Source organism: Chinchilla lanigera, unplaced genomic scaffold, assembly GCF_000276665.1.
Source record: "Chinchilla lanigera isolate Chin_1 unplaced genomic scaffold, ChiLan1.0 scaffold00078, whole genome shotgun sequence".
Taxonomy (NCBI): domain Eukaryota; kingdom Metazoa; phylum Chordata; class Mammalia; order Rodentia; family Chinchillidae; genus Chinchilla; species Chinchilla lanigera.
The window spans coordinates 3,175,147-3,247,235 of record NW_004955479.1 but is presented as its reverse complement, the minus strand read 5'-3'; positions in this window follow the sequence as shown (position 1 = coordinate 3,247,235).

The window sequence follows — 72,089 nt, the reverse complement described above, 5'->3', positions numbered from 1 at the left end:
TAAAATAAACAATTAAAAATTCGAGAAGTACATCCTGGGGGAAAAACTGAGTGAGCACATCCACAAAATGAAGCGTGTTTTCTGCGATATTTGGTATCTGTAAGCAGAAAAGCAGGACAGAAAGACAGTGATGCAGCTCCCCCTACACACATTTGCATGCACGCATGCACACATGCACATTTATACACACTACATGGCTGGCTTTGAAAGTGCTGGCTGTGCCAGGACAGATTCAGTGACAGTTCACTTTAGTCTTAAAGCATTCAGTGAAGCATGGCTGTGATTGAGCTATCAGCAATTACTGATTAACATTTATGAGTCTCTCCTAACCACTGTGCCTGCACATAAATGTCAGAAAAGTTATTCATTAGTATTTCATAGGCACAGTCAGTTACAAAGGAAGTTAAACAAACTTAATTGATCGTGGTTTGAAGGCATACTTTAGAGGTATTTGAGATTAGAATAGCACAATTACTGTAAACTAATCACTGAAGCACTCTTCAAGGTTATTCTATTGTGTTACCTTGGCTTGTTCCACTTTTCACACCAAGAGGTGTGTTATCTTTCTTTCTAATTCTTTTATTTATCTGTTTTTTTAAACTGTACATAATAGATATATGTGTGTACCCATGGCCATTCATTTGGAAAATAGTTTTTGAGTATCTTGTGTGGCAGATACAGAGGTGGACTGACCACTGGTGGTCAACTTATAACCCCCCGCTGAACTGAGTCAGCATGGTGCTGGGTGTGGGAGGCCCACCTAAGGACTGTTGCCAGCAGCATATGAGACAAACCTGGAGAAGAAGAAGAAAAGTTTTTGGGAACTAAAGAGGCTGTTGGGAGTGGAGAAAGGCTGTTGGAGCTGGTGGAAGCTATAAGGAGTTGTTGGTTGTTTTGGAGGAGCTCATCATGCTGGCTTTCTTCATGAACTTGGCTGTTTTCATCCTCTGAGGAGCTCGGGACCTTGTTGGTACTGAGAATAGCTGTGGGTCACTTTGGGGGAGCTCTGGCTCTTTGAGCTTCACTTCCTAGCTCCAGAGGGGAAGAGGGTGCATTGCTGATTTCCTGGAGAAGCTTGCTGGTTGGCTTCCCTGATGGGAACTTGGTCATTTTGACCATCGGAGGAGCTCAGGACTGTTGCTGAAGATGGCTGTGGTACCTTTTGGGGGAGCGCAGGTTCTTCTGAACATCACTTCCTGGCTCCAGTGCAGATCCTTCAGCCTGCTGGCATGGATCCTTCATCCTGCTGGCACAGACTTCCTAGATCCCACCACTGACCTTTGGGCCTTCACAACGCAGATCCGTGAAACAGGCCTTCCAGAAATATTGCTATGGGCTCTGGGCCTCCAGTTGAACTCATGGGAGGCATTTTTATGAGCTCTAGGTCTTCAATGGGACTCGTGCAGGACATTTCCGTGGGATCCAGGCCCTCAGCTAGTTTTCTTGGTCTTAGTGTATGGACAGATTTCCTGCACTCTTTTGTATATTGTTATTTGGGTGACTATTATAAATAATTTTATAAAATATGTGTCATGTATTATATTGTTTCCCTTGCAAAATATCCCCCAAACCAACACAGATACAGTAGTGGGTGCTGGGATTGAAGCGTTAATGATAAAGATCTGTTACTGCACTTATATGGCGTCTGTTCTAGAAAAGAGCACAATGACAATGCACTGTGATGAAATGTATAAGATGGGGAATGTGCAGTAACAAACTGGGAGCCTCCAGAAAGGGCACAAAAAGACTTTCAAATACAGAAAGCAAGAGTCAGAAAGCAGGAGAATGCAGTAAATTAGGTGGACAGGTAAGTAGAATTGAGCCATACTGAGGTGGGAGGAGAGAGCCATGATTAGCAGAGGCTTCAATGTGTCTTCTGTTCCACAAGTTATAGCTGAAATCAATCTATGCTAAATTTCAAGCCCTTGCAGAGTAAGAATTTTGCCTTATTTATGTATCCCTGCTGCCCAATTCAGGGCTGGCATTTAATAGATGTATCATAAATGTTTGACTGGTGAAATAAAGGGAGAGATCCAGAAAGTTTTAGCATGTCCAGGAAGTAGTCACAAATCTACTAAAGGATAAGATTTCTTCATATTTTTGTACTGGTAATCCTAGTAGGTCATGAAAATTAAGCTCAGCACATCAAGTCTGGCAACAGAAGAGACAAAAAAATCTTAAAAGTTATGCTTTCTTTTGGGGCAAGTATAAACCATAACTCAGGTGAGAGATGTTTCTCACTAAGATGGGACACAGAGCAGGAGCAGATCAAGATGAAACTTAGGTACTTGAATCAAAGAGAAAACCATGCACCAATGAAGGAAGGAATGATAGCAGAGATGAATAAAAAATAATAGCTTTGAAAAAAAGTGAGGAAGGACAATATAAAAAGCTCTGGGTAAGAAGGCTGAGGAAAACTGGCAATCATAGGTTAAAGAATTGAAAGAAGAACAATATATAAAACAATAAGATTTGAATATACATTTCAAGTCAGACTCATGATAATGTCCAGAAAATAAATACTTTTCAGATTTTTTCAGCTATCACTAAGGACCTATGGTCCTTTAACAACAAGAAAAAAGTGTATTATGATGAAAACCAAGAGTTTTTACAAATATTATTAAGTCAAATGTTTGTCAGGCAAATAAATTAAATGTTTTGGAAACTATTGTCATACTTTTTCCCTTTCAAAAAGAATTTTCTCTAAATGTATACTCATGCCATTTGTTGAACCACACATAAACAGTTGAATTATTTTGTTTATAACCTCAAACCCAAAAGCTTGTTCAGAACAGAAATATGAACTAGAAATAAATTACATGGTAAATCAAACCCTCATTTTGAGGCTGAGATACTATGCAAAGTGGTTTACAATTTGTTTTTTGCAGTGTAAATGAAAACCCCAAGATATTGGCAAGAAAGGAAACTTTTTCTTTTCCTTTAGCCATCAGATGGGCAAAAATTCAAAAGTCTGTGTATCCTGTTGGCTTGTGAGCCTACAGAGAAACAGCCTTCTTCATTTAGAACTGAGGAAATGGCACTATGTTACAATCCCTGTGTGGGAGAAATTTGACAATATCTAATAAAAGCACATATGAGGTTACATTCTGACTCAATAACTCCACTTGCAGGAGGCTATTTCAATAATACTCTGGCAAAGCATGAAAATACATAGGTTTAAATGATTTGTTGCCATTTAGTACGATAGCTACATAATGAAAGCAACTCAGCTGATTGCAGGGCTTAAATAAAGTATGGAGCATTCACCCAATAAAGTTAATGTACACCCGTAAATATAATAATAACATGGAAAAATGGAACTTTCCATATCATAGACAATTATCTCTAGAATATATTATTGGATTAAAATAATGAAATAAAAGGAAATGATAAAGAGTATGTTATTATTTAGCTCAAAGGGCAGTAGGAGTATAATTATATATTTTCTTATGTTTTAAAGAGTGGAAGTATAATTTACATATACATATATTTATTCAATTATATATAAAGGAGGGAAGGAAATAGGATGGGAGAGAGGAAAGAAGCAAGACAATAGAATACATACAACATTTTGTGGATTTGACTTTTAAGACATGTAATTATTTTACCTAGCTATAAAAGTTTATTTTTTAGATCTACATATTTTCAGCAACTGAAAGTATTAATCTGTTGGTGGCATCACCACATCAAATGGTTTTAAGGCCATAATTGTAGCATTATGAGGCTCTATGTTCAAGCCCCAGCGAAAAACACACATGCGCGCATGCACGCACACACACACACACACACACACACACACACCACAACAATTTAACTATGGATACACAATATGAATAAAAAGATCTTCAAAAAACTAATCTATGGTTAAGAAATATATTATTGTCACAGTAACATTTCTATTAGCAGGTATTTTTACCATGAGACGAAGGAGCTATATATACCAGTTCAGTAAAGTCAGTAAAAAATCTCTGGCCCTGAATTTTATTGAGTCCTGGTTTATTAAAGTCAGTATAAACCATGAATGTACATATACATATATATGCTAATGAGCTTGAAGAATCATACTATAGACTATATGATGCACAGAAACTAAACAAACTAAAGCACAGAGAGAAAAAATAACTAAAAGTATAAACCCAGAACCCATATGACCTCTGAGAAAATACATAGGAGGATAACATCCAGTACATGTATAACTGACATCTGAAGAGAGGAGAGAATACAGATGTTCTCCGATTTAAGAAGGTCTAATGAATGATTTCTTTTACTTTATAATTATGCAAAAGTAACATGCCTTCAGTAGGAATCACCTTTTGAATTCTGATTTTTTATCTTCTTCCTGGCTAAGGATACGAAGCACAATGCTCTCTTATGATGCTGGACAATGTCAGTGGGCCACAGTCCCCCACCAGCCGCATGACCAGGAGGAAAGCAGCCAGTACTCTAGATCATACTCTTACTGAGCTATCATGATTCACAGATTAAGGCATTAAATATATTTTAAACTTAAACTTTCAACTTTGATGCATTTAACAGAATGTAGCCCCCTCATAAGTTGAGGAGCATCTAAGTAGCAGAAAACATATTTAAGTCTAGCCATTTTCCAGATTGAATTTGTAGAAATCCAACCTAGAAATCCAAAAGGTCATCAGTTTCACAAGCAAAGAAAACCACAACTAGGCTTATCAAGATCAAATTATTAAATGCCAACCAAAGATAAACATAAAGTATCAAAAGCAAACAGAAAAACAACACATTACAATTTTGAAATATTAAGAATTATTTTAAATCTTTTTACTAGAAATACTGTAGTCTGAAAATAATAAAATTATGTTTTGCAAGACAAAATTGTGTACTATCAATAGGACACAAAATTTAGATATGGAAAAAAATAGGCAACAACATCATTACAGTTGAATACTTCAACATCTCTCTCTGCAATTGATGCAATTAATGATAAACCAACTGTATTTCCCAACACTGACATCAAATACCTGATGTCCACAACTTTAAGGAGGAGATGTTTACTTTGGCTCACCATTTCAGTTGGTTCAGTTGATGGTCAGTAACTCCAAGGCAGAAATGACACTAATGGAAAGGTATGGCGGACGAAATCTACTCACTTCATGTCATCTAGAAAGCAAAAAGAGAGAGAGGAGGAGCCCAAGACAAGAATATGTCCCCAGTGACACACCTCAGTCAACCATCTCCAAATAGCACAGTCAGCTATGAACTTGTCAATGGACTAATGGGTAATGGATATTTATAGTTTCTCAAGAACCAATCACTTTTCCAAAATCCTGCCTCTAAATACGTGAAACTTGTGGGAAATAGTTTAAATTCACCCCAAAAATCCCATGGCTTGCCTCCAAAAGACTCATGTCCATCTCACTATGTAAATGTAATGCATTTAATCTATTTCTAAAAGCTTCCCATAGCTGAAGAGTCCCTGGACTGCAGAACAGTTCATGTACAAAGTCTCCACTGAGATGCAGGGTAAAGTTTGAGCTCTGAGCCCCTATTTAAAAAAAAAGTTATGTCCATCCAATATACAATAGCACAGGGAAAACATTCCCACTCCAAAGAAGAAAGAAAGGGGAAATAGAAAGGAATTGCACCAAAGCAAGAATGAAAACCAGCAGGAAAAATTTTAAATCCTGTAGTTTCATGTTTATAACTCAGGGAAAGTTGTGATGAGACATGATCTCCAATGTGCTTAAGCTATCCCAACTCTACAGAATTACTGATTTGCTACTCATATGGCCTCTCTCTTGGGCAGGCTGCACTCATTTCCTATGGCTTTCCTCAGAATATGGTCCATGTTCCCGGCATCTACAACTTCCTGGGTCTCATCTCTACCTTTAACTTCACGCTTACAGCTTCATACACTACCTTTCAGGGTCATGTTGCCTGCTCTCATAGACTATCTCCTAAAATCTAGTGAAAACCTTCATGACCCCACAAATATTGTAGTCTGCATGCCTGAAAAACCAGCATCATGTGATGATACCAAGTCTGACAGTTTGAGCAGTAGCTAGGCCCCATTGGATAATGATTCCAACAGCCTCTGAATGCCTGGACGGCCAACCATGGTAAAATAAATTCTGAGGGATTAATTCCCTAGGAAGCCTTGCTCATGTAGAAGACTCAGGGACTTTCTTCTCAGATGAAAGGTTAACACTTTTGCACCCTTGAGCTTGCAATAGGTGAAGTGTTGCTGATTTCTGAGATACTTCCAAGATGTACTTCTTCTTACCTTTGTACAAGATACATTCAAACCTTGGTTTGCAAGTAACTTGCTCTGTGAGTGTTCCACAAGATTACAAAACCTTTCCAAACATTTCTAATAAATTTTAACTTGATAAACAAGTGATGTCTCCCAATATGAGAAGTATGTGATGCCGTTCACATAATCAAAACTGAGATGGTGGTTCTCCTCTCTCTCTCTCTCTCTCTCTCTCTCTCTCTATATATATATATATATATATATATATATATACATATATATATACATATATATGTGTGTATATATGTGTGTGTGTATATATATATATATATGTATATATATATGTACCTTCCCTCCCTCCTTCCCTGTATCTCACTGTGGGACTATCTGTGATTATCTCTCAACAGCAGAATGTTATGAAGGAGATCTTGTCTGCAAAGGAGGAGGAGAAAAAGGTGGAAAAATAACTCACTTTTGAGATTAGGGAGTTGTGAAAAATGTGGGAAACAGTGCAAAATTTTGTAGCAAATCACCATCTTAATAAAGACTGTTGCAGAACTACAGTCTGCTGAACAAAAGTGCATATCACATTTCCATAAAATCCTCAAAAGGAGGCAGAATCAAGTGTCATTACATAGGTTCCTTGTTAAAGTTGAATGAAAAGAAAAAAAATCTCTTAAACCAATACATAGTAATGATTCATTAGTGATAGTGAAAGTCGTCCTATAAAATAACCATTATCTCTCTTGTCTTTCTCATACCAACCATGGAGGTTTGCAAATATAAGTGCAGGTTAATTTATTTTTCTTTATATTTTGTATTTTACTTATTATTTTGTCTTATGTTAAATTATTGTAATCATTTTTAGGTGAAGACTTTGGGGTTGTGAAACAAATTGTCTGAGTTTCCATTATGTCTTAGGGGAAAAATCACTTTATACAAGTACTTTCAATTGCAAGCACATTTCTGGAATGGATTATGCTCACAAGCAAAAGTTTTACTGTACTTGATTTCTTTTTAATGTCATTAATCTCTTCAGAATTCACACGTCCTTTGGCACCAACTTTATCCATGGTTCCTTCTGAGATAAAATTTAAGTTTTTCAAATTTTTCTACTCTGCTTTTTGCCCATAATGCTTACTATAAATCTGGCTAAAAGCAGCCAGCAGTACCCAAGCCACAGCATGATTGTTAGGCTGTCTTTGAATTTCCTCCACCAGATCAATTAGTGTCCACCCCTTAACCTCAGTCTTGCACAAAGTCTCAGGACATGGACAAAATTTAGACAAAACTTTTGCCAGAATGTAACACACAGCCTCTAGTCTACTTCGAAATACAGTACTCACTCCCAACTAAAACCTCATGAGCCCAACTTCACTTTCTACATTTTTGTCAATATTCTGTTCCTGTAAGCAGAATAATCCATCAGACTCTGCTTATAGCAATCTAGGCTTCTCCAGCCCACTTCTCCAAATTTTCAAAGTATCTCCTCCAAGCCAGTTCCCAAACCACCTGGTCAGGTACAGTTAAAACAAATACCCTACCAAATTTCTCTGTCAGTCACTTTACCCTCAGTGAAACAAAATGCCCAATGCCCACAACATAAAAAAAGGTTTATTTTGGCTCACAGTTTTAGTGGGTTCAGTCCATTGTTAGCTAGTTCCATGGCAGATACAGCCTGGTGAAAAGGGCTTGTAGAGAAAACCTGCTCATAGCAGCCAGGAAGTAGAGAGAGGGAAGGAGACGGACACAGAAAACATGCTTTCAGGTCATGCGCCTAGTGACCTGCCCTTTCCAACCAGGCCTTGCCTCTAAACATAAAAGCCAGCCATGATCTCATCAAGAAACTAATCCACCAACGAGTATAGCACTCTCATGATCCAATCAACTTCCAAAAGCCCACCTCTGAACATGAGACTTTTGGGGTATATTGTAGATCTAAATTATAACATAAATCAATTGAGATATGAAAGATGTACACAAAATGGCAACCACCTTGATCTAATTGATATTTATAGAATTCTATTTTATTCTCAAATAAATAAATATATATAATATATATATTATATATATATTATATATAATATATATATATATATATGGTGTTCTCAAGTACCTACAGGTAAAAGCATGTATTAAACATTTGTATTAGTAAAAAGGGTCACAGAAATTAAGTCTACTTGCACCTAAAGTATAGAAGAAAAGGAAGAGCAAATGAAAACTAAGGAACACAGAAATAAGGAACAAATAAAGATGCTGTAGAAATAAATGAAACAGAAAACAAAAGAGTAATAAAAAATCAGTTAAACCAAAAGCTTGCTCCTTGAAAATATCTTTGTAATTAACAAACCTGTAACAAAACTAAACTAAGAGACAAAATAAGAGGAAGAGCATATAAATTAACATTATAATGGAGGAAAGAAAGAGCATCACTACAACTCCAGATATATTTTTAAAATTCAGTGGAATATTACAAATATCTCTCTATAAATAAATTATCATAGCTGAAATCAACTTATTTGAAAGACATTATTTCTTTTAAGTAAATCCATAATTATAAGGATAAGGAAATTTTATAAAAATTAAAGGATAAAATCATATGACAATTGCAATCAATTTAAAAAGTATTTGAATATTAATTGATGATTTTTTAAAGTACAAGCAAAGTATACACAGATATTTTCTCAATATGTTCACATACAGACACCTGCAATAACCAAATACCTTCTCAACAAAAGTTATGAAGAACTTTCATATTCAGCTATAAAAAGACACATTCTCTCTAGTTTTGGAAACAAGAAGGGATAGCCATCTCACCACTTATATACTTGATGCTTATCCTAGTGTGGTTCAGGGCTTCTCTTATGTAGTTTTCCTGTACTTCATGTAGCCTGCTGATTCAAATTTTGCTTAAAAAGAGAGCACTTCAGTGTCCTGTTTGAGAAGGGCAGCCAAGCAAACTGGTTCTCTGTGTTCATTTCATTGTGCTCAGCCAACATGGTACTCAGAGACCACTATAGCCATGATCCAAAGGGACCCAGCTGCTCAAGCTAGTTGTATATTTGGCATTACGCATGTAATGCTGGCTTGGTAGAGATGGAGAATGCAATAGTTGGGTCATGGAGGTTTCCATCCAGACTTCAGAAGGTGGCCTGTGAGCACAGGTAGCGTGTCCCTGGCAGGGCAGTGTGTGAACCTGTAAGAGTGAAGCTGAAGCTGTAGTGGAGATTCCAGAAAGCTAGAGATGGCAGGAATGTGGAATATCTGTTAACAAAAGCAAAAAACATTGAGCAAACCCTTCCCAGTGAGAGGCCAGGTGGGCAGCAACAAGCAATGGTGCAAGGGCAGGGTTGCCCAAGTCCTGGAAGTTACACTTCACTACAGCCTTTCCTGAGCACTGAATGTACTACTACAAGATTTAATTTTTGCCCTTCTGTGTTTTGGTTGTGCTTTTGTGCCATTCCTTTCTATCCTTCTGTTCTATTTTGAATTGGAACTGTTTATCCTGTGTCCTTGCATGTTGGAAGTATTTAACTTTCTTTTTTATTTTTACAAGGACTCAGAGTTTAATTTTTGCCATAAGCCTTACATGAGACTTTGTACCTGGACTTTTCAACTATGTTAGAATTGCTAAGACTGGCACATCTTAGAGATGGACTAAATGCATTTTGCATAATGAGATAGATATGAGCTTTTAAGTGTCCAGGAATAGAACATTATAGTTTAGATCTAAAATTTTCCCCAAAAGTCTCATGTATTCAGAGGTGGGGCCCTTGAAGGTATTTGGATCATGGTGGTGTTATACTTCTTAGTCAAGTAATCTACTGATGGGTTCACAGTTCATGGATAAATGTGCTGTTTCACATTTGGGCCTGGTTATAAGACATAGGTCACATGAAGCATGTTTGAGAAGGTCTATGCTTGTTCCCTGGCCTTTTCCCTCTCTTTTTGCTCCTGATCACCATGATATGAGCAGCTTTTCTCTGCCAGGCCTTTCAACCTTGGTGTTTTTGCATAGGAGCCATTTCATGATGAACTGAATCCACTAAAGCTGTGAACCAAAATAAACCTCTCCTCCTTTAAGTTGTGAGTGTTCTTTATTTTGTCCCAGCAACAGGAAAGAAACAGGAATGACAAAAAAATACCCGTGAAATGAGTTATGTACATCCAGGGAAGGAGTGGTAGACTGTCATAAAAAATGAATGAAGAAACTTATTTTGCAATAACATTAATGATCACCAAGGTATAACATTAAGTAGGAGTAAAGCAAAGTAAAATGTGTGTAAGAAAATATAGGTTAGATGATAGACAGATATATACTTACACATGCACATACATGCATACATACATATATACATAGCCACCTAGACATTTAATTATATGTGCATGACATCTCTATAACTACACAAAAGTGTTTAATGTTAGTTAATTATAGAGAAGAAGTTGGCAAGGTAATAAGAATGGAAGGGAGATTTTTTACTATAATGCCTTTCTCTTCCTTTTGAATGTTGAATTACTTTAATATATTACATAACTTCAAACTAAATCCAATTTAAGTTTAAAAACTAAAGAAAAAAATCCAATTTAAGTTTAAAAACTAAAAAAAAATCATTTCTATGAATCATGATAATATATAGTTCTATCTATATATTTTTGTACCTGTCACACAGGATGTCTTCCACTGTCATGTACAGAATAATCTGAAATGTGATACTAGGATTAGATTCTAGGCAAGGGAATAGCAAAACACAGAGAAATAGCATGGGATGAATGTTGTGTGCCATATTCCTTGGCAGGGTAAGTATATCTTCAGTTTTTTTAATCAAACTTAAAGTTTCTTATTTGAAAAGCTGTGCCAAATAGACATGTTTTAGGAATTGTCCTACAACTTCCTTCCTTTTCTTTCTGTCCACTACAATCCTATCCTCAAGTTTGATATCAATGCAATGTAAACACAAGTCTCATTCATCCTCCATTTGATCTTATTTTATCTGATGCTTTAAAAGCCCACTCCATGTAATCACAGTTAGTGAGAAAAAGTAGAATTTAAAAAGATATTAATAATAGAAGGGAAAGGAGGAAGAATGTTCCTGTGAATAAGTCTCTGAGTCTAATCTCTAAATTATGGTGTAGTTTACATGGCAAAATTCATTTCTATTTCCTACACAGCTAGCATAGAAATAACTTATTTTGAATTTAAGTAACTTTTGTATTTATACTCTTATGTTGGCACAAAGAAGGATGGTTATAGAAGCAATGAAAGTCATGGCTGGTATTTAGACCTATTTAGCAGCAATGTACAATTTTCTTGACTAAATTTTGCAATGAATCCCAGTTAAGTACAGATAAAATAGACATTATTCTATAAATACATGACCAGCATCTGTGCTGATGCATTTGTAGAAAAGTCAAAAGAAAGTTTTGCACAAATTTCAAGGAACAGCAGACAATTCTGAAGAGTCTCAAGTTGGCTACTTCAAGTAATTTTTGTCCTTGTACATACTGGTATAAAAATATGTGAAACAGATGGTACTTCTTGGCTATTTATAGTTCTTGTAGAAACTTGTTAAAGACAGTTCTGATCATGATTAAGAAATCTTCTCACCTCTTAACTGAGAGTTTTTCTTAGAAAGTGTTAGAAAGGCAGCTGATGGTTACAGTCAATGTTTCCTCTTTCTACAGATAGAAAGTCTACAACCACCAATGACTTTCTGGGGGCAACCAAATAAACATAGATCAAAGACAGCTGGGAGATACCAGGACCAAAGGATCCTTGCAGTTCAGAAAACAAAGAGAGTGTACAGAACCAGGGATGAGGAAGTACCTGTAGTGCACACGGGGTCATGTTACATTGACAATATTGTGCTTGATGCTTTTGCATGACAAGGGAAAGGCGTCCTGGCAAACCAGCTCCCAGAAGGGGTGGTGGGTTACAGAATACCTGGAAACCCCGCAGAACTCTGAGAAGATATTTACAGCCCAGTCCCGTGAACTCTCTGGGAAGGGGAAAATCAGGCACCCTGGCTCTCCACAGCACATTGCTGTCAATTGGCTTCCCCATTTCCTGGCTTCTTGCTGTGCAGTGGCTCCATTTCCTCCCTCAGACTCACTCTTCTACTACCTCCTATCTATTCATCCTGAATATGAGAAAATATGTCCTAAAAGGACCTCCTAGCCCTGACTTCACATGGCTTTTCTGGTCCAGAAGCTATCATTAACTTCTCCCTAACCATCTTTTAGTGTGTCTTAGTCACTTTTCTTGCTGCTGAGACACAGCACCCAACACCCATAGCTTATTACTTTGGCTCACAGTTTATAGAGCCTTCAGTCCTTGTAGGATCAGCTGCATGGTATAATGGCTTGATGCAAGGAACTCTTCTCAAGCCATGAATCAGGAAGCAGAAAGAGGTCAAAGAAGGAGCCTAAAAGAGAGATATACCCTCCAGGTCATGCTCATAGGGACCTGCCTCTTCCAACCTGGCCCCACCTCCTGACAGCAAGTACGCTATAGTGGCCCATAATCCGTTCACCTTCCCAACAGATGAAGTTTTGGAGGCCATTTTAGATCTAAATCATAGCACAGCACATATTTTCAAGAGTGCACATCTGACTTGTTGCTAACCAACCAAGAGATAGGTTGGCTTTGGGTTGGGTGGTTTTTCCCAGTAAAGTCCATGTAGAGGGTGGCAGTGATAGATGGGACAAAGAAAGTACACAGGTGGATGCCATCTGCTGCGTACAGTGTGACCACCTTCCAAGAGTAAAGCGAGCACTGTTAATCCCACCAGGGACAGATGTAGATGAGGGCAGACACAGGCCTTTGAACCTGAGAATCACTGACTGTTCCAAAGATGATGAGCAGAAGAGATCTTTCTAGAAGAAAGAAGTACATGGCACAAACAATGAAATCTGTCTAACATACTCTCCACATTTTGCTTCTCAAAGACACAAATCTCTCTTCTCTCATACTTCTAATTATGGTTTGCCATATAATCAGTTATAAAAATGTCCCATACCAGGAAGGAAAAGACCCAATTATAGCCAATTTGTGTTCACGAGGGCCTCTGTCTCCAGGTGATACTTTTCCTCCTCTTGCCCTCATTCTTCAGTCCTCACAATTGTCGGACTGTGGCAATAAATGAGCCCTTCTCAATGTGGGATCCCTGGCTAGCATTATCAACATCACCAGGAAACTCACGAAAATGCACATTGTCAGACCCAGCCCTGACGTACTGAGTGAGAAACTCTGATGTTCAGCAGTCTGCTTTAACGGACTCATTAGATTCTGAAAGACTCAGAAGTTTGAGAGTCTCTGGAGTAAACTCTTAGATTTAACCACTACTCACATCCTGGACACAGAAACAAAAGCATTTTGCCTAATGGAAACATTTTTCCCTTCAAGTTTTATGTAATCTCCTCAAAACTTTAAGAGAGGCAACCCAAATTTTATAGCTGAAACAGAAAGAGAGAGAAGAAAGGAGACAAGAGTAATGAGACATCATTATATACTTAAAAAGAACAGAACCAAATCAGCTCCAACTTTTATTTCCAAGTCAATTCCAACTTTTTATTTCCTAGTTCCAACATCTCATGAAACGTGGGTGTGTCCTGCCCTTACATTTTTCCTGAGAAATTCCATTTTTAAAAATGTTTTTAAGAAATCTGGGCACCTTACAAATAGCTGGTCCCTAAATAAGAAAGAATCCAATAAATCTAGAGTGGAAAGGGGATGGAAGATGGAGAGGAGATCTGGACTATAGTGTGTTATATTGAGCTCTGATCCTGAGCAGATATGAACAGACTTCAGGGAAGAAGCATAGTTTCACAGCAGTGTTTGCAGTTGGCAGTATGAGGCCAGAGGCTGTGTCACATGAGGAGTTAAACCCGTGAATGCCATCGGCCTCTGCATGTTGTCTCACTCCCCTTAGGGACACTGAGTTCTTTGTGTAGTGTGCTGACTAGTAACACTTTTATTATCTGTCAGGAAAATCTCCATTTTTCCACTTTTATTTAGTGTCACGCTGAGACAGAAGTCGGGGAGAATGCCCTAACACAGTAGAGTGAGTTTTGCTGATGTCTACATCACAGTCATGCTTGTCATACATGACCAGCATCATGTACAGTCTGTGTTTGCCATCCTGTAGTTCTGTTTCCCTAGCAACACATAACTCATTAAACTCCAGTGAGCTGCTGCTGAGTCTCATTTGGAACTAAATGTACTCATGTACTAAAAGCAATACTAGGGGTATTGCCGAGGTTGTAACTTAGCAGAAACCACCACTCACCCTCTGTGTTCCTATAATGGATCTGTTTTGGGTCCTATAGGAGTGAAGTTGATCAACTTTATTTCACAATCTGTCTTTGCACAAAAGCCCTGGATTCAGGTGTCTGGACTTCTTGTAATGGGAAGGTAGGATTTGTTTACTTCTTGGAAGGACTCAGAGATTCACCACACTCTACCTCTAGTCTGCCAAGAGTCACTGTTATAATTGCCGTAGTCTTGGACTTTCTAGAGTCCTGTCCTGCAGAGGAGAGAATTCCTTCACCGGGTGAATCCACTGTTCGTCCTTTATATATATAATACTACTATGAGATTCATGAACTCATCTGAGAACATTTTGTAGGGGGATATCTCCATCTCTGCCTATCTATTTCTATTTATACCTATACCTATATAAATATATCACCTTGTTCGGCTTTGTCTGGTTTCTTGGAAATCCTCTGCCTTCAATTTTTTCTCTAATGATTTTTGTCTTTTCCACTTCTTGCCTACATTTAGTTACCATCCTAACTCCACTTCTAAGTGCTTTGAAATAAAAACAAATGCTTTTGGACGAAAAGTGAAACTATTGTTCCATTCCTCTGTAAAACCACTGTTTATGTTCTTGTGGAATTTGGTTTCTACTGTTGTTTGCAAATTTTGTTGCTGCACATTTAAAAGAGTGTAATAAAACCAGAAAAGGCAAAGAAGGCACATGTTTGAGGTCAGCAATGGCAAAACAAATGTGGGCTGCTGGATCCCTGCTCTGACTCAGAATATCCATTCTTAGGTTCCAGTGGTTCTAACTGGGTTTCCAGTTTCCAGCGTTCCTAAACATGTGTTCTCCTTGTCTGACTTTCCTCAAATCTCTTTTCTTCAATTTAATCCTCTTTTTATCCTCAGTCAAACTATCATGCTACACTTCTTATCTTTGTGGACGCAAAACACTTGTGTTTACTTTAAGAGGCACAGCTCTCTGACTTAGGGCTAAGCAGAATTCCAGTCATTCACATATTCTGTGTAGACTCTTTTTCTCCTCTATTCTCCTGCAGTCTGTTTTTTCAGATTTTCTAGCATTTGCCAGTTCTTTTCTTTATTATGCTTATTTCTCTACTTTCTCTGAATATTTAGATTTTAAGAATTATTTAATGTGCAGCTTCTATAAGTTGGAAAAAAAATATTTGCAGAATGCCATTATTAATCTAAGATTAAGAATCATAGTATATTTGCCAAAAGATAAGAATCTAATGCAACTAACTCCTCCATTCTTTACCTATGGGTACTGAGATTCAGAATGGTTAGCTTGCTAGTGTAATAATTAGGTAGACCACTGTAACAAGTAGACTACAAAACATCAATGTCTAAATAACAGCCATTCTTATTTAAGAGTCCTGTGAGGTCATTTTGGTTATTTTTCTCCATACAGTCCTACAAGACCTAGACTGAAAATGGCTGTGTCTTCCTAAAACTTGATTTCAGGGTCAGAGTCTCAGATGCCATCTGACTTATCTTGGAGGAAATGAGCCTAGTGTACCACACAAGTATGTAGGAGTGGCCCTCAGCCACCCTCACATTGCACTGCAGAGAACACGGTCACGTGCATCTCAATCCCCTGCACGGGTAACTGTGCGGCCACAAAATGGTGAGGCGTGGAGAAGCAGCTAGTGGTTTCTGCCACATGGTCATCAAGCTAACGGACAGTTGTTCCTCACAATACCAGTGTTTAATGTGAATTGATGTAGAGTTTTTGAAATATATTTGCAAGTAAATTAAGAGGTGGTCAACAAATATTGTACATGCTTACATTTTTAAACATTATTACAGGGAAAGACACATTGCCATTGATCCCCCTCAAATTTCTCCTTCTAGCTTCTAATACATTTATCCCATCACTCTTGCCACTTTCTGAAGCAGTTCTTAAACATCTTTTTTCCTGACTGTCTTTTGAGGTGTGATAAAAATACAGTGAGTGCTGCTGTCGCACGACATCCAGCAGAAACACAGGCTGGTGCAACTGTCACAGTATGTCTCCATCAACCTTAGTTACCAGATCTGGCACTGTGCGACTTCTTCCTCTTCCCCAAAGTAAAAGTAACCACGAAAGGTGAACACATGGAACTGATTCAGAGCATCACATCAACCATGGCGGGGCAATTAAAGATACTCATGAGGAAAAACTGCTACAACTATTCCAGAAAGTGACAAGAACAGTGAGAGAAATGTGCTCAAAATGAGGGGAGTAATTTGAGGGAGATTAATGGCAATATTTATTTTAATGTAATTGATTTTGTTTTAATTTAAACACAGACAGAATTTCTCCTCAAATGTATATAAAAGATAGGAGGAGAAGGGTGGATAGGATTTAGCCCTTCTGAATTAGAAGGTTGAAAAAATATAATAACTGTCGTTTACTCACTGTCCCCCTGGTTGTGAGATGTGGCACATACACACTTCCCTCACTCATCACAGGAGTCCAAGGAATTGCCATCTTCAACCTTACTTTTCTAGGGAAAGAAACTAAACTACAACCACTTTACCCCCTTATCTTTAAAAATAATTATATGCAAATAAATAAATTAAATTAAAAATATAAATATTTTTAAATTAATTGCAAGCATTAATATTTTTATTTTGAAGACTATTAATATTTAGAGCAAACATTTGAGTTCGGTGATATTGATTATAAAGTAAACCATGTTACTTTAATAAAAAACCTGACAAGACATAACAGTCTATTACCTAAATTTGAGTATCCTATTTTTATATATAATTATATAATTAAAGCTTCTGAAATATTTTTCTAGGTTTTTATATATTGCATTATTTTTCTGCTATCTTTTTTTACAAACTCAGATATTCAATTTATAAAGAGGAAAGATTTACAATGACAGTTTGGTGCCTAGCTGTCCAGCCATGCTCGTGTGGGGCTGTGGTGAGGCAGGAGGAGGAGGAGGCTGCTCACCTCATGGCGGCAGGGAAGCAGGCAGAGGAACTGGGAGATGAGACACCCTCCAAGGCTCACTCCCAGTGGCCTAGCACCCTCGCATGAGGCCCTACCTCCTAAAGGTTTCACCACCTTCTGATAGTGCCACAGGCTGGTGACCACTCCTTTACAACCGGGTCTTTCAGGGACATTTAATATCCAAAAGATTGCATATACTTGCTTAATACATATCACAGTTTAAAAAACATTCCCTGTAGAAATATTCCATAAGTAAAATTCACCTACAAACAATTTAGATGGAGAAATACCTCCCAAAACATCAGTTTTTAGACACTGAATAATTTTTTTAAAAAACATATGGTTTCGATATATAATACAGATAATACACGTTGAAAAAAAGTTAACCATTTCTTCAGTTGCTGCTAAAGTCCTTGGCCTTTTAGAGAATGCACTGTTGTGAGGAGGGGAGGTCTTTGTCTCAGGCTAGAGGCGCCTTGCCTTGCAGCCACTAACAACCATTCCCTTGTAGTATGACCAACCTCCGGTTTCACATCTGTGCCCAACCTTTCAGACTACAAGGCGATCTTCTAGAGGATGAAGGTGACATCCTCAATAAGCAACCTGAGTAAGCATAATTTTATGGCCAGACTCGTTTGCAGGACTGCCTAACTCCTACTTTCTATATTTTCCTGATATGAATATAAATCAATTTCACTTAATTTTTTACCAACTTATCCATCTTCTGTGTTCCAACTTTCACTATCTTTGTTTTATTTGATGTTTGTGAATACATCACATAAGGAATATCAAATCCTCAAGAAGTAAGATAAGCGCTGGGGATATAGCTCAGCAGCATAAGCGCCTGCCTGGCAAGTGCAAGGTTGTGAGTTCAATCCCCGGTACCGCAAAAAAAAAAAAAAAAAAAAAAAGAAGAAGCAATATAGAAAAGAAAGAGAGAGAGAGAGAGCAAAGGGGGATGATGGAGTGATGATAAGAGCACAACAGGAATAAACTGTGGGAGAAAACAAGAAAAATAGCAAGGATCTACATTAGGGCTTTAGTTTCTCTTCAGTGAACTTTCACCAGATAGTCACTAACTCTGCATATGTAAATCTTATCTCAGTCATTTGAACATACCTGGTAATCTGTTGATTTCATTTTCTGAGGAACATTTCTCTAAGAGGCTTTTAAATAAAAGATGTTCTGGGGGTTCTTTTCTATCCCTTGAGATAGATCACTTGTTTTCCATATCTTGTGTGTTAATCTTTCCTGGCTTACTCCCTCATTTTGGTAGAAAATATATTTCAGCATATCTCTGAGAAAGGACTGATGGGTGGAAAAGTTTTTGAAAGTTTTCATATGTACACTTAATTGTTCATTTTCAAGGTACTTAATTGTAGATTAGAAGTTCTTTCCATGCAAAAATTGGAAAGTAATTTTCAACTCTTTTCACAGGCCAAACCACTATTCTGGATATCTCTATGGAGTGTGGTTTATTTGACTAAGAAGGATGTAAATCTGATAACCAAAATCTTATGTGTCTCAGAATTCTCAGGCAAGTTCTTTTCTCAGCTGAAGCTTACCTAAATAAGCCTTCCTCAAGCAGGGAAGCACTGCCAACAGCATCCCCTAAGTAACTCATCAAACTGGCCTCAGCCAGCAGGTGCCAGTAGAGGAATGCATAACAAACTACACTCTCGGAATCAGTTATGTCAAAATGGTTCTATTCCAAGCAAACATCCCGAGCTTTTATTATGGGATGTTCATTTCTATTGTACAGTTGTACACATGCACAAAAGCATCATTTCATTTCCTTAAATCCTGAAGTAAACAGGGCTTCTTTACTGCTAGTGGGACTCACTGAGCCTTTTAATTTCCTCTACACTGCTAGCTGGTGACTAAAACTCCTGTCCTTCTTATTCCTTGTCATACAGCTAACCTATATTTTCCACCCTTTTTTGTAGTTATGATTGTCCTGGTGTTAATGAAATGTCAGTGCAAGTGATATGTTTTCTTTCCTAGTCAATGCTTTTAAGAAAAGAGTGTATTTCCTATATTCCTAGTTTGGCAGCTGGTTGCAAAAGATAATGACATTCTAGAGAATAGAAACTTCCAATATGAGAAAGAATTTTAATTACTGAATATATTATTGAAAGTCCTTGAATTTCTAATTCTAGAAAAATCATGAGGTGGGTACAACAGAGGTCAAACTATAATCAACCAATAAGATTACAAGTATAGCCACAATGGCTAGACTTCTATACTTTCCTAAGGGATGAATGGAATCTTGGGATTATATTGTAATTCACACTGCCCAGTCCATGAATTCCAGGTATACATCAGGTACCTGGGTAATTGACCAGAATACCTGGGTCCAGTCCTTCCCCAAAATGTTCCTGTTTTAGAAGTCATAGATAAGCCAAGGTTAATGATGTCATCCATATTCCATGAACCCTGCCTCCCTATTGGATCAATATTAGCTAAGTGGCTACGTTTTCACCCACTTGGTATGACAAACGACAAGGTGTGTGCACATATGCAAAAGTGTCAAAACAGAATTTTGGACACACTTTTATGCTCTTACTGGTTTTGCATATGTTTACTTCAGCATCACAGAGGGTCCAGTAGACCCACATCACTCCAGGATTTCTTTAAAAACTGCTTTCTTTTGATTTTTCTGGTAGAAGTAGCCCAATTCAGTACAATGTCACCTGCAAAACAAGATTTGCAAATTCTGGAGCTCAAAAGTGAATCATAAGATTATTCATGCATGGATGATGAAGATGATCCATTGTGATAAAATACATGTTTTCATAACAGAAGAGTGGTATGGGTGAATGACGATGATGATGATGAGGAGGAGGATGACTTTGATATTAGTCAGGTAAACCAAGATTCCTGTGACAGTGAAATGGAGCAAGAATTGACTGATACAGACACAGGAAATGCAGACCTCCTTGATGCAGATGATGAAAAAAAAAAAAACAGCAAAGTGGTACATATTTGAATAGTCAAAATGTTGCAAAATGGCCATGGACCCAAATGGAATGATCCAATGTTAGAACTAGGTCTAAAAATACAGTGACAGTCTTGGCAGGGGTGAAACATATTGGACAGATTGCCAGAACTGCCGCTCAATGTGGAATATTATAACAGATGAAGTGCTACAAGGTGCTTTAAAATACACAAAGGCTGAAAGGCAAGTAAAATGTTCTGTATGCACAATAGTCGTATTCAAAATTGTATTTGTTATGACATCTCACAAGTTGAACTGAAAGCATTCGTAGGTCTCCTGTACCTAGCACAGATTTCTCATGGTGATTGCAGGAATGTAAGACCTGTGGAAAAGCAGTGGATCAAAGTGTGGCATAAGAATTTATGCACTTGTAGATGTGAAGACTTATTTTTCTTTCGTTTTAGAAATATTTCCTGGAACTCAGCCATCAAGTCCTTATTCACATAGTAACAAACCAGATGATGCTGTGAACAGACCTGTTGCTCCCATCTCCTAAACTAATCAGAATGTGACATTTGATTATTGGTTTACTAGTTTCCAACTGATGTGAGATTTGCTAACAGAGCACAATTTACCAGCACAGACACTGCACACAGGAACAGAGCAGAAATTCCAAATGAAATGTTGCAATTTCAAAACAGAATTGTATAGTACAGTTTTTGAATTTCAGAAAGAGAGAACATAGGCTTTGTTTTTTTTTTTTTGTTTGTTTGTTTTTTTGGTTTTTCTCCGGTACCGGGAACCGAACTCACAACCTTGCGCTTGCCAGGCAGGCGCTTTGCCGCTGAGCTAAATCCCCAGCCCCTAGAGAACATAGGCTTTGTATATGGCAAAGAAAAGCAAACTGGCACAGCTAATATCAACATTTCACCATGATGGAAACACTGATAGGGAACCCTTGACAGAATGGAAGGCTGAGAGGGAAACTTTCAACAATAAAACCAAACATGGGGTAGATATTGTTGATGAGTTATGCGGGAACTATGATGTCACTTGAAACACAAAGCATTGTCCAATAGTTGTGTTTTACTCAGTCCTAAACATGTGGGGATAAATAACTTGATAGTTTACAAAGAAAATAACAATGAAAAATATCACAGAGAAATTTTCTTGGAGAATCGGGACTGGAGCTCATAACAGATTATTTACAGCAGAGGGAAAAAAATGTTCCTTCCCAGGGAACTCCACACACAAAAAATTATGGAGTACACTAGTGAGCTGACAGGTGATAAGGCAGGTACAATATCATAAAGGCCTACTAGAGCAATAGAAAACTAAAAAAGATGTCAACTGTGCATAGATCCAAGAAAGTGCATAAAAACAAAACAAGCATACTATCAGTGTAAGAAATACTTGTATATGGAACATGCAGTTGTCATGTGTGAAGACTCCCTTCAGTGTGATAGTTGAAGCAAAGGTTATTTCTGTGGTAGATTTTTGTTTGTGTTTACTCTGTAGTTCACATAGGATTTTATTTTTGATGTTATCTTTTAGGTTTTGTAAGCAAGTAAACAGCCAGCGTGAAAATATTACTGTCTATTCTAAGCACTCATTGCATATTTGATATTATATTTCATTGACATTTTATTTCTGTGGTAAGTGCATACTGCAAAATATAGTAGAAAGCTCCTGACAAAGCAGAAAGAGAAGAGAGGTGACAAGACTACTGCGTAAGATAGGAAAGCTAAACACCCGTGCTGTCAGTGTAAGCCAGATGTGTGCATGGGACATGCAATTGTCTCATGTGAAGACTGCCTTGGGTGTGACATCAAAGCAAAGCACATTTTTGTGGTAGAGTTCTATTAGCATTTTCATTGTAGTTCATATAAGAATTTATTTCTGATGTTATCTTTTAGGTTTTATAAATGAGTACACAGCTGATATGAAAATGTTGATGTCTATTTCAAATGCATAATATGTATTAAGAATTTAATTATTTGTTTTATTGATATTTTATATTCCTGTTGACTACAAATTGTGTAATATAATAAGAATCTCCTGATAAAACAGCAACACCACTAAGATGTCAAGTATGTCCTACAAAAGGTCAGGAAGGCAAAAGACATACACTGTCAGCATAAGCAACACATGTATATGGAATGTGCTCTTGTCATGTGTGCAGACTGCCTTAGGTGTGATAACTGAAGCGGAGTTTTTTTTTTTGTAGTGCTATTGGTATTTTCATTGAAGTTCATACGGAAATTTATTTCTGATGTTCTTATTTAGATTTTGTTCTCAAAAAACTAGTTGATGTTGAACATTTTAATACTTTTGTCTAAACATTCAATAAATGGTAAAAACTCAATACTTTATGTTTGTGGTTTTTCCATTAAATATTCATTGTTTAATATAATAAAACTAATAAAATCAAATTAATAATTCATCAGTAGAAATATCCTAAAGAATAAACATGGGTCTGACAGCCCCACTTTTATGCACCTTGGTGACAAAATTAGTCTTATGCTCTAAGGGCTGCAATAAGTTTGCAGGTTCATTGACTTTCATCATGGAAAAAGAATTTTTAAGACTTGTCAGTGAGAGACATGAGAAGGTTTCTTACAGATAAGTACACAGGATGCAGTCAAAGAATGGAGTGTGGGTGCTCATTGAAATGAAACACCATACAGTTTGGTATAGGGAATCTTTTATGTGTTTTGGGTGGTGGAAATCTGTGGAATTTGATGATCTCAGTCTTATCTAGGGGATGACAGGGGATGGTCTGCTCATAAATGAAAGAGTACCATTTTCAAATAAAAACGAAATAGGCAAACTTATTTGTAGGTGAAAGTGAGTTGCCCAAGTTTACTATGTTTTGAGAGAAGAGAAAGAGAAAAAAAATACATAAACAGGGATTGTGTCCTTGTGATGGTTGATTGTGTCAACCTGAGTAAGAAAAACTCAACTAAATTGGCTCAGCAATTCCACGCCCTAGGGTGTAGAAGGTCCACTCTAGGGCCGTTTGTCCCCTGGTTGGTAATGGGGAAATGAAGAAGGTTGGATCCGCTCTGTTTCCTTGAAGGAGCTCCAGCCTTTGCCTTTATCCTGGCTGTCGTCTCCTGGGTTCCAGCACAGACTCTTCAGATTCCAGCACAGACTCATTAACCTCCTAATACGGACTAACATGGAACACTGCCGTGAACTCCAGACCTTGGACTAAACACTTCGGTCTGCAGTGTGTAGTCACCCTCTGCACGCTTTCTCGTCTGACACTGGCTGACCATTGTAAGCCAATGTTGAAATTTCTTATACATTTGTATATCTTGTGTGATATTTGCTTCTCTAGTGCCTCTGACTGATATAGTCCTGAAGCTGCAATTTTTCCTCAAAATACAATTTTTACATTTTGATTTCCTTGTCTCCTTTCTACCTAGTTTTCACTTATTCTACTCTAACCCAAGTCCAAACCCCATACCTTTGAGCTCCTTGCTCTCTGAATCTGGTCTTTGAATTGGGAGACAGCTCCTGAGAGACAGGAGTGGGTGGCCACCAACTCCCTTTATCAGGGATAATTTATACAGCGAAGTTACAATGGGGCACAATGTGGGCCAAAGTATAATCAGGCAATAAGATTAAAACTATACCCACTTAGCTAATATTGATCCAGTAGAGAAGTGGGGCATATAACAAGTGTATATGGCTGAAATCATTAATCTTGGCTCATCTTTGATTTCTAAAACAGGAACATTTTGGGAAAGGATGGTGTTCTGGTCACTCACCCAGATGTCTATTGCATTTCTGGATTTAATGTACTAGGTGGTACTAATTACTTATAGTCTCAAGTTCTGCTTATCTCTTCAAGAAGTATGCAATTCTCATCATTGTGACTTGAGGCATTTCCTCTTTCAGATGCTCCTCCAGCCACAATTCTGTTTTTATCACTGACTTTCTTGAGAGTGCAGTTCTTCTATGACTGTGTATTAATTTCTCTTTAACTTAGCTGCCTATGATTTTCCCTTGACCTGCCAGCAAGGAAGATAACTCCCCACTCTGTTAGGAGACCTTCTCTTCTCCCCTTTCTGGGTAAAGAATGGATTCCCAGGAGGAGAAGCAGAACAATTACTGCATGGAAAAGACTAAATTGTGGGACATAGGGCTTCTGTGCTTATGGGGGACAGGAGGGTCCCTGCTGATCAGTTGGGCTTATAATGTGTTGTTGACCCAACAACATGTCTTGGAGGTTGCAACACATGCCACAGTGGGAATGGAATAAGTCATGCAAAACAGGAGAGAATGTCATCATTAGACAAATGCTTTGGAGTAGCCGTCCTCAGCAGGGGACCAAGAGATATGAACCTGGCCTTCCTGGACTGTGACTTCCTGAACTGCGACTTCCTGAACTGTAACTGACTGTGAAGTACTTGGTAACTTGCCTTGAACTTGGGTAGCTCTTTTGTTTAATGCCAAGGATGTTTGTGTTTCCACATAGGTCATGGACTCACTTCTCTTCCATAGGTTTTGGTCATTTTCCTTCTCCTTTTCTGATCCACTCTCCCCTTCAAGCTTTTGGGTTATCAGTGTTCCATTTATTTAGTTGTTGGTTCTGGATAACAAAAAGCAGAGTTAAGATGTACAGTGTTTAAACCTCCTGCCACTGCTTCCATGCAAGCCAGCAAGCAATGGTGGAACTAATTCTAGCTGACTTAACTCTTCTGGGTCCGGAAGCCTGCCCTCCTAGAGCTGCTGCTTCCTGGGGCAGTTTGCTGATACTGATTTGCTTTTCCTTTTACCTAGTTATGCTTTTGTTGTGATGAGATTCTGCTGAGTTTTCTCTAAAGATGAGTCTTGTTCCTTTTTTAACTGGTTAAGGGATCTCCAGCCAGTAAGGCATCCCACTTGTGGGATCTTCAACCAAAGAGCAGATGTGTTTATAGGGGAGATCCAATGGGTCCAAGGAAGTAGCCGTGGTGTTCATTTAGAGCTGGACACAGCCAGTCCCAATAAATTTGGCCTTGCCAGGTGAAAACCCTGGGAAACTGGAGGCCATCTCTCATTGCTGAGAAACACCTCCCAAAGTTAAAAGGGAAAAGGTTTATTTGGCTTAGAGTTCATAGATTTCAGTCCAAAGTTGGCTGGCTCAAGGCACAGTAGCACATGGCAGAGGGGTGTCATCCCAAAGAAGAACAATTCATTGCATGCAAAAGACAGCCAAATCAAGACAAGCCTCTTTGTCTCCCTCATGTTATATCTAAACTACCGTGATTAGAGTAGTACCAATCCGATCAGTGGACTGATTTAGTAATCACACACCCTTAATCCTAACATCACATTCTAGATCAACCATCTCTGAAAAAGTCCCACCTATGACTGCATGAGACTTTGGGGTGACATCCAGACCCAAACCATAACATCAGCCTTGTCAATAAAACTTCTAGGGATCTGAAGGCTTAGCAATTCAGTCCTGCCAGGTAAAGTACCTGGGGCACTGTGGGCTTGGAAATTCAGCCTAGCAAGTTAAACCCCTGGGTGAGGGGAGCTAAAAAGTAATTCAGCCTTACCAGGTCCCACTCCTTGGTCTAAAAGGCTCAGACCAACAGGAGAGGCCCTGTCCTTCCCCTCCAGGGGGGACTGACCCAGGGATGGGGCTACTAGAACCTCCTACCTGCAGATAGGAACACCATCATCTGTTCCTTCTGAGACCCTGCTCAGAGGTCTTCATATCCATTGGAATGAGCTCCACACACACACCCTGCAAAGAGGTTGTCATATATCCCTGTGAAATAAAAATGGCCTACATAGCCACTTGGGGAAAATGAGATGTGGCCACCCCTCAGGAGCCTAAAGTATAATGCCATATTTCAAATGTATCTTTACTGTAAGGAACAAGAAAAGTGGTCAGAGAGGCCCTATGTTCCAGCCTTTATGACTCTCCTCCAGAGGTCTGATCTCTATCCTGGGAATCATCATCTCTCAGGAGCTGATGCTGCAGAGGACCCCCTCCTGTCAGTCCCTCCTCCCCACAGACTGCTTCCAGCAACCTGCTCAGTCAGTACTCTAAGGAGATAAAGGCCATTCCCTAAATCCACCCCACACTAGCTCTGGCTCTACTTACTACAGGGCCCCAGATTCAGGAAATTCAAATCTAAGCCCATCACTGCTCTATCCTTTCAGTGGCGGCAAGATTCAATGATACAGTCCACAAGCTGAGCATGGTGGCACCACCTGTAATCTCAGCACTTGGGAGCCTGATGCAGGAGGATCACCATGAGTTCAAGGCCAGGTGGGCTATAATGAGTAAGCCCAGCCTGAATTACACTGTGAGACCCTGACTCAGGAAAAAAAGAAAAGAACATGGAACAAGACCCTTGACAATGGAAGAGGACTGCCTCACTTCCTAGAGAGGAATGAGGTCGTCCCTCACCATGGTGGCCAGGAAGGATGCCCAGACAGTGAGTGATGATGATACCTACAAGATGCCCAACAAGTGTTGTAGTTGTTCCACACGAACCTCACATGACTTTAGATGCAGTGCACATACAGGTTACCTTCCTCTGTGACACTGGCAGAACTTATTTGGGTCTAACTTCTCACTGGGGTGAGTTCCATCCCATCCTAAAGTTGTTGTGGGCCTTGAGGGAATAACAGGACAGCTTTCTTTCCCCCTCCTCTGAGCTGCTCTTTGGAAGATTTTCTTTTCCAAGCTGCCTTTCTGGTATATCAGAGTGCTCCATACAGATAATTGAAAGAGATACACTCTCTTCTCCAGGGCTAGTATGACAAGCCATTAGGAAATATTGCCTAATACAGGTCTCACAACCCTATTAACCACTTCTTTTGCCATTAAGATACAGGAAATACTTAGAGTCATCTCTCCAGGGAAGTTCCCAAGCCACAGGAGACACTAGAGGACAAAGAAGGATGACAAACTTCATATACCTGGGAACCAACAGATGACCTCAAGTTTCCTTTCAGAAAATAGCAACCCCTCTGGAAGACAGATAACTAAAACAGTTTGCTCCTTCTAATTAAATTGTATGGCTAGTCTTGCTACTGTCTTTTTTTACTATACTTGCTAAAATAATAATTGTACCTGATTCATAAAAAGGCCATGGTCTTAGTACACTCTGGTTTATAAAGAGTTGTGTTCTTTGTGCATGTCTGTCTATCTGTCTGTCTGTTCAATTTGTTTTAGTGACCAGCTGCAACATCTATACCTGTTTTTGTTTTGATCTCAACAATTTCCTTTTTTCTTGTTTTTGCCTGTTTTGGGGATTTCCATGGAAAATAGTTTATATAGGTTAAAATATCTACCTCTACAATTTAAGTCTGTTTATAGATAAAATAAGTATAATTAAAGTTAAAGAGATGCGTCCACACAGGTTACCAACCAATCAAAATGATGCCAAGAGTGGTTTTACAAATGCAATGTCTATTGTTTGTGTACAATAACTTGGGAGTCTTTCATTGGTCAAGACTAACATGTTGAATGTTATGGTCTGATTTTCATAGCTCATCTAAAAAATTTTAAAGTAACTAAATGGAGACACCTGGGTCTTGAGAAAACTGCTGGACAAAACTCCCCATCATGAATAAAGAAGCAGTTGCCTGGAAACATTTATTCCAGTCTTTTTCCACTAATGGGATCCCTCAGTAATTTCCATAGCCTTATGGGAGGCACACCCCAATAAACACTGCTAAATATATTATTGTGATATGTTTACATCTGTGCTGATAACATTTCCTCTAGACTCAGATCTCTTGTCTTTCTCTTACTTGTGTTCCAGATGCTTGTGATGAAAGGTACATATCAGGCCAGCATAAGACCATTAGCCAAATGATAATTTTAAAAAAAGAAATGCTTGTGTGATGTGTGCATTGTACATGCATCACTACACTTGGGGATACACAACCACTGAGAAGTCCAGACAAGGTCACCTGCTAGAGACTGGAGGCTAGACATGGAAAACTTATTGGGTCATCTATGGACAGGTGCATTCTTCTTCAATGGCAACCTATTGAAGGATAGCAAATGGGTGAGAGTTTCCCCACGTCATTTAGTCTTTTGTGATTAGATGGACATGACTGACTAAAAACTTTTATAAGATGGACATTTAAATGTGTTTGAAATATAATGATGTCATCATGATTGTCACACTGAAATGCTACGGTGGCTCTTGATCCAAAGTTTTCATCATAAAACTTTATAATTGTTATTTATTAACGTTCTGCATGGATTCAACTTCTAAGACAACCATTACTGGTAAGAAAATAACAGTACTCTGGCTGTACATTATATTTTAAAGTGCTTGATATTCAGATGAGAACATAATAGTTAAACTCACTGCTCCCACTTCAATATTGATGCGACATTCTGGATGTTCACCAACTTAAGCTTTCAGACCAAAGTCAAAAAGGTAACTGGGTTTAACAATACCTAATGATTTGTCCCTGTTCCTCCAAGGTCAACAAAGACCCAAAACATGAGAGGACCTTTCTACAGAATCCTACAACTTTGGTGATTCACCCAACCTCCTAAATAGAGAGTCAGGAGTCAATCAATGTACGATGTGCCAGAAAGGATGATCACCAAAGAGGAAAATGTCTCCCATGCCTTCACAGAAAGCCCCAGGTCAAACAATACCATGACCCAGCCTGGAAGCTGACAGTGACAGAGGAAGTGAGAGGCTCTGTACATGGTTCCAAGAGCAATGCCTGGGGAGACTTAAATGACCTTAATTGACAACAAGAGGTAAATTTTGATTGGCACAGGTGTCACTTTAACCTAGTCTTCGACACCCAGCAAGAGAGTGTAAGCAAGGACATATAAAAGTAACAGTAATATAGGCTAAACATTAAAAGAGCTCAAATGACTTCCCCCTGCTGACAGTTCTAGCTGCACCTATGGCCAGATCTAGGAGCCAGCTGGTTACAAGTGCTATTCCAATCCCTTAAGAACAGCATCAGCTGTGGCTCCTTTCCCAGTCTGCCTTTCTATTCTAGTGCTCATACTTTGGTCATACATGCCTTAATCTTTTGCTATAGTTTGCTCATTCTCACCTAGAGACTCCCAAACCCCAAGTGTTATGGTTTGAATCTGTGTGTCCCCCCAAAGCCTCAAGCGGCCATGGGGCAGGCTTTTAGAGTTGATTGAGGTGTGAGAGCTACACCCACTCTGGGGTGGATAGTTTGTGTATGTAAGGGAGAGGAAAAGAGGGTGCTTGAGGCCATTCCTGCCCCATTCCACCCTGATGTGTGCTTGCTGCTTTTGCTGTGTTCTGCCACCCTGAGCTGTAGCTCTCCGCCATGTGCAACTCTGCCTTGTAATCTGCCAAGTATGGACTGAAACCTCCACAAACTGTAAGCGAAATAAACCTTTCCTTTCTTAATTTTGGGTGTCAGGTATTTTGTCCCAGCAGGGAGAAAAAATGACCAAGACACCAAGTGATCATACATATGCAGTCCACCGTAAAGGTGCCAGACAACTGTCCTGTTTCAGGCTATTACATGACATCTTTTATGTCTTTTCTGTTTCTTTGGGGATCAACCTGGATTATTCAAAAACTGCTTCAGAGATAATAAACAGTGACTACTTGAAACCATCTTCCTTCTGTCATCAATCGCCAGCTCAGAACTTGACAGACAGCCTAGATGAACCTGCCCAGAGTATGGTCTTTCCTCAAAAACAGATGGACTCACAAGCAGCAGTGGCTGTATGACATCAAAGGGGACTAGATCTCTTAACAGCTGACATAAAGGGGCCATGCTTGTCTCTAAATGAAAAGCGTACTTCCTTTATCAGTAGGTCTAAAATAGTAAGAGACAGGGCATGAAAACAGGTTGGTCATTCTTCTAAGATTCATAAAAAACTATTTGAGTCATGAATGTCCTGACCAAATATCTGGAATTGAAGGTCTTAGTTACTGTTCTGGACATGGCTTTTATCAGTGCTTCTCATAGCCTTACTTTTAGATCTTATATATTTAATCTTACTCAAATTTGTTTCTTCTTGTTTAACAGCCATTAAACTACTGATGGTGACCATAATTCAAGATCAGAACCTGCTTCCTTGTCCTTTGTTCATCAAGAAATCAGAGGTAAGGCTCAGTTCCCTTGAACTCCCAGATCAGTCAGGGCAAGAGTTTCTTGATCTTCCCATAGGTAAAACCAGTGCCCCTATTCAGCTGGCGGTACCTACAAAAGATGAGACTTCCTACTTTGACCTCTCTCAAAGATCTTCAGGGACCCAGGCTCTCAGGGAGAAATAATACAGTTACAAACACAGGAGCTGAGTGAATCACTCCCTTCTCTCCATTCAACCATAACACCACACCACCTAAAGATTATCCATGCTTCCATGATCCTAAAACAAGTACAAAACAAAATAACAAAAGTCTAGGAGGTCACCATGCCTGAGGTTGCAAATCATTGTGTCTGACTTTTTAAATACTGGAAGTCTGAGTTATTGAGCCTCTTGTTTTCCTTTTGCTCTTCTACCTATTCCTGTTGGTATCATCCCCTGATCTTCAATAAATGTAGCTGCTTGCTGCTTACCATGAGGTATATGCTTGGCAATTCCTTCCTTGTCCTACACAAGAACCTGGACTATTTTTGGTCAATTCAAATGCAACATGTATATGATATTTTATGGTAATCTTCACTGTATACACTAGTGAAGAACCATAAAAATGACTGTCCAAGCTGAATCCATACAAAATAATCTTAGTCAATGAGAAAATATTTTTTGGTGACTTTTCAAGTGTTTTTGTTAAAAGATTAAAAACTTTCTGTCAGTTATAAAGATTTATTTACATAAAATAGCAAAATTAGTATTTATTCAACATGCTTTAATTAAAACCAGTAGACACTAATAACTGAAGTGTTTCATTTCCTTGTAAAAACTTATCAATAGCAATTTGGACAGTGCTTGCTTTCTTTCTTTTATTTATACTGGGAATTGAACTCAAGACCTTGAGCTTGCCAGAAAGGCACTGTGTCACTGAGCTATATCCTGGACCCCTTGCTTTCTTTTCTTTCTGTAACATATAGTATAGAGCAAATACCTCCCACACTTCAATGAACTACCAGTTTGTAAGTTTGAATCAGCTCTCACCATTTCATTTTTGGTGCTCTCAGCATCATGCTATATCTGTGAGAATCCCTTCAATGTAGAGTATTTTTGTTTTTGTTTGTTTTTGTTTTTCTAGAGTCACTCCTGGTATTTCTTCATCCTTTTCATTACAGCAACTTACTATGCTCACAGCAATGTTCACCTTCACAACAAGTGCCACCTTTAGGACTAGCAGAGCAGACATCTCCATTTTCACCTATTTTAACTCTATTTGCATTTTATTTGCATAGTGCAAAATTATTTGCACAATGCAGTAAAAGTTCCTACCATATTACATCACTATTAACTTCTTTTACTTCCTGCCTAATCCTTAAAGGTTTTCAATTCATGCTTTACACTACACAACTCAGCGAAAGAAGTTACATGATCCCTATGTTAACATCAATAGGTTGTCCTAAACTCCATGGAAGAAAAGAAATTTTCAAAGTTAAAAGAATCCTTTAGCACATAGGCTGGATGAGTGAAGTGTTTGCAGGTAAAAAGAAAATTTTCACATTATTAAATCCCCACGAGAATCAGGATGACAGTAGTACTTTTCAAAAGTTAAAATAGTTTTGTTGCTCTCAACTTTTGGAAACCAGGAAGCAACACACCTACATGCTTTGTTTCCTGAGTGTGATCTGAATAACAAATGTGTGCTGGCCATTTACCAAGGAACTTTGGGAGAGATGACGTAAAGGTCACTGGTCACAATTAGATCTATTATTTACATGGTGATTTGTGGTCTAACAGGCTAGCAACAAAGTTTGCATGTTAGACAATTATGCAGTGAATATACTGTAGTCATTGACATATGAACTGTTTTGAGGGACTGGTGGCATTTAACCAACAGAACTCAATGACATACACTTCAGAGCCATGCCAAGTGAGAGCTTCTGATACATGAAAGTATTTCTTTTCACAACCTAACCTTATATTTTTCTGAAATTCATAGAAAGAAAATCAAGGTAATGGAGTGTAGGAGCAGAAATTATAAATCTAGGGAAACGATAACAGAATAAAAGAGAAGGAAAAGAAAAAAATAAAAGAACAAGGAAAAATTCAGTCAAGTTTCTTGGAGGGAACTAAATTTCTCTTCACCACAGTCTTCAGCTAATTTGAAGAGTTTGAGGACACCAGGAAGAGCAGGGTGAATCTTCAGGGCCCAGCATCAGAGGATAGCCTGGAAAATCAGCTGTAGCCCAAACTAGAAAGTTCTCTTGATTTCCATTTGGAAAGACCTTATTTGTAAACAGCTGCATCTGGAGAAACATCCAACACACTTCAGGAAGTGAAGCCACATAGAACACACAACACACCTTCCCCGAACTTTTTATACTTCTGATAAGTAGTGTAACTCACCATACCTTGCTGCTATGGAATGAGAAATCCATTCAGAAACTAATAATGTAACTGGGGCCCAAAGAAGGTTAGCAAACTGTTATCAGAGAAAGAAGAAATATCTGTTGTTTGCCTGCCAAGGTGCACACATGGCTACTCAGCTGTGCCCCATGATGGGGTCTAAGAATATCACCCAAGAAGGAGACAGAGACCACAGGTAGGTTCTGTACTCTCCCCTTGTCACAGGAAAGTAATATCAGGACCAGTAAGTATGAGGCAGAGACAGATTTACTAGGCAGAGTTAGAAAGTAAGAGAGAACAGGAAAAGGACTACAGCTTGAGCCACTGCAAAGAACTCATTCTGATGAAGAGGATCAGACTGGCCTGCTCATGAAGCACAAACCAGCTTTGTTAAAATAGCGAGGCTGGGCCAGGGTCCACTCAATAATTATCACAGTCCTGATTTCATACTTGGAGGAATCCTTATGGCATGAAAGGCAAATCCATTCCCATAGGATGATTGTTCTTGCGTATGAATGAAACTGCCTTAGTTCCTGTCGCGGAGTAACTGGTTCTGTTTGCAGGAGGTGAGCCTATCACAGGGAGGTCCATGAGACTCTGATTTTCCTGGGACCTAAGAGGGATTACAGGTTTGGGAACTTATGGGGTTTTCTCCAAAGGTGTGTGGAACTGAACATTTTAAAAGCTGGCAAGTAGGTGTCTCTGAAAATTACTTTTGTTACTCTTATTTTGGTGCCCTCAGTCTTAAAAGGAAATGAGATAAAATGGCTAAATTTAAGGCTAATAAACCTTGTAATACAGACGCTCCTTAAATGACTGACATGCCTACGCACAGAGCTGAGCAGAGATCTAAGCCAAAGGTCTAAGGTAATGAGCGAGTCAAAAAATTAGATTCCTTGCCTTCTTTCAAAATATCCTTATTACTTCCATCCTACCTCAGCTGCCCTGAGTCCCCAGACAGCTCCCCCATGGAAATCACAGCTCTCTAGCTTCACAGTAGGCACTGAGGTTCTCAACACTCAACTTCTGCCAGAGAGCTCAGATTCCCAGCAAGAATCCCTGGGCTCCTGCCATGTTGGCAGTAGAGCAGCTCTGCTTTCCTAGGTGATGAAGAAACATTTTGGCTCATCACACTGCATAGATTTGGTCCCCAGAAGGTCTAATTAATTTCTCCTCTCCCTTTCCTCAAACATAATGGTGTTTATTTTTTACCATGCTGGTACAGGCTACCTTTTCTGGAGTTATTTTCCATTTTCCACTTTCAGTCTATCAGTCAGATCTCACCACACACATTCTGACTTCTTATTTGGAATATTTGATCACAAAAGTAGAAAACGTATTTAGTGCTTATTCCTGCACAGGGTGTCAGTTATTCTCATTTACTTTTTTTTATTTTCAAACATCTTCACAACTTACCAAATACTGTACATAGGCCCCTAAGCATGGTACAACACATTTGACCCTAATAATTAAAAGATTTAATCTCAGGACCAGAAAGAAGAATGCAGCACCAATGTACAAAACAATAGGCTGTTGAAAGACCTTACAGAGCTTTACTTTATGCCAGGCTTATTCCCATGAGTCTGTAACTAGTTTTAACCTTGCCTGTAGGTTTGACTTTAGTTTTCCTTTGGTGTCCTTGAGATAAACCTTTTGACTTCTCCATATTACAGTTGACAGTGTTTTGATTGTAGAAATAGTTAAAAATTATCCTGTATATGATGCAACAGTAGAGGTATCCTTTGGAGATTCCCGGACCATGCGTACCACTGAACTCTGACAATAAGATAGTAAAACCGGCCACTTGCTGATGTGAAATTACATAACTGGCTACAAAGGGTGGGAAAGAGAAACTGGAAATTTTAAGTTTGATTTGGACTTTATTTAACCAAATATGATAAAAAATGCAGAAATAACACCAGTCAGTGTAGTCACAGGCATCAAGACAAACAGATCAAATTGCCCTCTGACTTAAGCAGTTCCAGTATCTGTCCACACTAGACTTCTCACAGTACAACTGATCTTAGGCCAAGGTTGTTATGCATCAGTTTTTCCCAGGAAACTCCAAAGGTGCTGCCAACTGTGCAGCTATCCCAACTCCACCCCACAGAGCTTTTGAGACAATTGGCATACAGATGTTCAGAAATGTGGGAGCCACACTATTTTGAATTCTGCATGCCTTGATCTACTGCAAAATATGAAAATATTTTGAATGCCTAAAGAGGGAGCATTACTGCTCCTATTTTAAGAATTCTAGATGATGAACTTCTTTTTTATGAGTCAGGAGATATGTCTTTCAGAGATGCCATGGTATAATCTAAAGCAGTGGCTCTCCACCCTCAGTGTGTATCGGATTTAGTCAGGAAGCTCTAAAAACACTGATTATTGGCCTGTAATTCAACGTTTCATATTTTAAAATGGAACTGTCACTGCAAAGTAGAGCTTTAATAATTGACTTTTTCTTTTAGAGATAAGCAATTTTTCTGTTTTTGTTTTTGTTTTTGTTTTTGTTGAGCGCATAACCAACACCCCTCTTCTCAGCCCAGAAGAAGTGACAAAATATGCAGATGCAAACTCTAGGAAGCCAAAGTCCACTTTCTTTCCTGCAAGAAAGAGCAGGCTGAGTTGAAGATGGATGGAAGTGATAAAACAACCATGGAAATCTGCATTGTCCCTACGTGCTTCCCCCATTTCGTATTGTAAAAGACCCTCAACCACCTCTTCAGAGGGAGATGTGATTTGAGGCAAATAGTAATACTTTGTGTACTAAGCTCATGGTTAGTCAAACATCAAAGAATTAAGTCATGAACCAGAGGAGGAAGCTAGGAGAGTTTTATTGGAAATAAGAAGGAGAACATCTCCTGGGTTTCCAGGAGGGGCCCCACATGAGTGGCGTGTGTGCCTCTCCCCCACCTAAAGCTAATTATAACAAACAAGAATTTTCCAGGTTTTTAGAGGTCACCTATCACACATGGCTCTGTGGATTTTAAATTACCAATTGGGACTCAGGTTTTTAACCCAATTCTTCAACATGTAAGTTTATAAGAAACTGAGATTCTAGAAGAAAATGGATAATTTGCCTTATAATTTCCTCAAAATTTAGGAACTTCGTAGGAAAGGGCCACAGCTCCCTTTAACAACCAAAGGGCTCCATCCTATACTGCCTAAAGATATTCATTCTTCATCCTAAGTCCTAGTATTATAGATAGCTAAGGTACTGATACAGGAAAATAAAACTCTCAATCTGAACGATATCTAGGACGAGTTCATGTTCTCTAAAATGGAAGAATGAATTTTAGGAACAATGGAGGTTAAGAGCAGAATATATTTATTGAGGGAAAGAAAGCTTCTGCCCAAGAGAGGGACAGAAGGGGGCCCGAGTGGGTTGCCAAGGACCTTGCCAGTCCCAGGGACTTTATAGAGCAAAACCCCGAAGTGAGGCTGGTCCAAGGTAGGGGGAAAATGGGAAATTACAAGGTGGGCATGAGGTGGGACAAAACTATGGTCAGACAATAAGATTACAAGTATAATAGTTAAGATAAATTTGGGTAAACTGGGATCAAATGAGGAAGTGAGTCAGGTAGCAAGCGGGCATGAATACAGAACAGGGGCTTTTTCTATAGGAGGTTGGGCTAGTGACTCTTTCTGGCTTTTTGAAGGTGGTTGTTACCTGTATAGAATATAAATCCCTGATGTTCGCACCTAGGGAGGTGTGTGGGTGCATTTGTTTAGTCCTTTTGTCCTGAGGTCTGGCCCACAGGTATCTTATTCAGTCTTTCATGTTGGCTCCTTCGAGGGCCTGGCCCTGCCTGACTTCCTATAATATTTCTATCTAACTCAGCTGCCTATAACAGTAGGAAGAAATATTATGGGCAGTCAGATAGGGCTGGGCCCTCAAGAGAGTCAGTCCAAAGATGAAAACTCATTAGCACTGTGGCTGAAGGTTCATCTGTTAGAGGCCAGACCTCAAGATAAAGATGGATTGACCAGGCCTTCATGCCTCTCCAAGAGATAAAGTAAGTGGTAACAGCTGGTCTAATGAAATCTACATAGACATGAGTCACCTTAGTGGGTGACCAGGACTCTTGGACTCAGTCCTTCCTGAAAAGTTTTTTGTTCTTTGGTAAGTGAGTTGCTTTCCCCTTGGATCAATATTATTTAAGCAGCTATACTTATAATCTTATTGGTTGATCATAGCTTTAATCCATGTTATACTCACATGATTGTGCTCTATAAAACTTCCCCTGAAAAAATGGAGTCCTCACTTGGAACCCTTCCTGCTTCTCTGGAGCTGTAGCTCTCCTTCTCAATAAATAATTTCCTATTTTTAGCCTCCATTGCTCCTCAGAATGCATTCTTCAATTTTGGGGAACATAAACTCAGTGTATCAGATGTCTAGCAGGTTGGGAGTTTTAACATTTTTCCTGTATCATTTGTAGGTCCAATATCATTCCTATATCACTAGTTCATTGTCTATTATTCATTTTTATCAATACGGCTGGTCACCCCACTCTACCCCAGCCCCCTACTCATAAGCTAACCAAATAAACTATTTTAACCAATAGACCCCTCTATTTCCTCAGAGCTACCTTTGAATAAATCCTTTTTCCCTTTTATCCTTTGATTTGGTCAGTGGGGAGCAAATAAACCTATGTAGTATAATTCTAAGAGGCCAGTAACAACAGACATGGGATGGCCCTGGAAAAGCAATTGTAATGAGTTACTTCTTATGACTTAGATTTCCTTTTCTTCTCTTTTCCTTTCCTACCCTCCCCCCAGCACTAGGGGTTAAATCCAGAGCCTTCATACCGAGCTATATTTCTAGCATTTTTGAGTTTTTTTGAGATAGGGCTTTGCAACATTGCTAAGTTTCCCAGGCTGGGCTTGAATTCATAAACCTCCTGCCTCAGCCTCCCAGAGTGCTAGGACTGACTACAGGCATTGCCACCATGCCACTCATGACTTAGGTCTTACATGGCCCTCAAGTCCCATGTGCTAAAGGCTTGATCACCAGTCTGTGGTACTGTGTGGAGGTGGTAGAAACATTTAGGAGGCAGGACCTAGTGGAAGGAAGTTAGGTCACTGAGGATCTGCTCTTGAAGGGGGTATTAGAACATTAGTCCCCTTCTTCTCTCTCTTCCCACCCCTCTCTTTTCTTTCTGATCACTGTGAAGGAGCAGATTTGCTCTGCCACACACTCCCTGTGAGGAAGTCGTGTGTCTCTACAGGCCCCAGGACAATATGGTTAATAAACCATGGACTGGGGCTGGGGATTTAGCTCAGCGGCAAAAGCACCTGCTTGGCAAGCGCAAGGTCGTGAGTTCGGTTCCCGGTACCGGAGAAAAACCAAAAAAAAAAAACCAAAAATAAACCATGGACTGAAAACCCTGAAACCATGATCTTCCTTTAAATTGCTTGTCTCAGGTATCCTATGACAGCAATAGAAAGCTAACACATTACTGGTGCTCTTGGTCTGGGTGCTCACTTTCAGAACTACTGATGCAAATGTGCTTCTGTTTCTTTATCTTTGAGTTCATAGTAATGATAATTTAAAAAGTTAGATGTCTAATATATTAATTGAGTGTCTACTAAGTTTGGATAGATAAAATAAAGGTAGGCGGAAAGGAGACAAGTAAAATCATGATTTTAAAATTGTGCTTTCAAGCAGACACAATCAAAATTATAATTTATTTTTCCCATCCAGAAAACTCACTCCAAAATATTGCTACAGGTTTCAAAGATACAGAAACCTTGTCGACTGAGCTTATACCCTCTTCCAGGTCTCCATCCTGAGGGAGGCAACACTGCTACATGAGTAGCGTATCTCTAAACGTCACACAAATGCACAGTTGACATTCTAACATTGCCCATTAGATGGGCAACCTGACACAGCAGGAATGTACATCCTCAATCTGCTTTTCCAGAACATTTTAAAAGAAGAATTTTCCAAAATTAAAGGAAAATGTACCATCAGACACGTGGATTTTTAAGAGATACTCCCAAAAGCCTTTAATTGGAGATTGTTCCTTATACTAAATCTTTTCAGCATTTTATTCTCACTTTTTTTGGCAAAATGATAACTAGCATTCACAAGCAAGCTTGGGCACACATGGAAGCACATTTAGGAAAGCACACTGTGGGCTGGGTCCTGGCTTTCATTCTGTACAGGCTCAACTTCTGGAGCATAAAATGCCCCAATGCAGCAGGATCTCAGCATCAGGAGTATGTTTAACATATCTTTAAAAAGTGAAGGTATATGGACATATCTCTCAACTTACTGATTATATTCCAACAAACCCAGTGTAAGTGGGAAATAAGTAAAAAATATATTCAACACACAACCTATGGAACATCATAGCTTAGCAACACAGCACACTGTAGAACATCAGTTCACATTTATGATCATGTGGTTGACTGGCAGCTGTCAAAGTAACCTCCCACATATTGCTAGTCCAGAAAATGAGCAAAATTAAAAGTATGTTTTGTGTATTGCTTTGGTAGCATTGTAAAGTTGAAACACTATAAACTGAACTCTTTTATAAATTGAGGGCCATCTTATTACAATTAACATATGTGGACCATAAACTCTGTGCTATGCATTTTGCTTAGTGTTTGAGAGTTCATTTGGGGGTTAATATCATATCTCCAAAACCAAGCTAGCTGGCTTTAACTGACAAGTGACCTGGAGCAGGTTGTTTAGTCTTTCTGTGGTTCCATTTCATCATGGGCAAGATGGAAATAACAAAGCCTATCTCATAGGGGCATGGGAATAAATGAGTTATTACACACAAAGCACTGAGAACATCTTGCTCTTAATGAGTGCTCTGTGTGTTAAATTTATGCTTTTTGACAAACTGCATACTTTAGTCTCAACAATACTTTTATCTGGGCGCTATCATTGGATTTGTTTTAAAGTAGAGGAAACTGAAGCACAGAGCAGTAACATAACTGTCTCCAAGTCATGAAGTGAGTGGTGGAACTGCTATTATGAACACATGCAGTTCCGCCAGGCATGGTGGCACACACTTGTAATTCCAGCACTTGGGAGGCTGAGGAAGGAGGACTGTCATGAGTTTGAGGCCAGTCTAAACTATAGAATGAGTTCAAGGCCAGGCTGAACTACATAGAGAAATTCTTTCTCAAAAAGCAAATAAATAACAACAAAAAAGGAAAAAAGGTGGATTCGTGCAGCTTGAACGTGCAATTGATTTTCTTAATCTCAATATATGCTGCCTCTTGAGAGAATTGATTTTTGGGAAGGGAGAACTCATAATGTATATTTTATTGGAATATATAAATCAATTGCTAGTCAGATACTTGAGAAACATTTCCACCAGATCCACATTCTGTTTAGACCAACAAGAAAATTAAACCCTCATTATAATTATTCTTTTCATACTTGAAGTCTCTGAAGGGAGCGGTACTGTTTAATACAGAGTATTTACTTTAAAGTTGGACAGACCTACCCAGCTCTAAAACTACTTGTTGGAAAGCTATTTGAGTGCCCGGAGACTGTCTTATTATCTATAAAATGGTGGCAGCTATATTTGACCTGTCATTTTTCCTCAGATTCAATGAAATTATATGTGTAAAGTATCTCATTAAATCTCATGGTCATGATGGATATATTAAAAACACCATTCCTTCCTCCTCCAAGTTATATACCAGTTGTTGCCTTAGTTACTTTTCTGTCACTGCTGAGCAAAATACCCAACACTCAAAGTTAAATGAGGAAAGGTTTACTTTGATCACAATTTGTAGAAGTTTCAGTCCATAATCAGCTGGCTCAAAGGCAGAGTAGCACACGACACAGAGTCAGCAATTCATAGAGGCAGAAGACAGCAACAGCAACAAGAGCAAAGGGGTGAAACAAGCCTCTTTCTGCTCCTTTTATCTTATCTAGACTGCTGAGATTATGGTGAGGCCAATCCAATCAGTGGACTGTGCCAGCAATTACTCACTCTTAACCCAGCACCTTTAATCCTAGCATTATACTACAAATCAATTGCAAACTCTAGATTCAGCTACCTCTGAAAAAGCCCACCCTTCATGACCAAATGAGGCTTAGGGAGGAAATCCAGACACAAACCATAACGTTCTGCCCTTGGACTCCCAAAGACTCATACATATCTCTTTATACAAAAAGCATTTAGTCTATCTCTAACAGTTGCCAAAGTCCTAACAATTTTAGCATTGCTAAAAAGTCCAAGTCCCAAGTCTCCTCCAAGATGTAAGGCAAACTCTTAGCTGTGAACCCCTGTACAAATTAAAAGAAAGTTAAACACTTCCAACATTCAATGGCACAAGATAAACACTTCCATTTCAAAAGTTACAAATGGGGATACAAAGTAATGGGACCAAAGCAAGTCCAAAATCCAGCAGGGCAAACATTAAGCCCTGTAGTTCCATGTGCAGTATCCAAGGCAATCTGTGACAAGTTGTGAGCTCCAAAAGGCTTGGGTGGCTCCACCCCTATGGCACTTCCAGTCGTTGTAGCTCCCATGGCTCCTCTCTTGGGCCTGCTCTGCAACCTCCTCGCAGGTTTCCTCAGATGATCTATGTTCCTGGCTTCTCCAAATTTCTGGGGTCTACTGTACCTTTGGCTTCACACTCACATTTTCACACATTGCCATTTTAGGGGCACAGTGTCTGGAAGCTTTCTTAACCCCGCAACTCATGAATTCTGCATGCACCTAAAACCAGCACCATATGGATGATGTCAAGGTCTGCTCCCACCTGGAGCAGTAGCCAGGCATTTCTCTCTCTTGGCTGTAGGGTTAGAGTGCCTGGATCACTGAGCACTCTGAATCTGATGCCAAGGAACAAATTCTCTAGAACAGTGCTGTTCTGGAACATAGTGCTCTGGAGCTCTTTTCTCAAAGCAAAGTCTTTCAGTTTTGCTATTTTGAGGCTGCAAAGGGTAGAGTCCTGCTGCTTCCTGTGATATCCGCAGGCCATCTTTTCTATTTTCTTGGTCCTACTCCACAATCAAGGTTTCCTTTGCTCTATTTTTGCAGTCCACAGCTTTACTGGAGTTTCCCTTCTGGCCAAACTCACATTTTAAATAATTCTGCTGGGCTCTCTGCTCCTCATTCTCAACACAGAGCTGGCTAAAACCCCCAACAATAGCCATGCCACTGCCTCAACATTTGACTGCCTTGAAATTTCTTCTACACGGTTAGTTAGTCCAACACCCCCAATTTCAGTCTCAGGCAAAGTCTCTAGACTGAACAAAATGCAGAGTAACTTTCTGCCAAGTCACAACACACATGTTCTGGAGTTCAACAACCAATGCAGTCCTTCTTCCCAGCAGAAATCTCCTGAGCCTGGTCTCTACCAGTAGGATTTCTATCAGCCTTCTGGTCTTCTAAACCCTGACCAGAATCTCCCATACAGAACAGCAGAAGGTGTTCCAGCTCTATTTTTTTAGCTGGCATCTCTCAACATTTCTAACCTCTTCCCACAAGCCATTTCCAAAGGCTCTTGAACCACATGGTCAGGTATAGTCATAGTAGGGCCCCATTTCTCTGGTACCAAATACTGTCTTAGTTACTTTTCTCACTGCTGGAACAAAATACCTGACACCTAAAATTAAAAGAGGAAAGGTTTATTTAGCTCACAGTTTATAGAGGTTTCAGTCCATAATCAGTTGATTCCAAGACAGGGTGGCATGGCGGAGAGGCAACAGTTCATGGCAGCAGAAAATACCAACCGCAACAGGAGAGGAGCAAATGAGCAAAACAAGCCTCTTTCTGTCCCTTTCATCCTATCCAGATTGCTGGGATTGGGCAGTGCCAATTCAATCAGTGGACTGAGTAAGCAATCACTCACCCTTAATCCTAGCACCCTTAATCCCAGCATGGCACTATGAATCAATTACAAACTAGATTTAGCTACCTCAAAAAAAAGCCCACTGCCCAGGACCACATGACACTTTGGGGGGCATCTAGACACAAACCATAACAGTTGTAAACATATGTACTGCTTCCCATAATTACGTCTCTCTCATAAGGAAGAAAGTACTTGGGACACTTTAATATACAAGCTATATTGCTAAAGTGAGTCTTCGCTGAAGAGCCACTTGCTTCCTGGCCTGTGTGGATGGGTTCCTGCCTTCATCCAGTGGCTAAAACACTGGAAGGAGAACAGAGAAGGCAAAGGAGGTAAATAAGAATCTCCCTGAGTTGCTCCTAGGCTGCCTTTGTCTTGCTCTTTAAACACTGACCCTGTCACTGTCTTCCTTATTTTAATCTCATTTTGAATTATTATAGTTTTAATTATCACGTTTTATTTATAAGAGTATTGACATTTCACTACTACAGAAACAGTTCAATAGCTATTAACTTCATGGCAACATTGGATAAAAGGATAGAAAAATAGCATTGAGAGAATCAGACATGAGAGGGATAAACGAGCTCTCACACTGTTTCTGGGTTTTGAGGTGCTGAAGACTCTCGAGGTACTTTCTAGGTTCTTTCTTTCCTTAGCAAAGAATTTGTCAAGACATGTGCAAATAGTAACAAGGTTTCACATTTAGTAAAGGTAGGAAAAGAAACAGCCTCCACAAAGTGAGTGTGGGTCAAATAAAAGCAGTAAAATAAGAATGCTCTGTACCCTGAGAGTGAGTTTCTGAGAGTGAACACAGCTGAATGTCAACTGTGCTTTCCTATTACCCACTCCTCAGGCTGACATTAGCTTTAGGCCATCCTGTTGAAAACCTGTTCCAGTTCTTCTGAAAAGTCCATGTGCAGCGCTTTGAAAACTGTTCTGTGAATTTTTCCTGGGATTTTGTCATCCTTACTTCCCTAGGCAGTCTGCCATGCCCTCCTAGAATCTTGTAATTAACAAGTTATGCCTACTTTCCCACTGCTTTGCCACCCCTAATTCCCTGTACCAATATGAACTGTAAACATACCTATGTTACTGTGTATACCAGGCTCATGGTTCCACAGATGTGGAAGGATGAGGTCCCTAACCAAAGGAGGTGGCTAGGAGAGATTTACTGGAAATAAGAAGAGGAAGAACAGGCTCTGGATCTCTTGCACGGGTCCCAGATGGGTTGTCACTTGGTCTCTCAGTCTAGAGTCACCTATAGATAAGCAGGGCACCGGAATTGCTTCATCATTTAGTGAGCACCTATCACTGGTGGTTCTGTGAAATTTTAAAAAACGACCTTTAGAGCTCAGGCTCTCTAACCCAGTTCCTTTGTTTGTTCATTTGAAAGCAGGGTCTTGAGGTAGGGGATAGACAGATGTGGCAGGATTCTAGAATTTATGCAGTGTCACCTGTCAGAACCCTCCATGTAGAAATTCTTGCAAGTTCTAGCAAGGTGAGGATTATATAAAAGGACATAGATGCCACGAAGAGCTCCCTACCATAGCTTTCCTCATGGTAGCTCACCCCATGTTCCTCAGGGTGTACTTTTGTCCTTTTATTTGGTACAAGTTCACTCTGCTAAGTCAGTTTTTCCCTTACCCTTCACTTTTACTTTTTCAAGTAAGGCTTGTCATCATTTTTCTTTGTCTTCCTCAATTCATTGTTCCAGATGAGAAGAACATAGAAACCACCTCTAGTAGGAGACTCTAGCACTCCAAAACCCAGTAACAGTCTCAATCTGTACTTCAGGCTGGCTTTGAATTCATGGCAACCCTCCTGCCTCAGCTTCCTGAGTGGTGGCACCACAGGTGTATGCCGCCATATCCAATTTAACCTAGTTCTTTCACATAGTGTTTACAATAAACTGGAAACTTAGAAAAAAACTGATTATTTTGCATTATAATTTCCTCAGTAACTTAGTGGAAGATGGTTGCACCTCTAGTGGGCTGCATTCCACATTATCTGAAGAAGTTAACTGTATTTTAAATATCTCAAAACTGTACAGTTTGGTAGGGGATCACACCTCCCTATAGGAGGGAGGGACCACATTTAATGTTGCCAAAGGAAGCTCATCCTTTGTCCAAAGTCCTAGTTCACTACTGTTGTTTAAATTCTCATTAGCATGGCTGATCACCCAATTCAGTCTCAGGCCCTTCCCCTATCTAGCTGGCTCACTCTTAAGCTAACTAAATAAACTGTTTTCTACATCAGGAAACATTATCTTCTTTTTTTATGCTAGGGATTGAACACGGGGATGTTTGCTTATTCTCTACCCCTGACCTATACCCCCAGTTCATGATGGATCCAACTGATCAAATGCACCCAGACCAGCTGTGTGTGTGTGTGTGTGTGTGTGTGTGTGTGTGTGTACTTATATGAGTGAATGCATACATACACTCTCAAAGGAATTTGTACAAAAATTTGACCTACTTGACTGGTTAAACTGGTTAAGCAGCTTCTGTAAGGCTGTTGTCTGCATGTCTGAAGCTGACCCTTAAATCCGTAGGGCAGGTATTTTATAGAAGATTGTAAAATGGTGGAGAACAAGGACAGTGTGGAACCAGAATGCATGAATAGAACCCCCATGAGGACAAACTGAAATTTAAGTCAGTCTTGCTCTCTGACATAGGAGATACAGATTTTTCACACCCTAGCTCAGTATACAGAAACTGAAGAAGGATCCAAGAGAAAGTGAGCTAGTTGCAGGCCTGGCCACTGCCTCGGTGAATTAGCAGATGGTGACAATGTATGTGCACTACAGAATAACTGCAGTTTCATTTCCATACTTCAAAACTCCCATAGGAGCTTTGCTGTTTGTTCAATATAACTGCAAGCATACAGAAAGAGAAACTCTAGTAACTATAGTTTACCTTAGCCAAATTGATATATTACTGAAGCAAAATTCAGAAGGAAAATAAGTCTTCCCAACCTGAAGCAGTTCCCCCCTCAGACTTCTCCCTTCCTTATGGCTGTTGTTTCTTGTTATACTCCAAACGAAGTTAGAGACTTTGTCTCTATAAGGTGGTATGATCCCTTGCTTCTATAAGATCCTGTTTTCTTCTACTGGAATATGCTAAGTTACAAAACCATCACTACTTGATTGGCTGCCTTTGTCCTGCTTCTGGGAACCCGCTTCCCCACCATCAGTTTCACACCACTAGGTGGACCAACACCTTCAACCACACACACACACACACACACTCACACACACTTTTTTTTAATCGAACTTGGGATCTTACTCCTGCCAGGCGGTACTTCTGCCACTAAGCTATATCCGCAGCCCAACCACACATATAAAACTGAGCCCTTTTTTATTCAGAGCTCAGTCTTTTGATATGAACCCATTAAGCTGTGTGCACCTAAGTATATTCTCTTGTTTCACCTGTTGATCTCTCTCATCTCTTAAATGCTGCCACATTACAAATCATAAGAGTGCACTATCTTACACAGTTTTTGAGGTCAGGAATCCATGAGTACCTTTGTTAAGATGTTCTGGCTCAAGGTCTCCCATGAGGTTACAGTGCGTTGTGGCTAGAGTCACCTGAAAGGTTGACAGTTTGGAAGATCCACTCCTGTAGTGTCTGAGGAGGGGATCTTCAGACCACAGCAAGCCTACTACACCACAGCACACCATCCCATACCATGCCATTCCTCTGCTGGAACATATGTCTCCTGACAGTCCTAAACCCAATATTGGTAAAAGACTAAAGAAGCAGAGTTCAAAACAAAAGATTATTTTTTTGAAGGTGAGGGGATGACAAACAGCTACTTTGGATGGTAGGGAATATTGAAGAGTGAAATACTTATGGATTCCTTCTCCCTGTTTTGGGGATCCTTCCCCCCATGTATGTTCCTAGAATATGACTGGCTCCCTGGCTGCCTTTCATCCTAACCTTAAAGTTTTCTGGCCATGATTTTTTCTGTCTATGACTTTTTCCTGTCCTTTTGTGGTGCATTAGAATGTGGGTGTGAGCCTTAGGGAAAGGTAGTTTAGGATTAAGGATTAAGGAAAAGGAAAGTGTGCAATTCTGTCAGTCATGCTACCTGGGACCTTCCCTAGTTTCTTCCTCATCCTTTGCCTTTTATCTTTCTAATTGCTTGAGCCTAGCTGTGGAGGCAAAAGCTGCCTTCAGTAGGATTCTCTATTAAATTTTAATAAAGCCAATGAGGGCTTCATCCTCTCTCTTTCTGCCCTCAGGGCTCTCTGTCCCTACACTTCCAAGTTCAGTCCAATAAGTATTCAGAGGCCTCAGTTCCATGTGGGATTCTCCATAAGACAGCTTCCAACACACCAGGTGCCTTCCTAGGAAATGAAGGATTAGAGAGAAGGAAAGGGAAAGTGAGAGTGAGACAGGAGAGGAAGAAGGAGGTAGTGGGGCAGGGATGGGTAAGAGTAGTGCAAAGAATCACATGGAAGTCACAGTGTGTGCTTAAACTAATCTCAGAAGTGTCATACTGTCACTTCTGCCAGAATCTATTGGTCACACTACCTAGGACTGGTGTCTTGTGGAAGAGAACTACACTAGGATGTGAATACCAAGAGGTGGGCATCCTCAGGGGCCATCTGAGTGCCTGCCTACCACAACATCAAACTTGAACAATCTTGAGCTCTATCCCAAAAAAGCCCTCAACTTTAGATTGGGCTATTGGCTTTCTTCTGACTGGGTAGTGGTGTCACCTTGATAAAGGAGAAACTATAACTCCCAACCTGCTAGTGTCAGATATGCCAAATTCAGTTCCCCCAATTCAAAGATGAATTCTAAGGAACAGTGGAAGTTAGGAGTAGTGTAGGGATGGGAGCCCATGGGTGAAGAGGCTGAAAAGAGGATGAAGGCCCTATTGAGCTTTGTAAAAAGTTAATTGAGAGCCTTACTAAAGTGGCTAGAGGTAGCTTACTAGAGATGGCTTCTGTTTCAGCAGATTAGACACAAGAAATTAGACAAAGGCAAAGAAACTAAACTAAGGGGAATCACTAGTAGCACAATTAATATAACAATCACACATTTTCTCTTTACTTAATCCTTAGGTTTAAACTACTTATCCTTAAGCCCCTCACCCACCGTCTTATCCTCTGCCAACAAACAGGGAAAGGTCATCTAACTGGAAGAAATCCAAGGGGAGGACCAAAAATAGCCAAGGAGCCAATCAGATTCCAGGAGCCTACATAGGACAAGCATCTCAATAAAAAGAAGCCACAGACAAGAATCTATGAGTACAGTATTTCCCTTTTAAATGTTCCCACTCTCTCTTCTCACTTCTCCCACCTTCAAATAAATTGTCTGCTTATACTTTAAAGTCTGCTTCTTTAGTTCTTTTGTTGATGCCAGGTTTATGGATCACTGGGAGCTGCTGGAGCTCCAGCAGAGCAGTGGCATGGTGTGGTATGGCACGCTGTGGTGTACACCCCTCCACAGAGTTACAGAAGGGAAGATGTATTGAGAGACAGCTTCTGAGAGACAGGAAGGGACTTGAAAGTGGATTGCCACCAAGGCCCTTTGTCAGGGGTAATTTATACAGCAGAGTCACAATGTGCATCAAACTGCCATCTGCCTGTAATATTATAAGTATAGTTAGTTAGCTAACATTGGTCCAGTAGGGGAGTGGGTGCCATAGCAAGAACAAAAGCATTTTAGGAAAGGGATGATCAAGATTATCTGGTCACCCACCTGGGTGACTGATGCCTATCTGAACTTCCTGGGCCAGGAAGTGCTAATTATAGTATATCTCATGGCTTATATTTAGATATTCCCCCAAAGACTCATGTAGTTATAGACGAGGCTTTTTCAGAAGTGGCTGAATGTAGAGTGTGTGACGGATTCATGGAGCAATGCTAGGATTAGGGTGCTAAGAGGAAGGTTGGGAGATTACTAAATCAGTCTACAGATTGTTTATCCTAGTAGCCTAGACAGAACATAAAAGGAGCAGAAAAAAAGCTGCTAAGTCTCTTCCTTGCTGCTACTTTCTGTCCATCATGAAATATTTCTCCTCTGTGATGCCTGTCTGCCATGCCACCCTGTCATGGAGCCAGCAGATTACAGACTGAAACTTCAACAAACTGTGAGCTAAAGCCTTTAACCTTGAGTGTCAGATATTTTATGCCAGCAGTAAAAAAAGTACAAAAGTACCGAATTATTCCAAGTTACTGTTAATTCCTTAAGAAACCACGTAGATCTGTCCGTTACATTTTTACCATGAGACCTGGCCTTCTTAGGATGCACTCCTAGCCATGATTCTGATGTCTTTATTCTTTCTGTTGATTTTTTGAGAGCCTGGTTCCCTTCTGACTGTATATTAAGTTCTATGTACCTTAGCTGCCTATAGTATTATCCCCTCTGAAGAGCTATCCCTAACTGCAGTTAGGGGAGAATGGGTGAAGTGTCAGTCTAGCTGTTTTGAGGTGAGAAGGGGTGGAGTAGGGGAGACTACAATCGGGCATTCTCAAGGGAGCTAATCTAAGGGGACTTGGATAGACGTTATATTTCAGTTTAACATTTATGAATTCCCTTTGCAAGGTGAATATAGTGGATCCCAGGAAAAGGAGCCTGGCACATTGGTCATCAGTTCCATCTGTGCGAATACTTGGAGTTTGGCAGACGCTAAGCAAGAATAAAACCTTTTCCAAGAGATTAAGGCGTGTATGACCAAAGTGCGAGCACTAGAGTGGAAAGGCAGATTGGGGAAAAGAGCCACATCTAGACATTGCTCTTAAGGGACAGGAATAGGGACGATAACCAGCTGGCTCTTAGACCTCTTTACTGGTTAATGTTGTCTATAAGTCTGATATTTCTTTGCCACAAGTCCCTCCAGTTTTAGTTGTGAGAAGATGGAGAGTTTGGTTGTTTTGAAAGACAATTTTAGTCAAGGAATTTAAAGATTTTTGTTGAGCTTTTATAGCTTCCACTTTAGTTTTTTAACCTCATTGAACTGTAACAGAGGTCACCCACAGTGTAGCTGGAAACTGGCAGCAGAAGACCTAAGGAAGATCCTTAGTAGCACAATTAATATAACAATCACATATTTCCTCTTTACTTTCTCTCATGGCTGAGACAAAATACCTGATGCCAAAATTAAGGAAGGAGAGGTTTATTTAGCTCATAGTTTAAAGAGGTCTTTTTCTATATCTAGCCTTTATTACTATGGTATTACTTCACACATCTTTTGGTTATATTTTTCTGCTGGGTGTTTAATTCTGGGTTAAAGTGAGACCTGTGTTATTGAAAATTAATCTGTTACTATCTATCAAGGTCAATTAAGTCTCCTCAGGTATTACTTTTGAACCATGCATATAACCTCTCAACTCTGTCAATGTCAGCTATCAGGTTGGATCACCTGTTGCTTGACCATGTGGCTTTCTGTAACAGCATAGGAGACTATTCCCTCATTGGTGACCCTCCTTTTTGTTACACTGTGCATTGCTTTACTCTTGTTCTGTGGGTTCAAACAACCTCCCTGTTCAGGAGGTTGGGTGATTCACCAAAGTGGTAGGATCCTGCAGAAAATGTCTCCTCATTTCCTGAATACTTGTTGACCTTGGAGGGTGTAAGGTTGATACATTATGTCAACCTGAGAAGTTTAGAAGTTTAACTAAGGGACTCAGCAGGCACCAGGGTCCTCACTTTGTAAACATCCTCATGCTGTGCAAGAGGAGGGCACAGAGATAGTGTGAGTGTTATACCTGTCTTAGGGGGAGGTAGCCTGCTTACAGTATAAGGGAGGAAGGAGGTTTGTGTCTCCTGGTTTTTGCTCTTGTTACTTTTACTCTCTCCTGCTGCCTTGAACTGTTGCCCCTCACCAGGCCACCTTGTCTTGGAGCCAGCTGATTACAGACTGAAACCTCCTCAAACTGTGAGCTAAATAAACCTCTCCTTCCTTAATTTTGGCCATCAGGTATTTTGTCTCAGCCATGAGAGAAAAGTAACCAACACAGGGGGCCAGGGAAAAAATATTGGCTGTTCTCTAACCTTTGTAGTTTTGGTCTCTAAACTTCAGTGGTTAAAACCTAGAAGATCAGCTCCATCAGTATCATGGTGGGAGCAGTGGGTTCAACTTTATGATCTTATCTAGATATGACACAGCTTGGAATATGTAGTATAACTGATGAACTGTTATTTCTCTACCAAGCACGCTTGTCTTAGAAGTTCAATCCCTGCAGAGTGCTAACAAATAACAATTGTAAACTTTTAAAGAGAAAAGTTTTCTCTTAAACTTTTTTAAGAGAAAACTTGAGATCAAAGGCCACATGTCATTTTAGCATGACAATTGTGATGATATTATTTTCTCTGAAATTTATTTATTTTGTTTATTTTTGGTTTTTTGTTGAGGCAGGGTCTCATTATGTAGTGCAGGCTGGTCTTGAACTCAATTATGCAGCCCAGGCTGGCCTTGAACTCATTGTGATCTTTCTGCCTCAACCTTCTGAGTGCTGGGATTGCAGGCATGCATCACTACATCTGGCTCTGACATACATTTAAATGTTCATCTTAGCATAAATAGCTTTCAGCGAGTTATCTTTAATAACAAGGTATTAAATGACAACAAGAAACTTTTACATAATTTGTTATCTTTTAATCATTTTTTGTTCCAGAATGACATTTAAGATGTACTTTAGATGACATTGTAGATGCACTTTACAGATTGTTAAGGTCTAAACTTTAATTATCTTAGTGACATTGTCTGGACTGCACAGTGGTTAGATACTGCTAATCATTATAACACAATTACATAACAATCACACAAGCACAAGCCTGAGAACATATCTGTATCATCTGGCTGGCTGTCTCATGCTGGATTGGCACATGCATTCCACCATGAATATTTGGAACACAATCAAAGGAATGTCAGATGTTTCAGCCTAAAACATACCAGCTAAAGAACTTTCAGCAGTATGATGTTTTCAGTTTCACATCTTTGAAGGACTATACCCTTGAAAAACACAAATGCACCATTTAATTTAAGGTGAAAATACATTGACAAGAATTAAAGACATCTTTGCAGCTCTGATACGGTTTAAAAACCATGTTAATGACTGTAAATAGACCCAATACACAGGTGTATCTCATTTATAGAATAACAGTATGCTTGTTGATTGACTTTAAATGTCAGGACCCAAATTTAAGGAGATGTCAAATTTTGATCTTTTGATCTAAGATGAACATTTTTATATGTTTAATTTCTAAACACATATTTTATAAAAGAGAGCACATATGAATTACTTTGTATGTGTTACACTTGCATAGTCTTAATTCTATAAACTTAACCTTAAAGCTTTGACTCACAGCATAGCTTGTATTTAGATGTATATATACACATGTCCAAATATATGTTATGTCAAAAACTAAGATAACATTTATTTAACCAGTCATGAACCAATTATTGAAAACATTTCATGGGTTAACGCTTAAACACTCATTAACTCTTTTTCATTTTTTTATTATTTTTTTATAGGTACCAGAAATCAAACTCAGGACATTGTGCTTGCCAGGCAGGTGCTTGTGCTGCTGCGCTGTATCCCTGGCCCAAAACTCATTAACACTTAAAGCCTATTTTTTAGTAACTAAAAGCCTAAAGAGAACACAAGACACTTATTTTAGTAAAGTATAAAACATTTTGCTTTTAATCAATTTTGTAAATTTAACCAGAAGCATTTTTGTTTGTTTGTTTTTTTCTGGTACCAGGAATCAAACTCACGACCTTGTGCTTGCCAGGCAGGCACTATGCCGCTGAGTTAAATCCCCAGCCCCCAGAAGCATTTCAATATGTTAAGAGAGACCTGATTGCTTTAGACATAGAAAGTTTACTTTTTAACTGTATCCAAGTTAAATATATTTGAACAAATGCATTAGATGACTAATAAGAACCAAATCATAACATCTAAACAATTTAAGCTATATATCATCTTTATTTTTTTATTTTTATTTTTTCTTTGTTTGTTTTTTTCTGGTACCGGAAATCGAACTCACAACCTCGCACTTGCCAGGTAAGCTATATATCATCTTTAACCAAGGAAAAATCTCATAAGTTATTGTACACAAATGACAATAGACATTGCATTTATAAAACCAATCCTTTTGGTATTATCTCAACTAATTAATAAGCTGGATGAAATATGGTACCAACTTTAAAAGCATCTTTGTTTTTCTGTTACCTCATTTTTAACCCTGTGAACAAAGGTACTTTAGCTATCTTATGAGTGTCTATGTATCTACATAACAAGTAAAATAGAACATATACCTGAAAATTGACACACAGAGACATATACGGCTACCCAATCCTATATAACCTTTATACTATCAAACTTTTAAAATTTTTATGTGTAAGTCCTATGTAAACTTGAGACTATCAGTCCTCATCTGTTAATGTTTTAAATAAGTTTGGCTACCCTGAAAATCTATATAGATGGTTTTCCCATGGAAATCTCAAAGCAAACCAAAAAATAAAAACAAATTTTTGAACTAAAAAAATTGTTTTTATCATAAGAGGCAGCCGTAGATGCTTTAACTGGTTATTAACACACATTGAACAGACAGACAAACATGCACAAGATGATTACATATAAGTTAGAGTGCACTCTTGGATGTATTTGGCCAGGTTAAACTACAACAACTCTTTTATAATTTGGGGGTTTGTCACTATAAATAGACTAGTCAGAGCTTTTTACAGGTCAATTAATAGAGATCTCTTTTAATAAGAATTAGAAAGAAGAAAGAAACTTCTACACCTGTGAAAGAAAAGATGGGCCGTAGGCTGATGGTTTGCCTTAATGAAATAGCCATCTCCACAGGCTTCTCATTGTTGCTTTGATAGCCACAGCTGACAACTAAAACTGCTGTTTTGATACTGCTGGGAGCCACATGTAACTGTTCTCCCTAAACAGACAGACTGTTAGAGGTCCAGGGCATTGTACAGGCCAGGTTTGAGTGTAGAGATAGACTAGGTGACACTCTGTGGAGATAAGTATGTATTTCAAAAGGTGATGAAACAAAGGGAGAGAAGACATCCCTGTCTATCCTTCTTGCTCTAGCCCCAGTCTCAGGCATTCCCTAGACTTAATCCATCCAGCACCAGCACCAGCACCAGCCCCAGCCCCAGCACCAGCGAATTGGAGGTGCAGGCAAGTGGCTGGAGCTGGGTTAACCACTCTCACCATGTGCCTGGACCACTTTCTGCATGGCCCTGTGACCCTTGAACCATACTTATCCACAAACTTTCCTTTTTTACATTAGTTAGCATACCTCCGAAAATGGTGGATGGCTGTCATGAAATTCTGAAGAGAAATCACAGCAAGACAGAGGGAGTCCTCTGGGAACTAGGGCTGGGGCTATGCCTTAATACCTATTTCTGTTTAAAACTGTTATGAATTCATAAGGAAATTTTTTCTGTCAAAGAGCTTGTCTGTGCTACAAAAACCAGTCCATTTTCCCTGCAGCACAGCACTCTTGAAGGAAAGGGGAAGTGAAAGGAGCTCACGTTCAGTTCTGCCTAAGGACTGAAGGCAGATAAATTGGGCTTAAAGCTTACACATTTATTGAAGAAGACTTTGAGGATTAAATCTAGACCAGTTTTTTAGACTGTGGCCCAGAGACAAGTGAAGGTCAGCTTCACTCTGGAAGGATTACAAGGAGGGGAATCTTACCAAGTCCAGAAACTTTGTCCTGAATCCAGCAGTCACAGAGAAGACAATTTTCTCGACAAAACATTGTTTTGGTAAATTGTATGATTTTTCAGGGGCAGAGCACTGGAGAAAGGACAGAGGAGTGACCCTATGCATGGCAGAACTAAATCTTAATCATCTCAAAGGCAGAAAAATAATCAGAAATGTCTTAGTTAATTTTCTCATTGCCGAGACAAAATACCTGATGCCCAAAGTTGAAAGAGGAAAGATTTCTTTGGCTTACATTTTGTAGAGGTTTCAATTCAAAGTTGGCTGGCTCCAAGGCAGGGTAGTATGTCAGAATGGCAACATAGAGGAGAGAAGTCAGCAAGCTACACGAGACAAGCAGGAAGCCTCTTTTTGTCCTTTATAATTTATTCACTCTACCCACCCTTAAAGCTGATTGCAGTCACACCGTTAATCCTAGCATTGTACCTTCAATCAATCCCAGCATCACATTCTTGCTCGCAGCAGTACACAGCCTAGGTCTAACTACCTCCAGAAAACCTCACCTATGACTGTATGGGACTTTCAGGGAACATCTAGATACATGCCACGACAAGGGCCAAGAGCTTTCCCAGGGTGGGCCTCTCATCCTTAGCAACATATGCCTCTAAGGAAAAAAGCTACTATTGACTAAGACCATTGCCAAGCAGAAAACCAACAATCAAAGAACTTGAATGAAGTTTTCTCCTGCTTGGTGCATGGGAAACCCCTACCCAGGCGTTAGAGCTGCCAGAATTCTCATGTGTACCTTCCTGGATGAGCATGAAATTTGATTCCTTCTAATCCAGGGATTCGGGTTGTGCAATCCATAAAGGAAGTCAATGTTTGCTTTCTGTACAGATGAGCACTCATTTTGCAGGAGATCAGGAGCTTCCAATTGAAAAGGAAAAAAGACTTTCCATATTTTAGAGAAGTATATTACCATTTACTGACAAGGATAACAACCATCTATAACAGATATGAACTGCAAAATCCTATCCCCTGGTGTCAGAGACACCTAGAGCATAAGCTCAAAGCAATTAGAAATTCAAAAAAGCCATTCTAAACAGCTCTTTAAACTAAGACAAGAAGCTATCTCATAGCCACCAAACAAATCAAAAAAAGAATACATGAAAGTTCAGCAATGAGTGTAAAAGTAAGTCTAAGTGCAGCATATACAAAACAGGAACATAAGGCCTTGCCTACAAAAAAGTCCCATCAAAGGAACCTAAATATGAAAACATCACAGTCTTCCCTGCTCTCAACCTTTAACACAACCCAGGCAACCAACAAAAGGTATAAGCAATCAGAAAACAGTGGATGACAATTTTTGATTGCCTAAATGAATCAACCCAGAATCCAGTCAAAATATTCAGGCATGCTGTGAAAGAAAAGCAAATTCTTATCTCCTTCCTATTATCTCACTGGGAATGCCAAATGATTTAGGAGAAAATATAACTCCAAACCTTGTAGATGTCAAATACCTCAAGTTTGTGTGACCCAAAATCAAAGAATGAATTCTAAGGAACATGGAGGTTAAGAGTAAGAAAGATTTATTGAGGGGTATCTCCTGAGAGACAGAAGGGAACCCAAAATGAATTGTCACCAAGGCCTTTCATCTGGGATAGTTTATGTAGAAAAGTCACAGTGTGGGTAAAATATGGGTCCAACTGCCATCAACCTATAAGATCGCAAGTATACGTGCTTAGCTAATATTAATCCAATAGGGAGGCTTGTCACATAGCAAAGGTACAGGGAAAGAACAAAGGCATATTTGGGAAGGAGGGTCTGGATGCTCTGGCCACCTGCCTGAGTGACTGATGCCTATCTGAACTTCCTGGTTCAGGTGTGCTCATAGGATTATGCTAAGTTACTGTTTACCCCTTCAGGAGGCAGGTAGGCCTGACCATTGCACCTTTATCTTGAGACTTGGCCTTCTTCCAATGCACCTCCAGCCACAAATCTGATGTCTTTATTCTTTCTTAACTTCGTTGACAGCCCAGTCCCTCTCTTACTATATTAATTTCTATCTAACTTAGCTGCTTATAATAACCTCACTTCCAATCTCTTCCAGAAACTCGTTTCTTTCCTGCAACACCTCTGGCAGTAATGCTGTCCTCTGCATCAGCCTTTTCCTTGTACAGCTCGTCTCTACCAACGCCATCAGCTACTGAAAGGACAAAGCTAAGATACAGATGGGTGCCATTCTACTTCTCAGGTCTGTTATTTGTACTGTTATACAGCTAATTTTATAATATTTGCCTTGTCAACATAATCACTCTATAATTAATACTAATTTAAAGGTCTATAATAAACTGACACATTTTAAAAAGTATTTTTCCTCTGTCATTACAAGAAATATTAGTCTGACAAGGTATCTTCAGCATTATTTTCCTATTTGTCATTTTAAAATCTAGTGGTATGCTTTGTGCTAGTTTGTATTTCTATATCCATGAAATGTATACAGCATAGTTTTCTCAACTGTAAAACATCTTGCCAAATATATTCACATGCATTTTAATGTCTAGTGGTTTTTTTAAAAGTGAATAACTCATTATGTAAAGCATTTCTTGGATGTAAATGCGGCAACTTTAAGTGACACATTTTCCTTCCAATTATATCTGGTATTATTTAGGTCATGAGGATACAGTCTTACTGCTATACAGTAGTTTCTTTGAGCCACAAAATCATGGTTGGACTTTCAAATTTCAGCCATTTTTCTTACTTGGTAAATTCAACCAGTATCATAAAAAAGTTGAAAAGAACCTCAAGGTCCTACTTGCCATCTCTGCTTTGAATCTTGAGTTTCCTAAGGTCCCAAGTCCTTTTTCTTTTCTTCTGCTCCTTCCTCTTCCCTGCAGTTGACTATAACCACATTTTCCTTTAAAATTAAGAAACCTGCACTCTCAAGACAGAAATGATTCTTCTTGTACTCAAAATGAATTCTCCTACTTAGCCTTGAGCAAAAATATTCTAATGTTTTAGCATTTTAAGTAATAATATCTCTTTGCTCCACCTTCAGCCCCCATCCCCACCCTGCTACAGACAGATCTGTTCCTGAGTCACCCCAGTGAAGTATTGCAGGAGCGCTCCTCAGTATTTTCCTGCTCACTCATTTTGTCATCCCTTACAGTCATTGAATTGAAATTAAAACTGAATTCTTGAAGTCATCCTCCAACCTTTCTTAAAGTTTCTGGATAAATCAGGTAGAGTGAGTTTCCCTTACACTGTATTTCATAAAACATACTTGTTAATATGACCCACTTAATTTTTTTCAGGTCTACCCTCATAGCATAAAGCTTCATTCAAATCACCTTAATCGCATCTACTGTGTTATATTTTGATTTATCTATACGACTATTGCCCTCGTTTATTTACAGAGGGTAGCAAAGAGCCTGGCATATGGTAATCACTCAGTGGTCAATATGTTGAAGAGATGTGGTCTTTAACAACCAATATCCAAGTCAAACTTCTAAATAAATCCACTCTAAATTTTATCTGAAATATGAAAGTGTTTACATTTCTTGATAGCCTTGTAAGTAAAGTTGGGTTTTTGCAATTAAACTGAACTCTTTCTAAAAAGTGTGAATGAAAATGTCTATTTTTAGGCCATTAGTTTAAATAAAATAATATATTTTAGGTAGATAGAGCTATAAGTATAATCTCACCTGTAAATTATCAGAAATGAAGTACAGTTTTAAAAGATTACTTGAGTTTACCAACATCCATACACAGAATGTCAGCACCAATATGTTAGTGTTACCTTATGTTCAAGGAACAAAATAGTTTTAAAAAGTCAGAGTTGCTAGGGTGGATACAATTTTTCTGACACTAACTTCAAAACATATTTTTCAGATTTTCCATTGAAAATACCAGAGTAAGTCACTGAGTTGTTTTTGGCAGTAAACTGGGCAAATAAAATCCTATTTAGTGAAATTGCCACAGCATTCTTCAGGGGTCCCACCCACTTCTTAAAGTGCACAAATGTTTAAAACACGTCCACATCCGATTTGGGGAAGAAAAAGTTGAGCTTAGAACACTTTATTTTGCCAAATGCAAGAATTTATCTAAAGATTAATAGAAGATACTAAAGCCAAACCTGAGAGGGAAAGTAGACTAGTGGTTTCTTGGAGGGGAGGGAGCAGTTTGAAATAAAATATTAGGAGGAAATTTTTTACTGTGCTGGAACCATTCTATTATTTTTGGTGGTTGCTTCACAATTATATATATTAACTAAAACTCATAGAAATATACCCTAAAATGTTACTATAGTTAAGTCATACAACAATTTAAAAAAGAGGATATTGAAACTACATTGATGGGGCTCTTCCTGGATAATTTGCAATAATGTTTAACATTCAAAAGAGTGACCACAAAAAAACAAAACTGTAATGAACTGCTAAAAACAAGTTTGCTTGTAATGGTGAGAAACTAGGAACAACCAAAATGCCCTCCATAGTAAAGGGTTAAATAAGCAACAGTACATCTGCACAGCAAAACATTAGTCAGCAGTAAAGAGGAGTGACCTGCCACTCTGTATCCATGTGCATGGAGCTCACAGAATGGGAGCACTGTCATAAAAGGCCATATACCATGATTTAATTTACACAGTATTCTCAGAATGACAAAATTACAGTGTTAGATCACAGGTTAGTGATTGACAAGTTTCAGGAAATGATGGGCATAAATGGAGTGGATATAACTTTAAAGGGTAGTTGGATGAAAATCTTTGTGGTAATGAAATAGTTCTGTATCATGATAATAGCTGTATTTGTATGAATTTATCCACATGATAAAGTGGCCTAGAAACATGTGTAGATTCTACTAGTGTCAGTGTCCTGGTTTTAATATTTAATCATAATAACCTGAGGAAACTAAAGGAAAACTGGGTGGGAAGCATTCACAGGTCTTCTGTATATTATATTCCCAACTTCATGTGAGGTTATAATAACTTAAAAATTATTTAAATTTTAAAAGCATATAAATGAGCCAAGAAGGATCATGCACACTTGTAATCCCAGGACTCTGAGAGGTCAAGGCAAGAGGACTAAAATTTTGAGCCCAACCCTGGTAATTTAGTGACAGTGAGACCTGTCTCAAAATAAAAGATAAAAAGAGCTGTGGATATCACTCAATGTGAAGGTCCTAGGCTTAATCTCCAGTACTGAAAATTAAATAAAAAAGGTATGAATGGATAGTAATATATTAAAGAAAAAGAATCTCTGAAACTGTGCAATAGTATGTACCTAGAATCCCAGAACTCAGAAGGCTGAAGCAGGTGGATCACAAGTTCCACAAAAATTAAGGTGTAAAATGATTTCATCACTCCTCGATTCTCTCATGTTTCCTTTCATAACTGATACATTCCCTGCCCACTGGAACTACAGATCTATTTTATGTTCCTATAATTTTGCCTTTTTCAGAGTGTCATATATTAAAAGGCATCCTACAGCATGTAATCCCCAAAACTAGCTTGTTTCATGCAGCAAAACTCACTTAAATTTAGACCAAGTTATTTTATATATCTATAGTTTTTGCTTAGTGAGTAATATTTTGTTGTATAGATATAACTAGTTTTGCATCAATTTACCAATCAAAGGATATCTGGGTATTTTGAGATTTGGGCAATTATTAATAATGCCACGCTAAGAATATTTATGTGGATTATCTTATGAACTTAAGTTTACAAAGTGGAAAAGTAATGGAGGATTAAAAGTCCTCCATTGGGTTGATGAATGCTGTTATTTTGTTATGTCCAAATAATGGTTTTCTTGTTAGCCAAGTACAGTGCTATGGTCTTTATTATGGACCGAATTATTTCCCTACAACATTCACATATTGAGGTTCTAACCCCCACCACCTCAGAATGTGACTTTATTTGGGTAAATGACCTTTATAGAGATGACTGGTTAAAATGAGACTCTTGAGATAGACCCTAATCCAACCTGCATGGTATCTTTATAAGAAGAGAAAATTCTGACACCCAGAGAGATACCAGGGTATGCCTGCACAGAGAACAGAGGACCATTTCAAAGTCAAAAAGAGAGCCTTTAGAAGAAACTGAACCTGTTGGCTTCTTAATCTTGCAATTCTAGAGCCAGAACTCAAAAAAAATTTTTTTTGTCATTTAAACCACCCAGCCCAGATTTAGCTCAGTGGCAAAGCACCTGCCTGGCAAGTGCAAGGTCGTGAGTTCGGTTCCCGGTACCGGAGAAAAACCAAAAAATAAAAAAATAAAAAATAATAATAAACCACCCAGCCCATGGTATTTTGTTAGGGCAGCCTTAGTAAATTAATATGGTCTTTTACTAGGCTTTACCTAGTAACTAACTACACAACCTTACCATTGTGGTGGTCTAAATCAAAAAGATTGTTGTCCCCACCCAAAGTCTTTTAAATGCAACTGTATCTTTCCACACACTCCAATGACAAGCACTAAAATAGCCCTCCAACAATGGCAACTGCTAAGAAATGCCATTTAGGAATCCTCCTGATATCCCCACGCTTATGTGAAATAAATGTCAGGGTTCTCTCCTGTAATAATCAGATGATGATTCTGAATGATAAAATGAAACAGGAGTTCATGCAAAGCATATTCAGAAATCTCAAAATTGCTGGGAAGGCTAGAAAATCAGACTTCAGGCTAAGTTTTCAGGAATAAAGGCCAAAACCTCTCAACAGACTTGGCCCAATTTAAAAAGAATATCTGGCATTTTTGCTGCTTTCCCACTGAGTATGAAAGGAAACTTGGCAACTTCCATCCCCTTAATGCCACTTATGCACCAGGAATTCTGCCTTGGACCCACCAGGAAGCTGCCTGCCATTGCTAAGACTGCATGTTGAATGCATCTGCTCTCTCGTGCCCCAGCCAAAAAAGGAGCTCCCCTAAGGCCAAATCCCTCTGTGCACTTCTCACAGATGAGCATAGACCCAGCATTTTCATTTTATCTGCTGGGAAGTCATTTGGAAGTGGGAAGTGGGTCGCGATGAAGAAACATGGCCCAGTGTGGGGGAGTTTACCCAAATTTCAAAGATGATAGTTACCCTTTAAGCTACATTATTAGAGATCAATGCAGACTTGATGGTATGACATTTTTTTTTTGATCATCAAGCAAAACATTTGGCCATATTTTTATTTGCTACACATACTATAAACATACAATACATGCTACAAAAAATTTTTTAAATTTAACTGTCAAGAAACTGTGTAGTGTTATAATACAATGGCATGTTCATATTTTCTTTCAAATTGGTTTGCTTATCATCCATTTCAAAACATTAATACTGAAACGTTACTTGTAGGTAATTAAAAATTATCTATTTGCATTACTAACAATAAACAATTCCAACAAATTAATAAGGATTAACACGTCAAATATTAGTGCAAAAAATGGGCTTTTACTGAAATGATTATATAAAATATAGCAGCCAATTTCTGTTCACTTTGCTCTGTGACAATGTACCTATACACTTGAATAGTATTGTACCATTTGCATTTTTGGAAGATATTTGTAAGAGGTCCTTTGATTTCTTGAGGTCTCATACCTGCCACACCAGCCAAATCCAGCCCAACATTTCATATGATGCCTTTAGACAATCCAAGCAGAACTGAGAAATTCTTATGATTTGGGTAGAGCTGCGTGTTCCACTAATATTACTTATAAAACAGACATTACAAGCCAATGAAGTCAAAGGCAAAGGAAAATACAAACATTCAAAACAGCTGAACAGGGTCTTCTACAAATATTTTAGATGCCATACTTTCAGGAAAACAGGATTTAATGTATATTTGGATTTTACAGTATTTACGCTAAGTGAAAATTTAACAAAGTAGTCATATGGAATTATGTTGAATATTGCAAATCTGTCCATTCAACATTACTCAGCACCCACTATGTGCATTGCACTGTGTTGATGCTATGACTTATTAACCTCTATTTTCCTTTCAACACTTAGCTTTTTGTAGAAGATGGTTTATTTTAACTCATTTGTCATTATTATCTTAATTGCATATACTTATGGAGTATGGTGTGATAACTTGATATACATGTACAGTATATTGTGAAGTCAGTGTAGTTAGCATATCCTTCATCATTTTGTTGTTTTTGATTAACACATAATAAAACAGTATACAATGCATACTGACAAAATCAGATAACTGATATTTTATGTGCTTGTTATTACTTTGTATATGGAAACTAAAATCTTCTGTTTGATTATTCATACAATAAATACTAGGTTATTGTGCACAATAATTTCCCCACTATATTGGAGAGCACATGAATTCATTCCTTCTGTCTAGGTGTTCTGTCTGAGCTTTGTATGTTTTCCTAAAACCTTAGCTCCCCTAATTCTAGGAGAAATCCTCACCCCAGCATTTAGAAAGATGATCATTGCTAAAAAAAAAAAAAAATAGCCCATTTGACATTTCTCTCAGTAGAATTAAAAAATAGGATTAAGATAGAAACTATTATTCTATGTTCTTTTTGATAACCATTTTCAGAGAATCTGTCTGTGGCATTCGCTAATTAATCATTTGTTTGATACTAATTAGATATAGAAAATAGCCACTAAAGGAACATGTTGTTAACTTTAGGGAAAATATTATTTATAGATCTTAAATTGAAAATTATTCACCATAAATAATTATTTCTTTTGCTTTTATTGCTATTAACAGAACAATAGGATATGTTTTGACAGTCAGAGTAATACTAAATTAGATGTGTCCCTTCAAAAAATATTTTTAGAATTAAAAACCAGACAGGATAACATTGATGGAAGATATCTAATTCAAACTCATTTTTAATACCTTGCCCTTATAACCATCTTTGACACCTTCAATAGGTGCTGATAACAATTTTGAGACCCTGGTGTCATAGGTTTTCTTTAAACTTCAGTAAATTTCCATTTGCTTCCATGTCTGCCACACATTTACATGGTCAACCCCAACTCATCAATCCCTCAAACTATTTTACTTGTAAGTCTGAAGATCTCCAAAACCACTTCTCTGAATAAGTCACCCTTGCTCTCTTCTCTTCAATTCTACTTACTGAGCTTGTTTTGTCATCTGGTGACTTCCAGGCTGTATACGTCTTCTTATTGTTCTATTACATCACAGTTTTCTAACTTTAAATGGCCCTGAAACTCAGAGAGAATTTCATAATCACATTGCAAGTCTCTGCTTTTAGGTAACTGGGATTCATTCCCAGACATGTAGGAGTGGTTCAACATATGCAAATCAATAAATGTAATACACCATATCAATAGAGCCAAAGGTAAAAATTACATGATCATCTCAATAGATGCAGAAAAAACTTTTGACTAAGTGCAGCACTCATTCATGATAAAAACTCTAGAGAAAATCAGAGCAGATGGTCTTTACCTCAACCTGATAAAAGCCATCTATGACAAATCAACAGTTAATATCATATCAAATGGACAAAAAAATGAAAATTTTCACTTTAAGATCACGGACAACAAGGATGTCCACTATCACTGTTCCTATTCAATATAGTTCTAAAAACATTAGCCAGAACAATCAGACAAGAGAGAGAAATAAAAGAAATAAGGATAGGAAAGGAAGAAGTGAAATTATCATTATTCACAGATGACATATACTCTACATAGATGACCCCAAAAACTCCACCAAAAGACTCCTAGAATTAATAAGTAAATTCAGTAGCACAGCTGCATACAAAGTCAACGCTCAAAAATCAATAGCATTCCTATGCACAAGTGATAAGCTCACTGAGAGAGAAATTAGGGAAAACACATCTTTCATAATTGCACTCCCAAAAATGAAACACTTAAGAATCAATCTAACAAAGGATGTAAAAGATCTATATATTGAAATTTGCAGTACTTTGAAAAAGAAGATCAAAGAGGATATCAGAAAATGGAAAGATATCCCTTGCACATGGATAGGAAGAACCAACAGTGAAAATTGCCATACTTCCAAAACTGTTGTACAGATTTAATGGAATCTCTAACAAACTACCATTAGCATACCTCACAGAACTAGAAAAACATTCCTAAAATTCATTTGGAACCGAAGAGACCTAGAATAGCAAAAGCAATTCTGGGAAACAAAGGCAAGGCAGGAGGCATCACAATCCCTGACTTCAAATTATACTACAAATCTACTGTAATAAAATCAGCATGGTATTGGCAAAAACATACCCAAGGATCAGTGGAGCAGATAATAAGATGCAGACACAACTACAAACACACTCAGCTACTTTATCTTTGACAAAGGTGCCAAACATGTTCACTGGAAGATAGCCTCTTTAATAAATGCTGCTAGAAAAACTGGCTCTCTACATGCCTGACTAAAACTAGGCCTACGTCTATCACCATACACTAAACTAAAATCAAAATGGATCAAAGATTTAAATATTAAAACAGAAACACTGAATCTATTGGAGGAAAAATTAGGTAAAAATCTTGAAGACGTAGGTGTAGGCAGAGACTTCATGAACAAAACCCAAAACTGCACGGGAAATACTCCAAAGAATCAACAACTGGGATCTCATCTTATTAAAAAGCTTTTGCACATCAAAAGAAATCACGAACAGAGTGAAAAGACAACCCACAGAGTGGGAAAAAATTTTAACTAACAGTCCCTCAGACAAAGGACTTTTATGTAGAAAATGTAAAAAACTGAAAAAACTCAAATCCTGCAAATTTAAAGACTCAATCCAAAAATGGGCATTTGAGATGAGTGCACACTTCTCAGATGAAGAAATACAAGCAGCAAATAAATATATGAAAAAATGTTCAACATCATTGGTCATTCAAGAGATACAAATTAAAACAATACTGAGATTCCATTTCACCCCAGAAAGAATGGCTATTATCAAGAAATCAACCAATAACAAATGCTGGAGGGGCTGTGGGGAAAAAGGAACCCTTTTCCATTGTTGGTGGGAATGTAGACTGGTGCAACCACTGTGGAAATCAGAATGGAGATTCCTCAAAAAACTAGGATTAGAGGTCCCATTCAACCCAATTCTTCCCCTTCTGGGTATTTTCCCAGAAGAATTAAAAACATCATACCACAGCGATATATGTGCACCCATGTTTACAATAGCACAATTTATAATAGCTAGTCTTGGAAAAATACTAAATTCCTGTCAACTGAGGAATGGATAAAAAAAGATGTGGTCTTTTTATAAAATGGAGTACCACTCAGCTATAAAGAAGGATAAACTTGAGACTTTTATAGGTAAATGAATGCAACTTGAGGCCATACTCAGTGAGATAAATCAATCTCATGTGTTTAAATATTGCATAGTTTCCCTAGGATAAGAAGATGAAAGAGTAAATAAGATCCAAAATGTACAATAGATATTGGGAAAGGGGAAGAAACTGTTCAAAAGGAAAGAAAAAGTGGGATTGGGAAAGGAGAAAAGAAGGAAGGGAGAAGGAAAATGAAATATATTTATACAAGGTAGGTAAGATAGCTATACTACTAATTTCTATTAGTTCATTGAAAAGAAAGGTTTGTGTTTATACAGTTTAATCAGTTTTTCATGCCTATATCTTGTAATCAGAGCAACTACTCTGAAGATAACAATAAGTAACATACTAACCATTGTTACTCTCCTACAATCTTGTTTTGAAATTGTGCATCATTGTTTTTATTGCTTTTCTCTTTAAAATAAAAAAGGAAAGGTCTTCATTTTAGGAGTTCTGTCCCATACCTATGAGGGAAGAATGCTACATAGAGGGGGAGGCCCAGAAAATCTGGACAGGGTAAAAGATCGCTGGATTCCCCCAGCAGTCTATTAATTATTATCATTAGCTCAGTCTTTTTATTACTGAAATGCATTTTAACATGGTTGTCCATGCTGCAGTCGTGCCTACACAAAGAAGTCTATGAACTCCCCAGTGACAGAGTCTGGAGATCTCCCAGTTCACTAAGCACTGAGGTTCCTCTTAGAAGGTGAGTCCAGAGAGACCATGAAAGCTTTGAGCCCCTTCCCATAGTTATCCCACACATCTCTTTATCTGTATCCTTTATAGTGAAGTGGTAAATGTAGTTCTCTGTTTTCTGTGAGCTTCTCATGTCATGGGAATTCACTTTATAACTGGGTGGTCAGAAGAACAGGTAAAACAACTTAGGGCTTTCAACTGGTATCTGAAGCCATGAGTGAAAGGTGCTCTAGACTGAGTTCTCAAGTGGTGGGAATGTAAATCTATCTCAAGGTTATAGTGTCAGAATTGAGTTGGGTGACATCAGTTGACGTCCACTGCCAAATTCATTGTTTACTTGCTGGTAGGGAGAAATCCCCACATCTTTTAAGCCACAAAATTTTTGTGTATTGATTGTGGTAAAATTTTTTAGAGTTTGTTTTTCCTATGTAACTTTGATTAATTATACCACAGAAAAAAATGTTATTTTTATATTCTGTATATAAAATTATGTTACATGTTATAGGAAGAGGTAATTATCAAGTATGTAGCTGAAAGTATAAAAAATAAAATTTTGTTAATGTGAGATTCTTAATAAAATATTTTTATATTATTCAGGATTTTTAAATTATTTACGGTATTTAGCTTTTTTTTCAGTACTGGGCATTAAGCCCATTGAGTGGGTAATTTACATTTCTAGATCTTGCTATCTTTTTATTATGGGATAAGATTTTGCTAAGTTGTCCATTCTGAACTCAAACTTGGTATATTCCTGTGTAGCTGGGATTACAGGAATATGACATCATACCACACCCAGATTAGCTTTCAAAATATATTTTTAAATCAGTTTTTCCTTTAGATACATATTTTATTTAGTACTTTTTCTTCTTTCTTTCTTTCCTTCTTTCTTTCTTCATTTCTTTCTGTGCAGTCCTGGAAATTAATCCCAGAGCTTTGCTCCCGCTAGGAAAGCGCTCCGCCACCAAGCTGTATTTCAGCCTTTTTTTCCTTAAAGTATCCAATTTTTGTAAGCTCCGGGGCCCTGCCAAACCCAAATCTACCTCTGTCTGCCATCGCTGGCCTAGGCTAGGCAGCCTCCTAAGCAATCTTCCACATGTACTCCTTTCTCTTCACACCCTTGCCACCCACTGCTTCCTGTCAGTTGTCCCAAGAAAATGTTCTAATTATATCACCTCTCTGCTGAAAAATCTTCACTATCTCCACCATCCAAGTTATCTAACTATGTACTTCAGGCTGGAAGACGAAGGTTCTAGTGGAATTTCCACTTCATTGTCAACTACCTCCTATTTGGCTTTTTCTCCCCCTGCCAATATAACTTCCTGCAATATAACTATTTTCTGTTACAAACACAGGATTTGGGGGCCTTCCTTTCACTGTTTTCCCTTTCGTATCATTTGTATTTATCAAAATCATACTAATCCTCATGTTTCCTTCATCAACACTTTTTTGCTGCTCAGACTTCTGCCACCTTGCCAGCTCTCTCACCTTCAGTATGCGTGTAGCACTTTTATTCCACCCTCATTGCTCTCGTACTTCACCTCGCACACTGCATTGGAATTATTTCTTTTACATTTTGACTCTCCTTGTAAGTCCTAAAATCTTATAATCAAATCTTTCCATTATTATAACCTTTCTAGCAGTTCTTACACTATATTCATAGAACAATAAATATTATTAGTTATGAATAATTAAGTAATGTAGAATTTGCTTGTTTAATGCATTCAAATGTGACCCCAAATGTTCGAGTAAATATTTTCAACTGGTATCTAAAGTCATGGGTGAAGTGTACTCCAGACTGAGATCTCAGTCTAGAGAATATTTATTGTGTGCATAGTACGTGCCCACACTTGTGCTCACTGCTGGGAATTTAGACAAAACAAAAAAAGAACACAAATTCATTTTTTGTGCATAGGGAGGTAACACTCTAGTGGGACAAACAAATATCAATCCAAAAGTCATACAAATGAGTATAAAATATCATCCTATGTAGGCTGAGGCCTGCATAGAAAAGATACATGGGGTTCTGAGCATGCATAATGTGTGTGTTCAGGTGGTTAGGACATTTATATGAGCATTTCCCATGATAAAGCAGATAAAATTCTATTTTTTAAAAAAAAATCTGTAAAGAAAGAGTTAAATTTATTTAATTTAATTTAACCATGTCCATATGGTTCAGCTCCTTTAATGATTCATTTGATTATAAAAGTGTTAAAAGATGAGAGCAAGGGTTTGTTCTTTGTTTGTGAAAACTGGCGCACTTTTGGTGCTGCTTTCTGAAGGCGTGAGTGAAACTAAGAACCCAAAGCTCATTCTTTTCTCTGGGTACAATAATCCCTTTATTTGGGTGGTTGTCGTTGATAGCTGAGTTTATCTTTCTTAATCTGTAGTGTTCTTTCTTAGTCTGACAGCCCCTGGCCAGTGCCTGTGGCTGCATGAATCATCCTCTCTGGCAGTCGGTACTGCGAGTAGTCTGTGTGCTGCTCAGATCTCCCAGATTTCAGTATATTATGCCTGAATTCTTTCTTCTCAAAGAAGATACATTTAAGTCATCATAGCTCATCAAACCGCAAAAGGTGGCCTTCTTTAGAGACAAGGTCTTTAGAGAGGTCATCAAGTCAAAATGAAGTCATTAGGAAATGTCCTAATATACAATGATGGGTATCTTTATAGAAAGAAGAAATTTGCACACAGAGGTAGACATTCATGCAGGAAATACAATGCGAACACACAGAAAAAATGTCTGAGGCTGCCAGAGTTAAGAGAGAGCCAAGCCTTCAGAAGGAGCAGGACTTCTGACACCTGGATCTCAGATGTTTGTCCTCTAGGGTTGTGAGACAATGAATTTCTGTTGTGTAAGTCACTTAGTTTGTGACACTTAGTTAAGGCAGCCCTAACAAACTCATGCATGGTAAATTTCCAGAAAAAAAGTATATAAAAGTAATATCTCCATGGTTTTTATCCTAAAGGATTTTTAAATTTCTCTAGAATTATTTACATTTACATCTAAAAGCAAACCTGGATATAGCACACAGAATCTAAATAATATAGGATCATTAAGATAAAATAGCAACAACAAAAAGCTCTCTTCTTGTTATGAACATTTCTTCTCTATACCTCAGCAGGCCAGTTTTAGCTGGAACTTGCTCTTCTGTGTGCTGCTGCTACCTGTGATGGAATTAAGAAAGAGTGTAGCAATTATACCCTTAGGGCAGAATGAAAGAAGCCAAAATGCTCTTCAACTCAGAATGAAAGCGGAATGGACAAGGAGAACAATGTAGTTTTGTAGAGTCTTTTAATGCTTGGGTTACTACCATTTGTACTTCAGGGATTGAAGAAACCATTATATGCCCGGGCTCAGTGTGAAAGGTATTTCAAAACCCATCCAAATAGAAGGAGTATCCACAAAATAAATGATTTCTGTTCCTTTCACAATAGTACAGCAGTAGGGTGCTTTCCCCATCTGAGTTCAAAAGAAACGGTATGTATACCCAGTGATTAAGAAAAGTTACTATGCTTATTTAAGTTATTTAGGTAGAAATATATTAAAGGTTAAATTCTACCCTTTCAAGAAATATGTTTTATTATCTACTGTGTATTAGGTGTTAGGAATACAGCTAGCAAAACTAGGCACAATCTCTCTTTTAGGGTGTTAGCGGGTCACTACAGGAAACAGTATGCTCATGGCAAACTGTGACCAGTAAATATAAATGTGAAAAGTATAAAATTTCCACTGTTACGAGTGTACTAAGAAGTACAAGTTGGGGGGCTGGGGATTTAGCTCAGTGGCAAAGCGCTTGCTTGGCAAGCGCAAGGTCGTGAGTTCAATTCCTGATACCGGAAGAAAAGACAAAAAAAAAAAAAGAAGTACAAGTTGGAATGAGAGTCAGTAATGGCATTTAACTTGGCAAGTTACCTGATCAGGGAACTCCACAGTACAGATTTGCACATCCTTTTTGCTACCAAACACCTGAGCTCTCATCATATGTTCAGAGCATTTCATTCGTTATAAGCCTTGGTGAGAGGCTGGAAATATCTCCAGTATAGATGCTGAAAATGTGTACAATCCTTCCTTTCCCAGCTGCCTTTGAGGCTAGGATGCAACTCTGCAATGTTCTCGCTCCCGCTCCTGCTTCCACTCCCATGCCACTATCAGTAGTGTAGTGTGGAAGTGGAGGGGCATAAAGTCTTAATGCTTATGGTGGAAGTTTCATTCTAGACCAGTTTCTGAGAGTTATTCATATGTCATTCCTGGACACTAATGCTTGGTTCTCCTGTATTCGCAATCATTCCATTCATGAGTTACAAATATCCTTTCAGTACCTTCTTTTTTGTTTGTTTATTTGTTTGTTTAGGTGAGAAAAAGAATCTACTGTTCATAGATGCAAACCCTTGAAAGGTACAAATTCACCTAAGGAAGTGCCACTTGAATTTAGATTTGAAGGATAAGTAGGAGTTAATGAGAGAGGAAGAAAACGTAAACCATTTCAAACAGATGTGTTAACTCTCACTTAATCTCCCTGTGTTCAATGTGGTATTCTCACCACTGTTTTACCCTCCTTGGGAGAGAACCTGCAATGGTAAGGGTTCATTCTGCAGGCTGCCGTGCTTGAGGAGAGTTGGAGGAAATTCACTGCTTTGGAATCTGCCTTCCAGCCAGTACTGTTCTTCTCGTTCCCTTACTTCACCTTTGAGCATGAACAGAGGCTGCATCTTTGGTTTCCACTGTTCATAGTATTCAGCTCTTGGATCTGCCAAGTTCCTCTCCATTGACAACTGACTGCTTGCTTCCCAATTCTAAAACTTTGTTCCTATTATCACCCATCATATAAATTATTTGTTGTTGGCGCTTTATAGGTTTTTTTAAAAAGATTTTTACACTCATCATAACAGAGTCTCAAGAGTAAATGGAGGTAAATATATGCTCTAAGTACATTCTTCACTGTCTAATCAGGGTACGTGGGTTAATGCTTTATCCCTGGTTCCTGGTAGTGTATTGAGGGGTGCATTCAACAGTCACACTGACTCATGTTAATGTTTTATCCATTATGTCTTCAGCTCTACTGTCCACCTTTCACAAATGCAGAAGTAAAGTTTATCGGGTTCAATTTAGATTAAATGCCTAAGTGAACGTTACTGTGGTGTGCAGAAGGTCCCGAGTGCAAACTGTGGCCTGACAATGTGCCTTACCAAAAGAATGTTTCTCCTTGCCACAGGATGATTGCTTTCAACTGTTCCTTCCAATCACTGCCACAGGCTCATCTCCAGCTCTTCTCTGAGGTCTATCTTTCAAACCTGGATTAACTAATCTCTACATTTTCTCACACCACAACCCTCACTTTAGCTTACAACTATCTCGTCCATCTCACTAATGGGTATTTCTGATCAGCCATCCTCCTGACTCCTGAAGGCTAGTACCCCGCTCCCTTCTTGTAGTTCTGGGGATTTTACTCAGGGCCTCACACATGTTAGGCAAGCACTCTAGCCACACTTTTTATTTTGACTTTTCAAATAGGAATTTTATGTTTTCCTGTTATAGGAAATGTAAAAATTTCAAGCAATTCTTTTGAAGCCCAAGTTCGGGAGCATAAACCTCAGTAGACTATTATGGTACACTGGTAAGTTGTTCTTGGCTCAGCCAGGAAGAGATAATGTCTTCTCTTCGTCAGACACTGCACCTTACTTTTATTACCCTGTTGGGATCAACTACAGTTTAAAATAATTGTTCATATGTCTTTTTTCTTAGACTTTGATCACCTTAGAGTCAGGAAGACAAGGATTAGGCATTTTCATAT